The following is a 70,265-nucleotide window of genomic DNA, read 5'->3' as shown; positions in this document are numbered from 1 at the left end:
GTTTCCGCTTGTCTGTCGGTGTGCACACCGAGAGCCCCGCACGTGTGTCCGCTCCCAGGCCAATCCCTGTGTGCGGCCTGGGTCCGGCGGTCCTGACTTCCCGTGGCTGATGGGTGGAGGCTGAGTGGCACCCTCTTTGCCCGTCCCCACCCCCCCGCCCCGGCCTTCTTTCCCAGGATGCTCCACAGGCACCTCAGACTCACCACGTCCCCAAGTGACCTCACTGCTGCCGTATCAGCCGCTCTGTGCCAACAAGCTCCTTCCAGCTCCCAGGCTTGGACCTTTTGGGCTGGGACCTTTTGGGCTGCACACTGTGATGTCAGGGACAGTCCCTAAGATCACCCTCACGTCTGACGTTCGGTAGCTCGTTGGGCCTGGCAGGCGTCTCTAAAAGCTGTTCTACTCTTGGATATGCTTTATAACAACAAAAAGATGCAGATCAAAATCAGCCCAGGGAAGGGATGCATGGGCCCAAGTCCAGCGAAGTTCCAGAAGCTTCCATTGGAGGTGCGGATAGCGCTAAATCCTCCCAGGCGAGACATGATGTGAAACCGTAAGACATGGGGTATTGCTGACCCTGAAACTCTCCCGAAGCTTGGTGCCCAGTGTCCCTTTTGAGGTCCACCCAGTGAACTAGACCTGATTGGTCACCCATGTGGTTGACTTTGGGCTCCAGCCCCTGGTGAGGTTGAGCTGATACCCCGCAACCCAAAGCTGCCACCCTAAAGCACATCATTAGATCACCTGGTGGTCAAGGCCCCCACATAGTCAAGAACATTCTTATCTTAGGGGTCACCTCCCAGGAGCCAAAGGCAAAGGTCAGACTCTGGGCCGGGTTAGAGGCTTCACACACCTCACACCTCCCAGCTCTAGCTCATCCCCCACCCGCCATCTTGTTGATTCTGTCTTCGTCTGTCTCCTGGTCCAGCCCCTCCGTCAAGCTTTCCCACTTCTGCTTGACCAGAAACTTCATCCCTCCTGTTTGGGGCTCCTGTAGCAGCCTGCTAATCTCTAAGCCTCCTCCTCTTCCCGACTCCACCCTGTAAGCCGTGGAGCTCCACTGGGTGTGCCGCTCCCGTGGGCCATGCTGGTCCCCAGTGGCCCCTGGGCTGCCCTGTCCATCTTTCCCAGCTGGCCGGGGCCGCCTTTACACCAGTGCCTCCCGACCAGCGTGGACCTGCCCCCTTCTCCTCCTCTTCACACTGTCTTATCAAGGTCTGCAGCCCGGTTTGCGTTTGCAAATGATGCCCGCTCTGCACGGTTAGACTGAGGGCTCATGCGAGGTCAGTGCTTCGGGGGCCACAGCATCCTCTCACTGGGTCAGAGGCCCCAGGAGGCAGGGACATCGCTGTTGCCCGCTGTGGTTCGCGGGGCTGGAGGAGGTCCTGGAGCAGCAGGGGGGCTCTGTGAGGCCGGATGCGTCAGTGAGGGGAGTCAGCAGGGCACAGCTATGCACCCTGGGACACACGGCTCAGGAGCCAGCCCCGAGCTGGGTGGGCAGCACTCTGGGGGGGAGCGGTCTTACAGTGGGACCTGCACGTGTTTGGGGGGCTCGGCACCTCTCTCCTTGCCCTGCCTCCTCCAGCTGGCTCCTGTGACCTCTCCAGAACCTTTGGCTCAAACTCTGGCCCTGAAAGTCGCCAGTACACTGTCAGCTGTGTTAAGGAGGGCACACATCCATCACAACACAAGTGGTTCCAATTTACTTTCAAAATGTGCCCCACAGTTCCTGGAAGCAGGAAGACAGGTGGTGACGGGGCAGGGTATGACACCTGGGCTGGCAGCGGTGGCCGAGGGAAGGAGGGTGGTCCAGGAATCTGGACTTCCTCAAGCCGTTGTCCAAGGACACATTTCACAGCAGAGGAAACAGCTGTGGCTCTTACGTGTACAAAAAGCGAGTGACCTCATCCTTAGCATCGAAACCTCTTTGGAATGAGCATGTTTTAATCTATTGGATTGACAAAGACGGTAAGCAGACATTTTTGTGGTGGGAATGTAAATTGGAATAACCTTTTTTGAGGGGAGGACAATTTACTGACATCTGTCCAAACTTACGATGCACACAGCCTTTGCTTCATCAAGTCCAAGCACGGGGTTTGATCTTACATACATATTTGCACACGTGCACAAAGACATGTGTGTGAGAATATCCACTGGAGAAAAGAAATGGAAAGATCCGAATGTCCACCAGCAGGGGCTGGATACATGCGTTAGGGTGTGTCCTTGCAGTGGAACCTTCTGGAGCCTTTGAAGAAGGAGGCGGAGCTGGGCACATGCGCCCGGTACGGTCTTCAGGGCCTACCCCGAGAAAGCTACACAGCACACACCCCGTGTGCTCAGATGTGCTGCTTGTGCTGAGAAGGGACACGTGTGCACGCTTATGTGCGTATGGGCACAACTTGTCTAGAGAGAGTAACGCACGAGAAATCTCCTCGTCACGTTTAACCTTCGGTATACCCCGTGTGTATATCACCTGTTCAAAATCGGCGACAAAACCAGCCACGCTTCTCGGTGACAAACCCCCGCCTAAGGCCTTCCTGGTTGAAGACTGTTCCCTCTCTCCAGGCTCAGCAGCCGAGAGGCTGCTGCTCACACTTTACTATGCGGTTTGCCATATGCAAATAACCAGGTCTCTTTCCTTTAATTTAATTTAATTTCTATCTATTTTTACTATTTTTTTTAATGTCTATTCATATTTGAGAGAGAGAGGGAGGAAAAATATGGTGCAAGCAGGGGAGGGGCGGAGAGAGAGGGAGACACAGAATCCGAAGCAGGGTCCTGACTCTGAGCTGTCAGCGCAGAGCCTGATGCAGGGCTTGGATTCATAAACTGTGAGATCGTGACCTGAGCCGAAGCAAAACGCTTAAGCGACTGAGCCCCCCAGGCACCCCTCTTTCCTTTAATTTTAAAGGGTTTCCACGTGAAGCGTGGGGCTCTGTTCCTTCCCTCCCCAGGGGTACTTCACAGAAGGATGGGGACTCGTGTGCCCTGTTTGCTGCTCTGTCTGCAGGGCCGTGGAGCACTCCCAACCCCGAGCAGGAACCCCACGAAGACTTGTGAGTCTGTAATGTGTTCCCCTAGGCAGTGCCTCTTATTCCTGACCACCCCCGTCCTGGCTGAGCGTCGAACACCTCCTCCCATCCCCTGAGACCCTCGTCTGGGCCTTTGGAGCAGAGCCACCCGGACCGACGAGACGTTGCTGAGGTCCCAGCTGAGAATAAGGGAAATCTGAACAGAAACAGACGAACTAGCCAGATAAGAGCACGGCCACGAGCTTTAACAAGCATCTGGGAGGTGAAATCCCTTTCCTGACATGCGATATTTAAATGAGCCCTGAGAAACTCCACTCCAGATCACAAGCCTTCCAGCAATTTGCTTCGTTAAGCTTGTTACAGCGGTGACGGGAGAAGCTGGCTCAGATGGCAGATGGGGGCCCGCGGTGCCCTCGTGTTCTGCGGGAGCTGCATGCGGGGGCGACCAGCCTGTGGTCCTGCTCCCGTGGCCTCCACCTGGGGAGTCTCCCACTTGCCCCCGGGAGCCGTGTGTGCGGGGGGGAGGTTCTCTGGCACGTGCGTTATCATCCCCTGATGTGAGATACGTTAGCTCATTTTTGCAGAGCTTCCGATGCCCATCAAAACAAATGTTTTCAATAGTGAACTTCACCCTGCAAGTTAGAAATGATTTCCCCCTGGATGTGACTTGCCCAGGGGAAATGTCTTAGCTGCCGCTGAGCCCCAGGAGGTGTCGGGGTGGGGGCGTCGTTTTCTGGTTGGCTGGGCCAGCTGTCGGTCAGCTGGGGTCCCCAGGATGCCCTTGGACTCGCCAGCACTTGGATTCTGAAATAACAAAGGACAGCACTCACCACAGGGCCTTGTTTGGTTTTCTGGGTCCCGGGAAGGGGCTTTGAGCTCTCTGGTGAGAACGTGCCTTGTTATATCTTGAGGCTGCTTCTGTGTCGGTCGAAGCCCAGCCCCAAGTGGACAGTTGTTTGAACCCGGGACCCTCATGGCAAATGTAAGCATCTCAGGGTACATCCTGTAGCCCACCTGGAACATCCCCTCCTGAGGTCAGGCCCCTTGCGGGGAACCCACTGCCTTCTGTGTTTCTTTGCAGGCTAAGAGGACTTTCAGTGATTTACTACAAGGAAGGAGAAAAGGGATTTTTCTCAGGACGAAAGTTGCGCTCCTGACGCGGCTGGGCGGCCTCCACCTGCCCCACATGCGTTCGCCTACCTGGGCGTCGGTTCAGCGTTCTGGACGAAAGTCCGTCAGTCAGGCCCCGCTCTACTCTCCCAGCCTGGCTTGTGCTTCTCACAGGACTGATCCCAAATCACACGGATACTTGTGGGTTTGCTTCCTGCCCTCGCTGTGGGGTCTGGGAGCACTCCCCCGCTGACCGCTCCCTCGGCCCCCAGCGAACGCAGCGCCTGACACGCAGTAGATGGCCGGGCACACAGACTGAATGAGCCGATTGCGTTTCTGTCTTAGGGCTGTCGTAACAAATAACCGTGAACAGGGATGTATTTTCTCACGGTTCCAGAGGTCAGAAGTTTGACATCAAAGTGTGGGCAGAGTCATCCTCTACCGGACGGTCTCCGGGGAGGATCCTCCTCCCTTTTCCCGCTTCTGTTGTCGCCGGTGTTCCTGGGCTGGCGGAGGCACCACCGGCCCCCTCTGTCCTCACAGGGCCTCCTCCCCCTGTGGTGTCTCTGTCGGTGTGCAAGCCTCCCCCTTCTCACGGGCACACCCATCATCGGATTGGGGCCCGACCTCATCGAGTACAACCTCACCGCAACTTGATGGCATCTGCAAAGACCCTATTTCTCTATAGAGGCACACACACGGGGGTCAGGGGTTAGGATTTGGACAAATCCTTCCGGGGGGGGGGGACGCATTTCAGCCCCTGATACTGACAGGTGCAGAAGTGGCAAGAAGAGGGAAGCCTGGCTCTGCAGCCGGGTGGCTGCAGGATTTCGAGAGGAAGGAGTGGGTGGTAGGCAGCACACAGGGCCCACCCTGGGCTTCCTGCTGCCATCGCCGCGGCTGGGGGATGACGACAGTGAGGACATCCAGTGTCGGCCGAGTGGCGCCCCTGTCAGGCACGGAGCCGCACGTTTTCTGGGGTCTTCTCAGTTGATCCCCATGGTGGCTCTACAGTGGAGTCACTCGCATGCACCTGCTTTCTTATCCGAAGCACGTTAGGGAGAGTCTCTGCTCTCTGCCGTGAATGCCGCCACCGTCATTTCCAAAGCCTCCAGTCCAGGAAAACCATTGTGGAGTTTCCTTTCTCTGCCCGGTCCCTTCTCAAATCATCGCCACCTTCCCCCTCAGTGCACTGCCTCCTCATAAATCTTGTAGCCCTCAAATTACATTTCTGTCATTCGCCCATTCATTTTCGTACCTGCCGATAAAGGAAAGGTCAGCATCGGTAATCCCAGATTTCAGAAGCATTTATTCATTGCTGATAAATAGAAATCCTTTCTCTGGAAAGGCGAAATGATAGCATTAAAATTAGAAAAAAATGTTGTCGGGATATTTTTGAGAGCGCCGTAACCTTTCTGTCTGACCTGCTCTCTGGTGAGCGAATCAAATGACACAATTATGTCTTCCTTGAACTTTAGCAGCTTTGAGTCTTGATGCGGTAGGTTTGGCTTAACGTAAAGAATGGCCTTATGATGGTTAGTGTTCCCCGGATGGAGTGAGTGTCCTGGGGAGGCAGTACGTCCCTCCCACAGGAGCTGGAGATTCGCAGCTCTGGGAATGAGTGGGAAGGTAACAGAGGAAGGGGCAGCAGGCGAGACCCTAAATGTCCACAAAATAGCCGCGAGGGTTTATTTTAGTCCCAGCCATCAGCAGATCAGCTCACTAATTGGGTTGACCTACTAAATCTTTCCTTCATTTGACAACTGCACTTCCAGAATACTCTCTTTTTTAGCTTTAGTGAGGTATATGTGATATACAAAAACCTGCCCACTATTAGGATACACATTTTGATGTGTTTGGACACACGCAAACACCTGTGATGCTATCAAGGTGCTAAACCTGTCTATCCATCACCTCCCAAAGTGTCCTTGTGTTCTTTGGTGTGTGTATGGTTTTGAAAAGAATATAACATGAGGTTTACCCTCTTAATGTATTTTATTTATTTATGTATGTATGTGTTTTAAAATTTATTTTGAGAGAGAGAGAGAGAGGGAGAGAGAGAGAGTTTGAGCAGGGGAGGGGCAGAGAGAGAGAGAGAGAGAGAGAGAGAATCTTAAGCAGGCTCTGAGCTGTCAATTCAGAGCCTGATGTGGGGCTCGATCTTCTGAATCATGAGATCATGACCTGAGCTGAAACCAAGAGTTGGATGCTCAACCCACTGATCCATCCATGCACCCCTTATTTTTATTTTATTTTATTTTATTTTACTTTATTTTGTTTTATCTTATTGACACAGAGAGAGAGTGCGGGTGTGGGAGAGGGGCAGAGAAAGAGAGAGAATCCCAAGCCGGCTCTATGCTCAGTGCAGAGCTAATGCAGGGCTCGATCCCACAACCCTGGGATCATGACCTGGGTACTGAAATCAAGAGTTGGATGCTCAACTGACTGAGCGCCCCAGGGGCCCTCCCCCTTAATGTATTTTAAGACACATGATACCGTATTGTTAACTGTAGGTATTCCGTGTGCCAAGCGTGGGGCTAAGTGATGGGGCTGCAAACATGGTCTCAGCTCTCAAGAGGCTTCTGGAATCATAGGTGCATGATTGGAGTCCATAAGGAAGCGTGGGGCTGTGGGTCAGCGGTATCCCTCTGACCCTGTCTGGGGGGCGTAGCTTATCTAACAGATGCAGCAGCCCTCACTGATAAAGTGACTGTCACCGACCCAGTAACCCCCACTGATGCCTTGGGCTCTTGGGTCTTTCTCTGTCTCAGCTCCAGCACCTACAGATGGCATGAAGGGGCCTTGCAGAAATGGAATCGGGGCCCAGACCTGTTCAGACTCCTTAGGGATGATGAGGTCGCAAATGGCCAGTCCCTGCCCACGGATGGGGTCCCTGCTGCAATGCTGTCACCATATTTCTTAAGATGCAAGCATATCCTTCCCCTACTGTCTCCCTGGAGAACAGATTTCTTTCTGACAGTGTCTGACGTGTGCATTTTACACTCTGTGTCACACTGGCCGCTTTCCAGTCCTGTGATCTCAGGGGATGTTTGAGGCCCTGGAGAGGACAGTGGTCTCTGTTCCCTTTGCAGTCTGGAACTGGAAGGGATTACTGAGGTGGGGAAGGCTGAGAGCTGCTGTTACCATGGACACGGTGGCCGTGGGGACCGGAAACCACCAAATAGCCACAGAGAAGAGCCGTGAACTCCATTGTCACGGGTGCCATGGGGGGGCCCTGGGTGGAGGGGCATGAGCTGGGGCCCCAGGCAGTTTCGAGAAGGAGTCAAAAGGAACTGAGGGCTTGGAGACAGGGGCCCTGGAGTCCTGCCCAGGGCCACACTGAGTGGGCTAGGTTATTGCGGAGCCCAGAAAGGGCCTGCGGGCTGTCACACGGGGCTTCTCCAACACTGTGGTCTGGGTGGTGTTACCTTGATGTGAACTCCCAGGACACCTTTGAAGGAAAGGGAGGAAGAAATTGCCCGAGTTGCCTGATTGGGGAGCGTGGGAGTCCTCCAACCCCATGTCGACAGTGGAGGATTCTTGTCCCTGCCGTCCTTCAAGAGCTGAGAGGCCCTCAGGGGGGTGGATCACTTGGAGGTTATCGTAACCACCCGTACCTGAGAGGGTCTCACATCACTGGAGCAGCGGGTGGTGAGGGGTGGGGTGGCGCAGGTGGGTTTCTGGGGTCCGCTCAGGGGTCCGAGGAGTCTAGCATCAGCCTTCATCCCCCTCGCCTCATCTTGTGCTGAGTAGTCTTGGGAGGAAGCCTGGTTCGCCGGGATTATGTGTAGATTCATTCACATCCAAGGCTGTTGAGACATTCTGTGGGTGGAGTCATTCATCCAGCACGCACGTTGGGCTTCTGCTCCGTGGAGGTGCCACGGGAGGCTGGCTGTGCCGTGGACACTGACAGGGGAGCAGGTCCTCCTGGGTGTCTGTGTGAACACACCCACGATGATGAACAGGTGTCACAGGTGAGGGTCTTTATGGTGACGGAACTGTCCTGTATCTGCCGTGTGGTGGCCACAGGGGTCTGCACATGTGGTGAGATTGTGTAGAACCACATATACGCGCACAGAGAGACACAGGCACGCACGCATGCACAGGGACACGCACGCGCACAGATGCACACACGTATATGCACACACCTACTCATATGCAGACATATACTCTCCATCACACACACAGACACACACACGAGCGTATGGAGAAGCCGGTGAAATCTTCTCATGCCTGTAGATCACAGCGGTGTTAATTTTCTGCATCGGGTTTTCTACTATGGTTGTGTAAGATGTTGTCATCGGAGGGAACTGGGGCCAGGGTCTGTTGGAACCTGTGTGTTGTTTCTGCAAACTGCTGTGGGCTTGTAATTATGTCACATGTGAGTATAATTTAATAGTTCGACATTTAACACCTTCTTTAACATTTAATAAATGTCTCTTAATTCACTCTAATTTATATTAAAAATAAATTAAGTTAAATTTAATAAATTTATATAAATATAAATAGCGATCAACAAATGCCTGCACTGGTGGCTTAAATATTTAAAGCACATTCTAGTGAAGTTTTTAGATGATTTCTGTTCCCTAATTATGAAAAAAATAAATGAGCAAGGGAGCACAAAATCAACCAGAGAATGGCAGGTTTCCATGAGTACAAAGGAGCAGGTCACTAGGTGCTGGATGGATGAGGCAGGAAGGTGTGATCAGGGCTGTCTCACACCAGGTGTAGAGGGGAGGTGGGCTGGGGCATGGTCTCACCACACCAGGCGTAGAGGGGAGGCGGGCTGGGGCATGGTCTCACCACACCAGGCGTAGAGGGGAGGCGGGCTGGGGCATGGTCTCACCACCTCAGGCGTAGAGGGGAGGCGGGCTGGGGCATGGTCTCACCACATCAGGCGTAGAGGGGAGGCGGGCTGGGGCATGGTCTCACCACATCAGGCGTAGAGGGGAGGCGGGCTGGGGCATGGTCTCACCACATCAGGCGTAGAGGGGAGGCGGGCTGGGGCATGGTCTCACCACACCAGGCATAGAGGGGAGGCAGGCTGGGGCATGGTCTCACCACACCAGGCGTAGAGGGGAGGCGGGCTGGGGCATGGTCTCACCACATCAGGCGTAGAGGGGAGGCGGGCTGGGGCATGGTCTCACCACCTCAGGCGTAGAGGGGAGGCGGGCTGGGGCATGGTCTCACCACATCAGGCGTAGAGGGGAGGCGGGCTGGGGCATGTTGTGCCTCTATTTCCATCTCTATTTATATCTCTATAGCATGGTCCTTTCAGCTGTAAATTCAAATTCGGGGGAGCCCGCTCACCTTCCCTTTGGGGGTGGCAGGGTGCAAGCATCCCCAGATGGCAGGTCCGCGAGGCCAGCCCGTGCCCCGCCACCCATCGCTGCCAGGCCACAGAACGGGCGGGGGAGGTGGTGAGCACCGACTTCCGGGGCCGCCCGACTTCCTCCGCTCCCTCAGCTTTCTCAGGGCGTGCAGTACCCGCCATAAGGGGAACATAAAGATCACTTGGGATAGCCATTTAAAAAAAGTGATGAAACCACCTATAAACCAGCAAATTATACAGGGGAGGCATTTTATGCCTTGTTTTCTTTACGGCCTTTCGGAAAGGGAACATAAAAGTCACTGGAAAGTTCTGGCTCCTGCCACCTTCGGGCCTCTTTTGAGGCTCCACGCACGACTCATTTGTCACCAGAGGTCTCTGCCTCCGTGCTGGCACCGGGAGGGACAGACTGGGGGCTGCCTTTAGGATTCTGTTATCAAGAGGAAGTAAATGTGTCCCCTGTGTCAGGAGGAGTGAGATTTCCTGGGCATGGAGTAAGAGGTCCGAGGGCGCGGGAGGAGTCAGAGAACAAAAGGCACTTACTTCTTCAAGCCTCAGGCTCAGTCCTCATCTGCAGCCTCCAAGTGTTCCCTCGGTGGCAGTACCTTTGGTACCCTCCCCATCTGCGGGTGGAGACGGTGATGGACAGCAGCCTCTGGTCTCTGCAGCTGATGCATGGGAGGTGCCTTCCAGAAGGGTGAAGAGTCATTCTTTCTAGGGATGAGGTTCAGGGTGGGGTGCAGGGGCTTGAAGGTTTCGGGTAAGATTGAGGACCCTTCACCAAGTGGCCTTGGGCCCCTGGAAGTCACTTATGCCTCTGGGCCTTGCTTTTATCACCAGTAAAATGAGCCAGTAGCACATTTGTCCTGATAGAGTTGATCTGAAGAACAATGGACCTGTGCACGACGCTTTGAATTGGGCAGGAAGAACCCTCTAGAGCCTCGTTGGAGCAGATTCGTGTCTCCGGCTCTTACCCAATCACATCCTGGCACATAGACAGCTCTTGGTAACGCGAGGAATCGTGGGGAATGCGGGAGGCTCCAGAGAATCAGAGATAAGGACACATTCCAATTTCAAAATGGGGAGACAGGCAGATTCTAGAAACTCTCCAAACCAGAAAGTGTTTGGGTGGCCAGAATCTGGGAACTCACAGGCTCACTGTATTCCATACTGGTTAGACTTACTTGGGATGCCTTTAATGTTTGGTCACACATGTAAAACCATCATTTATAAATCTAAACAGATTCTGAAGAGGGTTGAAGCAACCAGCAGTGTTTATGCTGGAGTGGAAAAGTTGAGTAGTTGGCATGGTAGCTGCCTTTGGATGTTGGATAGATATTTCTATGAATGGGAAAAAACTCATTTCTCTGTGCGACCTTGAGGGCAGAATTGACATTGTGGAGAAATAGGTTTTCAACTGATAAAAGAAAGGAGCTTCTAAAAGTCTGAGCTCTTCAAAGTTGCAATAGGCCACCCAGCCAGGCAGCGAACAGCCTGTTCCTGGGGCCGCCTCGTTGAGGCTGGGCTTCCGTAGGTATGACTCATGCAGGTAGATCCTTGATGGGCTGAGGTGAATGGATTAAATGGTACCCAAGTTACTCAGAAAGAGCTGAGGTCTTGGACAGTTAGCACAGGAAATTTTTTGTGTCAGATTTTTTTTTAAAGGGCAGCCTTCTAGCATTTTCCCAACGGGAATCGTGTGTGTGCTCCCAGCATGTGCCTCTCTGCCTGCTGGTCATTACTGTCCTGTCTCATTTTATCAGGACTCCAAAAGATGATGCTCATGTGGTGATGAGGCTTGGCAGTTAGCCAGGCGCTCTCTCCCTGGGGAGCAGACGCTGGCCTTCGCAGACCTACAGCCCCCATCTGGAGTCCACGACACCTGCCTTCATGGCGGGGCTGGAGCTGAGCTCAGAGAAGCTGCCCGTGTTCCGTTTGCAGCCCTGAATGCACCGCTTTGTAAAGTTCAGCAAGTCCAGGGGCCAATCCTACAATCTTGTCCCGAGTCTTGTGCCTGGAGCATTTTGCCCCACATGTAAGTACCACTCTCCACCAGGAGGGCAGGGAGAGAGAGATTGAGAGAGAGGGAGAGAAGGGAACACTGTCGGGTCCCATGAACGATGCCACTTCCTGTTGTAGCTGTGGGTTTCGTCATCCAGAAAGCGAACCTGATCTGAGCCGTTATGTGATGGACGGATCACTCTGGAGAGGTTCAAACCACTCATAGCAGAGAGCATAACGATGGGAAAACCAGGCGCCATTTGTACCTGGAAGAAGAAGCCAGTTCTCTCTCCCTGGTCCTGGCACTGGAGCTTGCTTCCTGCTCTCCAGCCCCCTGCACCCCCCTTGTCATTGCTGGCACCTTCCAGCCTGTTCCGCTGTCTGCAGACAGCAGATTTCCTCTAGGCCGCCTCTGGCCCTATTTTGTCCCCATCTGCTTTATCTTTTGCTTTCTATCTGGGCGGCCTTACGCCCATCCCGCCAGCCTTAGATGAAAGCAGAGGAGAGAGGAAGAGACACCAGTTAAACATGGTAGAGCCTCTCTGGTCCAACCTCCTACCTCAGGCTCTGGAATCAGCACATTCGTTGGTTCGTGAAACGTTCTTCACGCACAACGGTGGAGGAGATATTTGCAGACTCCGTTTGTGAGATCTTAAAGGGAACAGCATCTTGAAGGGCGTCGCTGCTTTGGCTTTGCAAAAAAAGTCTAATAAAAATAGCATGATGTCTTTCTTATTTTAAGTCTACATTTGTGACTTGTAGATATTCAAAAAACAAGGCTATCCCTTTTTTTCTTTAAACAAAAATGTTCATGGAACTGTGGTAGATAAAAGAGGCAAAAATGAGTTATTCTGATTGTGGTGGGAGCAGCACACCCATCCCCCCACCCCCACCGCCGACATCCGAGGCAGCTCCTAGAGCCAGATTTCCAGCCTGCTGTTAGAAATAACGGGGCCCCAGCGCCCCGTGTGCTTTAGGTAGGAGCTTTCCAGAAGCTCAGGACTTCCCCTAAGAGTTCACAGCCCAATTTATTCATTAAGCAACAACAACAACAACATTTACTGAGCACCCGGCATGTGTCAGGTTTTGTTAGGTGTTTGGGACACTGTAATGGATGAGGAAAACAAGGCCCTTGCTTTATAGGGCTTACATTTCAGTGACTGACACAGACATGCGTGCTAAGTGGTGCAAAGGAAATAAACAGATTAATTAATGAGGTAGAGTGACAGGGTATGGGCTGCTTCCTTAAGACCTGTCCTCAGTGACTTACGTATTTGGACTGGACGGAGTCCTTCTCTCCCTGGTTCAATTGTTTCTCTGAGCCACGTGTCATCTGGACCAAAGCCCCAGCACTGCCCCAGGCGGGGGGTCTGGGGGGATCCTGTCCAACGATTCCTGGGCGGATGCATGCCCCAGGGGTTCCCGAGGCAAAGTAGGGAGCAGAGACACCTTCTGGGAAGGATAGAGGGAGGAGGAAACATCTGTAAGACATCAGCCTTTTCTTGAGAATGATTACGGTACCACGCATGATTGTGGGCATTTGTGGAGAGACTGAGGAGGATGGCGGGTTTAGGTCTTCTCTCCGGGAATTGTAGGTTGCTTATGGGGCGGGGGCGGGGCGGGGAGAGAAATTCCTCCTGGATTTGGGTCCAGGAAGACTCTCGGGGAGGCTGTTCAGCTACCAGAGCATCTGAAAAGTCAAGGTAAGTGGTTAACAAGTATTCGCCCTGCCAGCACGTGCTGAGGGCGGAAACGGCAGCCTTGATCCCACACCGGTTCCTTCTCAAGACCAGTGAGTCCTTCTTGTTCTCCGTGTGGAACTCAGGGCGGTCGGTCTCTAGGGTGGAGCGAGCACAGAAAAGCATGACAAGTTACAAGAAATTGTGGAAAAGAAACATACGGGCAGGCCTTCTCATAGAAAACTATTTTATTCCCAACAATTATGCCCCAACCGCACTCGGATGAACCAGATTGCGTGCAGTGGAAGAACTCATTATTAAACAAGCACAAACAATAATCTGCAAGTAGTATTTTCTAAAAGTCAGCTTTATTGAGGTAGAGCTAACAGAAAGTAAATGATACCTCCCCCCATTCCAAGGCTGAAGTCCTAACCCGTATACTCCAGAATGTGACTGTATTTGGAGACAAGGGCTTGAAAGAGGTAGTTCAGTTGAAATGATGTCTTTAGGATGGGCCCTGATTCAATATGGTGGATGTCCTTACAAGAAGAGAAAATTAGGACACAGAGAAAGACCAGGTGAGGACACGGGGAGGAGACGGCCATCTACACGCCAGAGAGAGGCCGCAGGAGGTACCAACTCTGCCGACCCTTTGATCTCAGACTTCCAGCTTCCGGAAATGTCAGAAGCCAAGTTTCTGTGGTTTAATCCACTCAGTGTGTGGTACTTTGTAATAGCAGCCTGAGCAAACTAAGACATCTTCAGAGCAATGCAGGTAACGAACACATCCATTACTCTAGATGTTTCCTCGTGGTGCCTTTGAATCCTTCCCCTCTGTCCCTCCTGTGGCCCCTCCCACACTATGCCTAGGCATGATAGATTAGTTTGCATTTTCTAGAATTTTATAGAGATGGAATCAGATTGTATATACTCTTTGTATTTAGGAGGGGTGGAAGTCTGGTTTCTTGCATTCAGCATAATTATTTTGAGATTCATTCACATGGTATGTACCAATAGCTCATTCCTTTTTACATTTCTGAGAAGTATTCCACCGTGTAGATGTACCATGACTTATTCATTCACCTATTGGTGGGACAGTTCGTTGTTTCCAGTCTTTGACCATTACTAGAAAGCTACTAGAAATATTGGTGTACAAGCCTTTGGCATGAACACATGTTTATATAAATGTAAACACCTGAGTTTGGAATGGCTGAATCATGTGGTTTGACTCGTTAAGAAATTCCCAATTATTTTCCAAAATAGCCGTACCATTTTACACATCCCTTAGTATGAGAGTTCTGGTTCCTCCATGTACACACAACACTCATATAGAACATCTTTTCAACTGTAGACTTTGTAATAGATGTGCAGTGGGATCTCACTGTCGTTTGAATTTGCATTTCTCTGATGACTTATGACACCGAGCATCTTTTCACACTCTTCTTTCCCATCTGGACATCTTTGGTGAAGTATCTATTCAGATATTTTGTTGCTAAAAATCGGGTAATTTATTCTCTTTTTATATGTCCTATAAGTGTTCTGGAAACTTAGTCTTTATCGGAAATACGCATCGCAACTATTGTTCTCTGGGTCTGTACCTTGTCTCTTCGTTTTATTCTGTATCTTTCAAAGAGCAGATGTTCTAAATTTTGATGAAGTCCAATTTATCAGTTTGTTATTGTGTGGATTGTGCTTTTAGTGTCGCACAAAAATCTTTGCCTACTCAAGAGCACAAAAGCTTTCTGATAGAAGGTTTCTGGTTGTACACTTTTATCAGTTTTGAGTTGACTTTTATACACTGTGCAAGGTATGAATAGAAGCTCACTTTTTTTGGTCCATGGATATCCAACTGCTCCAGCACCATTTGTTGAAAAGGTTATTCTTTCCCCACTGAATTGCCTTTGCACCTTTACTAAAAAAAAAAAAACCCAGTTATCCATATATGTATGTGGATCTATTTCTGGGCTTTATTTCATCCCATTGATCAGTTTGTTGATACTCATGCAATAACATACTGTCTTGATTGCTGTAGCTTTATAATAAATCTTGAAAGCAACCAACTATTTTTTTTTTTAATTTTTTTTTTTCAACGTTTATTTATTTTTGGGACAGAGAGAGACACAGCATGAACGGGGGAGGGGCAGAGAGAGAGGGAGACACAGAATCGGAAACAGGCTCCAGGCTCTGAGCCATCAGCCCAGAGCCTGACGCGGGGCTCGAACTCACGGACCGCGAGATTGTGACCTAGCTGAAGTCGGACGCTTAACCGACTGCGCCACCCAGGCGCCCCTGCAACCAACTATTTTTAAAAGTGGTTTCAGCGATTCTAATTTCTTCATGTGCATTTCTACATGAATTTTAGAATCAGCTTGTCAATTTCCAGCAAAAAGCGTGTTGTCATTTAGAACAAGATGGCGCTCGATCTGTAGATCTGATGGGGGGAAACTGTCGTCTTCACTCGAATGCATATTATGACCCATGCTCACTGTGTACCTTTCTGTTTGTTTGGGTCATCGTTAATTTCGCATGGCAATGTTTTATAGTTTTCCGTGTATGGATATTGCACGTTTAAAAAAATCAGATTTATCCTTAAGCATTTCAGTTTTGATATTCCATGAATGGTTTATTCTCTCTGATGTTAATTTCTGATTGTTGGTGGCCAGTATATAGAAATACAATTAACTTCTGTATATTGATCTTGTGTCCTGAAATGGTTAACTAAACTCCCTTACTCATCTGGAGAATTTGTAGGGATGCACCTGTCTTGTTCCTGATACTGGTAACTTCTGTCTTCTCTCTTCTTTAGTCTGATCAGTCTGGCTAGAGGTTTATCAATTTTATTGGTCTTTTCAAAGGCCAACTTTTGGTTTCATTGATTTTTCTCCACTTTTTCCTTCTATATCACTGATTTCTGCTCTGATTCTTATTATTTCCTTTCTTCCACTTCCTTTGGGCTTAATTTCCTCTTCTTTTTCTAGTTTCTTCAAGTGGAAGCTCAGGTCATTGATTACTGTTCAGTCTATGGATAATTATTACCCCGAGGCAAGACATTCTGTGTAGTCACCCCCAGGCCCTGGGAAGTTGAGGTTCTCTAGACCACCTGGGGTTAATAGGCAGCATCCCTGCTCTGTGTGAACCCTGGGTTCTCTTCTCTCCAATCTTTGGAAAGGGTTTTTTTTCTGAGGACTTGAGATGTTTCCTTGCACTCATGTGCTGGCCAGTACGCAGCGGAATACTCGAGGGGACCATTTGCAGATCCCCAGAGGTCTCTATGTCTGTGAAGCTGTCTTTCCTCTGATACCCTGTCCTGCAACCTCTTCCTGCCTGGGTTTTCTGAGACTCTCAGCGAGGCTTTCTCCACCTGGGGAGTGCACAACGCTTGTCTGTGCCACGTCCTGGAAACAGGAGGCAGTCAGTGGGGGGTGATTTCAGGGCTTGCCTCTTTCATTTCCCATCTCTTAGGGATAAGTTTATTGCTGGTGTCCAAAGTCTTGAACTTTTTCTGGTCTTTTGAAAATCTGAGCTGGAACATTGGTTCTTCCTGGGTCCGGAGCCTGCCAGCCTTTGTATTGGAACCACACATCGGTCATCCTGGGTGCTTAGTGTGCCAACTCATTCCCCCAGGTCCTGGGACTCATCCACCTCCATAATCATGTGAGCCAATTCCTTACAGTAAGTCTCCTTCCATGGACACATTGAATGCATGCTCTCTGGCTCTCCTTTTGTTTCTGTCTCACTGGAGAACACTGACTACTACAGACTTTTGTTTGTTTCAGGTACGAGGATCAGACTGGACCCTGTGAGAAGTGCAAGGGCTGAGTCTCATTATTTCCTGATACAAAGAATTGTTTTGCATAACGTGGATAGTGTCTCCATCTTTTGTTGATTTGGGGAAAGTTTGGGTTTTCACGGTTGGGTTTTTCCTCGAGGGAGCTCATGGCCACCTTGACAGACATGGCTGGTAGTCAGGAGTGGCAAGTTGGGGCCGGCTGGAGGGGACTCTTCCGTGGCACTCTGCTGTGAGTGGTGGGCATTCTCAGCTTTCAACTGCAAAACGCAAGCCAGATGGTACACGGTTTGCTCAAAATTTCCCAGTCCTCCCCTAGTTAGGCCAAATGGTTGCACAGCGGCTGGGGTGCTGGCCACGGAGAAGTAGAGGTGAGGCCGGCATGTTTTCTGCTGCCCTCTGCCTTGTTCGAGCAACAGCTTCAGCCCCCGTCCACGTATTACAGGCTCCATAAAGCAGGCTTGATGACACAGTTATGTTAGCTTGCTGACACGTAAAAACAGCCGACCCTGGGATTAATCAGCTCCGCGCTGGGCTCTCTGGGCACAATGGCCGTCCCGAGGAACATTGGACGGCGTGTCTGCCCTGGGTATTGCACGGACAAAAGCCATTTCTGTTCCCGAGACAGTTTTCCATGCTGCACTTACGAATTTTTATGGGTTTGTGGTGACATTTCCATTTTAATTTGCTAATTATTATTGGTGAAATTGAGAGGCAACTGCAGATTTATTACATTTCACAGTCTGTTGTGTTCCATGTATAGCTGCGAATCTTAACAGCCAGACGGCAACCTGCCCAGTGCGGCCAACGTTAACCCGCTCGGTGCCAGGGGAGCACGGCCTGCCGGGCATAGTCCTGCTCCTGCGGCCCGGGGCCCACGGTGGGGAGCAAGTTGGTAGCTCCTCCGCCCTCCCCCTTGGGCCAGACAGCTTCTTGGAGGACCAGCCACAGGGCAGAGAGCACCCTGGGCCTTCAGGGCCCCCAGCCTGGTCTTCCTCTATTCCTACAAGCATCGCTGGCCGCCCGGAAGCTCAACTCGGACATCACAGGCCGGAGCGATTCTCTGCAGCACTCCACGTGTGCCCAGGAGCGCCTTTGCACTGGCTCCACTGTGGCTGCTGTTTACAACCCTCAACACCTCTCAGTTTTCGTCTGGAATTAGATTTCTCTGGAGTGAGTGTGAGGTGCATGCACACACACACACACACACACACACACACACACACGCTTTTATTTAGGGTTGGCGCTATCTTTTACCATAGTTCATTCATCTATTTTAAATGTTTTTGCACCAACGCCTTCCCCCACCTCTGCGTGCTCCATCATTGTTTCTAAATTTTTTTTTAATGTTTATTTTTGAGAGAGAGAGAGACAGAGCATGAGTGGGGGAGGGGGAGAGAGGGAGACACAGAATGTGAAGCAGGCTCCAGGCTCTGAGCTGTCAGCACAGAGCCCGACGGGGGGACTCGAACTCATGAAATGCGAGATCATGACCTGAGCTGAAATCGGACGCTTAACCGACTGAGCCCCCCAGGCGCCGGGTCGTTGTTTACTACGTTATCACTGTCCACCGCCCCCCCCCCCTTTCATAGATGACAAACTCCTTGAGGACAGAGGCCATACTGGTTCCTCTTCCAACCCAGTTGCACAAGACTGGGAGAATAAGAAATGTGAATGCTTTGATAATTAATAATTTGGTTTATAGGTTTGCTGAAGCATTTACAACCCAGAAGCCCTAGAGATAAATGACCAGCCCCAGAAAAGGGCTTTAGTAAATTATAGTGCTTGAAGAAACTGAATGGTGATTAAAAATTAAACTTTGGAGCCCATAATGATGTGGGGAAAAGCTTATACCTTCGAGCTAAGTGAAAAGGTACGATTAGGATACAGGTAACCTATGATTCTAACTATATGAATATGTTATTATTTTGTTATTCGTGTAAACCCGACCTGTTCCGAAAATAATTTAAGGCAAATTGTGCAAGTATTTCTATGGTTACACATATCTGAAAAAATTTTAGCTCTGAAAACTGTCTATTCTCTCCCCTACTGAGCGGCATCTGGGAAAAGCCAGGACCGTCCCTCAGGGGGAGTCCCCGCTGTCCACGCGAGGAGCTGATGCTGGGATTCTTTGTCTCCCCAAGGGGGCTGCCTATGAAGACAGGTTTCGAAGCCCATTGTCTGCCGGGATGATAAGGCACAAACACGTCTACTCTGAGCCCTTGTGGTGAACGGGGTCTGTATCCCCGTGAGGGCTCTGAGGGCGCCCAGGGCGTCCTCGCCAGGCCCGGTGATGCCCATGAATGTTGCACCTGACAGAAGAGGCTGAAAACGCCCAGCTGCCTGGTGGATTAGGTCGAGCATCTGATTCTTGGCTGGCGGCTCGGAGGCAGGCGTGGCCTCACTCCTCACTCCCATAGGAGCTGTGCTGCAGGATCCTTTCCTACCCTGTGTCGCCCATCCCCGGAGCGGCCGCCACTCTGTCCGTGGCAAGGCTGCTGGGTCCCCCACCTTCCAGACATCTGGGGAACTCGGCTCTCTGGCCAGAAGTGAAATCTTGAAAACCACAGGGGAGTTTTCGTCTAGCAAGGAGGCCTTGCTAAGTGTCCCCCTGTGGCCTGGCAGACGGGGTGCGGTTCCCAAAGCCTCTATGCTCTGGCTTGGATGCTGGGCTGGGACGTCAGCATTTAACAGGGTTTTAGAGCCTACAGCGGCCTAGCAGGGTGACTGGGCTCTGTCTCCTGGTCTCCCCCAGAGACTTGCACAGGGGAAGGAGTGAGACAGGTCCTCCTTGGATTTAAACAGAACCCAGGGTGGTTTGTGGTTTGTTTCATACACCAGCTTACTCATGGGGTCCTGCCTCCAGTCGCTCTGGACCCATCTCTGGGACACCCACGGTCTCTACAGCTGCTTTGCCGTTTCTTTCCCTTGAAAGAAATCCAGTGTTTTTCTTAAGAGGACATCGTGCTCCTTACCGGGTGGAGCCCCTTATCAAAGCGTCTACAGCTGGGTGGACATGTATCAGCCAGCTCAGAACTCTCGCAGGGGGCTTCTGAGACATGCTCAATTTGATTCCGGTGCCAGGCGCTCAAGTTTTCATTTATTTCCTGCCCCGGGGAGCGTGGTGCTTCAGTGGACAGGAGGTGTCAGGACTGTAGTTATTCTGGGGGCTGTTCTGGAGGATGCCGAGGGACCACCGTCACCTACTAAGGGTTACTGTGTGCACCTGTGGCTGGCCGTCCTCTGCACCATGACACAGAGGCAACAGGCGGTCTGGGCTCCGGGACCAGCGCCTCAGTCCATGTCCCAGGACGCATCTGCTACTTGCCTTGGCCAGGAAGACACGGGCTGCGCCCCTTCCACCCCAGACAGGGTGAGGGGACCGAGTTGCATGGGCCAAAGGCTGTGATGGATGAGAGCAGACTCCTAGGCTGCAGCATGGCCACTCCAGCCACCTGCTGATGGATTGAGAGCTAATGGCATTGCAACGCGCAGCATTGAGGAGTGCCAGGTAGTGGGAAGGAATGATTTGAGACCAGGGCACAGAAATTTGTTTGGGGGAGCCCGGGCTACCAGGTGAAGGAATCCAAGCTGTCAGCAAGCCCTCTCGTCTCCCCCTTCAGGACTGACCGAGAATATCCTCTGCTTCCCACAGTTGGGACAACGTGGTCCAGGCCACCCCCCACCCCGTCTCTTGTCTGGATTACAGCAGCAGCACCCTAACTTGCGTCCTCACTTCCACCCTGTCTTGCTGTAGCCTGTTCTCAATGCAGCCAAAGGATCCTTTAAAGACCCATGTCGGTGAGGGTGTGAAGAAATGGGAACGCTCTTGCACTGTCGGTGGGAATGCAAACTGGAGCAGCCACTCCGGAGACCGGTATGGAGGCTCCTCAAAAAATTAGAAACAGAACTATGCGGCGACCCAGCAATTGCACTGCTAGGTATTTTTATCCAGAGGGTACACAAATGCTGATTCACGTCCCCATGTCGGGCTCTGTGCTGAGCCTACGTGGGATTCTCTCTCCCTCTCCTTCTCTGTCCCTCCCCAGCTCACGCTGTCCCTGTCTCTTTCAAAGTAAATAAATAAACTTAAAAAAATGCTGACTCGAAGGGGCACACGCATCCCCGTCTTTATAGCAGCACTATCGACAATAGCCAAGTTATGGAAAGAGCCCAAATGTCCATCAAATGACGAATAGATGGAGATATAGTATATACACAATGCGATATGACTCGGTGATGAAAAAGAATGAAACCTTGCCATCTGCAACAGTGTGGATGGAACTAGGGTGTCCTGTGCTAAGTGAAATAAGTCGGTCAGAGAAAGACAAATATCCTATGATTTCACTCGGAGGTGGAATTTAGGAAACACAACAGGTGAACACAGGGGAAGGGAAGTGTGTTATTGCTTGTGTACCCAGATTGTTAATGCCGTATAGCAAGGTCCCCATGCATGTGACACACGTATGATAATGCAAATGAAGGGAACAGGATCTGGCTGTCGGGAGAGCGGGGACAGTCAACAGTCTTCCGGGGCCTGAAGCTGGTTCCGTTCTGGGTCCGGATCTGCCCACTGAACAGCACCTTCTCTCTCCCTTGCCCTTTCAGCTTCCTTGGCACCAGGGCGGGTGCGTGAGCAGAAGTGTTCACGGCGGTCCCGTGAAGAACGTCTGTGGGGCCCCCCGGCTGGGACATCTCCCCTGCGCCCCTCCCTTGGAGGCCAGTGCAGTCTGGGCGCCCCTGGGGCCCCCAGGCAGCTGAGCTGCGGGTGCTGCAGCCTCTGTGGTGAGGAAGTGCCTGGAAAAAGGAAGAAGGGGGAACCCTGTGTAACAAGCAGGCTGCCAGATCCTGGTGTTGCTTGTGGCTTCAAGCTGGCAGAGTAGACCATTGGCCGAGGCCAATGTCCAAGGACCATGTAGTGGTTTTCCAGTCTGTGGGCCGCCCGGCTCCTTGCTCTCTTTCTGCCAGAGTCTTTATTGGCCATTTCACTGCTCATTAGCGCCGCTGTTAGGACAGGGTCTGAGGGAGGCGGAGTGGGCAGAGCAGTCCCGGCTGATGCTTGCTGGAAACCTGGCAGGCAAGCATCGGGCTATTTTCTACCATTTCTACCAGTCCGTGTGCGATTCTGTTGTTTCTGAGGGACCATGTCTTGGGAGTCGGTGCTGTGTGGCCATGTACACGGGCTCAGTCCCCATCTTGATGGCCTTTCCCTTGTCTGGGAGTGGATCGGGCCACACGTGGGCGGGCTCTGGAGGCCCCCGCGGACGTGGACTGTGGCTCCCCGGCCCCCATCAGGCCCCTCCCCGGGCCCCTTCCCCTGAGGTCAGGCTGGCGGGCCCGGGCAGGGCAACTTGGCCAGAGCTCTCTGCACCTCTGGGCTCTCTCTGGGGCACGTTCATCCTCCCACTCTTGCTTCTTTCTCTTTTGGGTCGAGGCCTGTGGCTGCCAGCCGTGGACTGGCCACCCCTTGCTACACCGCACCTGTTCTCGGTCAGCCTGATCACACGGAGACACCAATGACCCTCAGCTGTCGCCAAGTCCAGTGGAACATTCTTCCCTTTTACCTGATGTTGCAAGACCACTGCCTGTGCAGAGCTTTGCTCTCCTGACCTCCCGCTGCTCTCTCCTCCTGTCCAGGCCATGGGCTCCTGGCCCCTCCATGCTCCACCCCAGGGCCCGTCCTTGAGAGCTGACTCCAAGAATCTCATGCTATCGTACTCAGTCCCACCATTTGCCACCAATGCCTCCCTCCCGGTGTGCCCAAGGCTCACACAGAATCCTCCTCCTGCTATCTGCCCTGTCTTCGCGAGTGGGCCCACAGCTGGAATTGGGAACCCTTTTGGAATCTTCTGTTCTGCTCCCTGTACATCTAGTGGTCCTTCTAGCCTTTGCTGACTCTTGAATCAGTTTCTTCCTTCCAACCCCACCTCCTTCCTTCAGCTCCGCGGGCCATCACTGACCCAGGAACATGCACCGTGGCCCCTAGCTGGTGCCCAGAGTCCTGTCTCCCTGCACAAAAGCTCCCCCAGGCTGCTTAAGGGAGACTCCAGGAGAAAGTCTCAGCAGAAGCCTTTGTCCGGGTTCTGTGACCACAGGGGAGCAGACAAGGCACACGGGGGCTGGCGGGACAGGGACGTACGCCGTCTTCCCGACCTCCCATCCCGGCGTTAGGCCCACGAGAGCCTGTGGCAGGTAAGGAAGTTGGAGACAAAGCAAGGAAGCCTCTCTCCCTCTCACCGCCTTCAGCTCCTGGAACTGACCGCAGAGGAAGCAGATACCATGTCAGTGACCGGCATGAGGTTCAGAAGAGGCACCAGGGACATTTTCATGCCACTCTTTCAGAGGCTGGAGAGGTCGCCGACTCCCAGGCTATTTCTCTTTGGCCTCAAAAGCCGCCTCTGTCCCACTGCTGTCGCTGTCACTTGGAATACGAACAGGTAACATTTGTCAGATGTCCGAGCGCTTGCTATATGCAAGCACTGTACGTGTCCTTTCTCATCGGGGCCTCCCGGTGGCCTTCCCCTTTTAGACGCTGAAGCTGAGAAGGGGAATGAGGACCTGCTTGGGGCTTCGAAGGTAGTGAGTCGGTCGGTGGTGGCCCTGTAATTAGACCCCGAGCAGCCCGGGTCCCAGAGCCTGTGCTCCTGACCATGGAGACATGGTGACCTTCACTGACGGTTTTTCACTGGGCTGTGTTCTTCCCCGTTTCCTATCCTTTCTCACGTACCCGCCTTCCGTGGAGACAGGTGACAGCTTGTCGGGTCCTGGCTGAGGGGGGACCTGATGGTTACTCGACACCTGCTAGGTGCCAGGAGCTTTACAGATGTGCCTCATTCTGTCTCCGCAGAGCCCTGTGCATGCTGATTGCAAACGGCCTGAAACAGGGGCCTTTCCCCCCCACCAGAATCCTGCCATTTCCTGGCGTGTGTGGGAACTCCTAATATTTAGTGCACGTTCAGTTCTGTTACGACTCCCACTCACTGCCAAGGAACCTGGGGCTTGGGCCACAGCTGTGGTGCGGCCTCTCCCAGACTGCAGGCCTGCACCCACCCCTGACCAGTCCTCCATTCCAAAGAAGCTGCTAGATTCCCTCTTCTCGGTGACATTCGGCCAAGAAACAGATTTCTCTTTCCCCAGGCAGCACAGCCCGGCTGACCATTAAACATTATTCCTTCCTGATATCTTTTACCACGATTTATTTGGTGGTTTGATGGGCAAAAAAAGATTCCTGGTCCGTACCTTTAATGTAACGAGGACATTAGGGATGCGTAATGGAGGTGGAAATCACTTTCTAATACATAAAACATAAATACAGCAAAAGTGCACAAATGAGCTATAACTCTTCCTTCTTTTCATGGTCAATAATAAAAAAAAAAAAAAACCAATCTTTCCTCATTAATTTGGACCAGGATGAAACTGTGGGGCTGCTGATTTTTCAAAGTGCTTTCTGCAAAATAATGAGGCTGTTTATTAACATCCAGGAGGCGAGGGAGGGCTCGTAGCTACGACAGTTTCTATAGTAACTGCAACAAGAAAAGGGAGGCACAGCTGGAGAAATCTGTGCCACCCTCCCCCCCTACCCCTTGGTAGCAAGGGGCAGGCCTGGGGACCCTGGGCTAAGTGACGAGGTCACTTGGGGCTGTGTCCCCTTGGTTGGTCTTCAGGAGGAAGGCAGAGGGTTTTAGGGCTTGGTAAAAGTAGCATTGATAAGAAGGGACATTGGCTTTACGCTTGTAAATGGCGTGTGATGTCTTAGAGACGTGGTTGTGTGTGGCCTTGTCTATAAAAAAGGCTAAAAGCAGGTTCTTGAACATCACTTCACACTCCCCGTGATGGCTACAATCAAAAAGGTAGACCACAGCGAGTGTCGGTGAGGGTGTGAATAAACCAGAGCCCTCCTCCATGGCTGGTGGGGAGAGGAAAATAGAGCAGCCCCTTTGGAAAATGGTCTGGCGGGTCCTCAGAAAGTAAATCATAAAGTTTCCATAAGACTGGACAGTCTCACGTCTACGAACGCAGCAGAAAGAAATGAAAGCATATGTCCACACAAAAACTCGTGCAAGAACGTTCACAGCAGCATCGTTCACGATAGCCCCCAAGTGGAAACGACCTGAATGTCCATCAGCTGATACACGGGTAAAGAAAATGTGGTCTATCCATATGCTGGGATACTGTGGAGACACAGGAAGGCATGAAATCTTGATGCCCTGCAGCACAGATGACACATGGAAACGTTATGCTAAGTGGAAGAAGCCAGTCACCAAAGACCACAGATTGCATTAGTGTCCTGAGGCCACCGTAACGAAATGCCACAGACCAGTGGCTTAAACAGCAGAAATGCAGTCCCTTATGGGTTCCGGAGGCCAAAAGTCTGAAATCAAGGTGCCGGTAAGGCTGGTTCCTTTAGAGGGTTGTGAGGGAGAATCTATTTCACGCTTTTTTTCCTGGCTTCTGGTGGCTTGCTGGCCATCTTTGGTGGATGGTCTTCTCCCTGTGTGGGTCTTTGTCCAAATTTCCACTTTTTATCAGGACAGAAGTTATACTGGACCAGGTATGCACTTTGCTCCATGATGATCTCATCTTAACTAATTTCCTGGGGAATGACCTGATTTCCATGCAGGATCACATTCTGAGATACTGTGAGTTAGGACTTCAGTGTAGGAAATTTGGGGGTACACATCCCCAAACAGATTCTGTTTATAGGAAATGTCTGGAATATGCAAATCCACAGAGGTGGAAAGTAGCCCAGTGGTTGCCAAGGCTGGGAAGGTTTGTGGGAAGTGGAGAGTGATTGCCAATGTGGGTAGGGGTTTATTTTTTTAGGGGTGACGAACACATCCTAAAGTTGATTGTGGTGTTGGCCATGCAACTCTGTCAATGTACTAAAAGCACTGAGTTGTAAAATTTAAATTGGCGAATTCTATGGTATTTGAATTCTATCTCATTAAAGGGAGATCCTTGCACATCTGAGAAAAGGAGTGTTTTCTTTGCAGTTAAATGCCTGGCAGCCTTTCTTCATTGCTGCTTAAAAAAATTTTTTTAAAAGGTTTATTTATTTTTGAGAGACAGAGAGACAGACTGCAAGTCGGAGAGGGACAGAGAGACAGGGAGAAACAGAATTGGAAGCAGGTTCTAGGCTCTGAGCTGTCAACACAGAACCTGAGGCGGGGCTCGAACCCATGGACCGCGAGATCATGACCTGAACCGAAGTCAGTTGCCCACCCAGGCGCCCCTCTCATTGCTGCTTTGACTAGTGCCTATACAGACTGTTTCAGCCTCCCTTGGTGCCCTGGCCACACTGTTCCCACTGCTTGGGATGGTTCCTCGTTGCCCTTTTCTGTCCTGACCATCTTCTACAGTCTAGTAGAAGTCTACTCCCCTCCCCAAACCTTTCCTGATGACTAGTTTCCCCTGAGTCCTTTCTTCCCTGAGTTTCTATAGTATATAACTTTGGGTCTTGAGTCTCAGTGGGTTACCTGCCTTATTTTCTGGTTGTTTATGAGTCCCCTGCCTTCCCAAATAGATCACACATTGCTCTAGGGCAAGGACTGTGGGTCCTGCACCTGTAAGCCCTGTGGTGTTCAGGTGAGAGTGGGGTATGTATACCTTTAATAATGTGGTAACTTGACTCATCGATCACACCAAAGAGAAAACATCCCTGGCCCTGACTCAGGGAGCAGATCCATACAAGAGCACATAACTGATTTGCTCATGACTCATTGAATCATGGTGTGACCTGCTCATAGTTGCTGTGAGCCACTACTACTCGCTTCTACTCAGAAAGGTCCCTCTCTTTTAGAGGGAGCTCCTAGCTGCATGAATACCCGAGGCCCCCTATAACGCAGGATGGGCTGGCCCTGGGGACATCATTCCCAATATAGGAGAACCATTGATCCTCTATCCGGTGTGGTCTGCTCCTTGAAAGCCTATTGTCAGGGAAGTAACTTTGTCATGTTCCTTTGTTTCTATAGCTTTTCCTTCCCTGCTTGGGGGTCCCTGGAATCTCCCTATCTGTCCAGACAGCTTAGATTTCTATCTTGATTTCAACTGACTAATAAAAAATATCAACTTAGTGGATGATTCATTTATATCTTAATCCCCAGTTCCAAAAGCTTGGAAAAGCTTTCTAGCTCAAAGTCTTAGGCATTCTAATGGAATGTTTCCCAAGAGATGGCATTTCAGGAAGGAGGGAAGATTTCGTTGGAGACACAGAGTGCTTTACATTATTCCTACTTATTAGGCTGGAGAGACCCCACCATCAACGTTTCCTCTCTTGAAACCCTCTCTGCCAATTTTAAACCATATTTCCCCCAAATATTTCATGAACTCTAATGTATAAAGCAGACAAAAGAGGGTATTTCTGGTCAGGATGACACTATAAGTATACACTTCAAGTGCAGACCAAAATCTAAGAAAATGTAAAAATGGGAATAGCCAAAATAATATTGAAGAAGAAAACCAAGGTGGGAGGGATGCCTCACAATCCCAGACTTTAGACTCTACTACAAAGCTGTAATCATCAAGACAGTATAGAATTGGACCCATAAACCTTTGACAAACCCAACTAATCTTTGACAAAGTAGGAAAGAGTATCCAATGGAAAAAAGACAGTCTCTTTAGCAAATGGTGCTGGGAGAACTGGACAGCAACATGCAGAAGAATGAAACTAGACCACTTTCTTACACCATTCACAAAAATAAACTCAAAATGGATGAAGGACCTGAATGTGAGACAGGAAACCATCAAAGCCCTAGAGGAGAAAGCAGTAAAAAACCTCTTTGACCTCAGCCGCAGCATTTTTTTACTCAACATATCTCCAAAGGCGAGGGAATTAAAAGCAAAAATGAGCTATTGGGACCTCATCAAGATAAAAAGCTTCTGCACTGCAAAGGGAACAATCAACAAAACTAAAAGGCAACTGACGGAATGGGAAAAGATATTTGCAAATGACATATCAGATAAAGGGCCAGTGCCTAAAATCTATAAAGAGCTCACCAAACTCCACACCCAAAAAACAAATAATCCAGTGAAGAAATGGGCAGAAGACATGAATAGACACTTCTCCAAAGAAGACATCCAGATGGCCAACAGGCACATGAAAAGATGCTCGTCACTCCTCATCAGGGAAATACAAATCAAAACCACACTGAGATACCACCTCACACTGGTCAGAATGGCTAAAATGAACAAATCAGGAGACTATGGATGCTGGCGAGGTTATGGAGAAACGGGAACCCTCTTGCACTGTTGGTGGGAATGCAAACTGGTGCAGCCACTCTGGAAAACAGTGTGGAGGTTCCTCAAAAAATTAAAAATAGAACTACCCTATGACTCAACAATAGCACTGCTAGGAATTTACCCAAGGGATACAGGAGTGCTGATGCATGCAGGCACATGCACTCCATTGTTTATAGCAACACTTTCAACAATAGCCATATTATGGAAAGAGCCTAAATGTCCATCAACTGACGAATGGATAAAGAAGATGTGGTTTAGGGGCACCTGGGTGGCGCAGTCGGTTAAGCGTCCGACTTCAGCCAGGTCACGATCTCGCGGTCCGTGAGTTCGAGCCCCGCGTCGGGCTCTGGGCTGATGGCTCAGAGCCTGGAGCCTGTTTCCGATTCTGTGTCTCCCTCTCTCTCTGCCCCTCCCCCGTTCATGCTCTGTCTCCCTCTGTCCCCAAAATAAATAAATGTTGAAAAAAAAATTAAAAAAAAAAAAAAAGAAGAAGATGTGGTTTAGATATACAGTGGAATACTACTTGGCAATGAGAAAGAATGAAATCTGGCCCTTTGTAGCAACGTGGATGGAACTGGAGAGTGTTATGCTAAGTGAAATAAGTCATACAGAGAAAGACAGAGACCATGTTTTCATTCATATACGGATCCTGAGAAACTTAACAGAAGACCATGCGGGAGGGGAAGGGGAAAAAAGTTACAGAGAGGGAAGGAAGCAAACCATAAGAGGCTCTTAAATACTGAGAATAAACTGAGGGTTGAAGGGGGGGAGGGGGAAAGTGGGTGATGGGCATTGAGGAGGGCACCTGTTGAGATGAGCACTGGGTGTTGTATGGAAACCAATTTTACAATAAATTATATTAAAAAATATAAACTGCTGCTTTTGTCTATAAAAAATGGGAAAGTCACAGAGGCATAGCCATCATAGAAAAAGACGTTAAGACATATTTCTCAATAGTCGATAGAACAAGCAGACAAAATAATCTGTCAGGATATGGAAGATCTGAACAACGCAATTAATCAAATTGACCTAATTGACATAAATAAAACCCTGCACCCAACAAAGACAGAATGTGCCTGCTTTTCACTCGAATAAATGAACATGAGTCATTTGCCCAAATTGACCATACAGTAGCTCATAAAGCAAGGCTTAACCATTTTCAAAGAATTGAAATAATTCAGAGAATGTTCTCTGACCACAGTGCAATTAAGCTAGAAAATCAATGGCAAAAAGATAACTAGAAAATCTCCAACTGCTTAGTAATTAAGCCACACACTTATAAGTCACCTATGGTTCAAAAAAGAAATCACAATGGAGATTCAGAAATTAGAAAATATTTTTAACTAAATGGCAATGAAGACACATCATATTATACTTGTAGATTATAACTAAAGTAGTACTTAGAGAGAAATTTATAGCCTTATATAGAAAAGAAGAAAGGCTGAAAAATCAATAACTTCAGCTCTCATTTTAAGAAGCAAGAAAAAGAAAATCAAGCCAACTCCAAAGAAAACAGAAGGGAAGGAATTATAAAGACAAAAGCATAAATAAATGTAATAGAAAGCAAGTATACAATAGAGAATACCAATAGAGTCAAAAGTAGATTATTTGAGAACATCAATAAAACTGATAAACTCCTAATAAAACTAATCAAGAATAAAAGAGAGAAAACACTTACCAATATAAGGAGTGAAAAAAGGGAAAGGAAGAATTCTGCAGATATTACAAATGTTAATGTAGAAATAATGTAGAAAATAAGAAAATATTATGGACATATATCTGCTGAAGACTGTGTGTACCAAATATATAAGGAATTCTTACGACTCAATTGTAAAAGAACCCAGTTGAAAATGGGCAAAAGGTTTGAACTGACATTTTACCAAAGATGATATACCAATGGCAAATGCACACATGAGAAGATGTTCAATATCATTAGACACAAAAATTAAAACTAAAATCACGGTGAAATACTACTACACACCCACCAGACTGGCTAAAATTGAAAAGACTCTCCATACCAGCGGTTGGCAAGGATGAAGAATAACTCTGACACAAAAATATTAACTTTCAGTAGACCATTACAGGTTAGGTACAAATAGTGTAATCCACTGATCAAGCACTAAAAATAATACAAAGGAGTATAACCAAAAATCCAATAGAAAAAAATAAAATGAAAAAAAAAACTATGAAGCATTAAAATAGTCCAAAAGAAGGCAGAAAAATGAGAAGAAATTAACAAAAAACATAGGAGACCAACAAGATAAATAACATGGGTAAACTACATTCAACCATAGCAATAATCACATTAAGTGTATGTGGCTAAATAACCAAATAAAAGGCAGAGATTGTTAGATTAGATAAAAATATGATACCCAGTTATATATTATTTACAAGAAATCCACTTTTTTTTCAATATATGAAGTTTATTGTCAAATTGGTTTCCATACAACACCCAGTGCTCATCCCAAAAGGTGCCTTCCTCAATACCCATCACCCACCCTCCCCACCCTCCCACCCCCCATCAACCTTCAGTTTGTTCTCAGTTTTTAAGAGTCTCTTATGCTTTGGCTCTCTCCCACTCTAACCTCCTTTTTTTTTTTTTTTTTCCTTCCCCTCCCCCATGGGTTTCTGTTAAGTTTCTCAGGATCCACATAAGAGTGAAAACATATGGTATCTGTCTTTCTCTGTATGGCTTATTTCACTTAGCATAACACTCTCCAGTTCCATCCATGTTGCTACAAAGGGCCAGATTTCATTCTTTCTCATTGCCACGTAGTACTCCATTGTGTATATAAACCACAATTTCTTTATCCATTCATTAGTTGATGGACATTTAGGCTCTTTCCATAATTTGGCTATTGTTGAGGGTGCTGCTATAAACATTGGCGTACAAGTGCCCCTATGCATCAGTACTCCTGTATCCCTTGGGTAAATTCCTAGCAGTGCTATTGCTGGGTCATAGGGTAGGTCTATTTTTAATTTTTTGAGGAACCTCCACACTGTTTTCCAGAGTGGCTGCACCAATTTGCATTCCCACCAACAGTGCACGAGGGTTCCTGTTTCTCCACATCCTCTCCAGCATCTATAGTCTCCTGATTTGTTCATTTTGGCCACTCTGACTGGTGTGAGGTGATATCTGAGTGTGGTTTTGATTTGTATTTCCCTGATGAGAAGCGATGTTGAGCATCTTTTCATGTGCCTGTTGGCCATCTGGATGTCTTCTTTAGAGAAGTGTCTATTCATGCTTTCTGCCCATTTCTTCACTGGGTTATTTGTTTAAGAAATCCACTTTAAATATACAGATATAAATAGGCCAAAAGTAAAATAATAGAAAAATATATTTCACACGAAAAGAAATACAGAGAAAGCTGGGGTGGTTACACTAATACCTGACAAAGTCAACTTCAACACGAGGAATACTTCCAGGAAAAAAGAGAGACTGTGCACAATTATGCAGGGTCAATTCACCAAGAAGACCTAATAATTCTAAGTAGCTGCTCACATTACAATAAGGCTTTAAAATGTAGGAAGCAAAAACACAGAACTGAAAGGAAAAATAAACAACCCACAATTATATTCAGACCTTCAAAACTCTTTTCTCAGCAATTGATAAAGCAAATAGAAAATCAATAAGAATACAGAAGACCTGAGGAACACTTCCAACCGATATGACCTAGGGATATTTGCAGAGTTTTATAACTCAAAAGCAGTAGAATTCACACTCTTAGTAAGTGCTTCTGGAACATTTATGAAGATAAACCTTATTCTATGAAAAACCTTAGTAGATTCCAAAGATTTAAAAGAGTTGAAATAATAGAAATTATCTTTTCTGATCCTAAAGATTTAAGCTAAAAATCAATAAAAGAAGGTTATCAGGAAAATCTTGGAAACTAAGCACATATTGCTAAATAACCTTGGGGCGAAAAAGAAGACAAAAAGGAAGTTAGAAAATATTTCAAACTGAGTAAAACTAAGAATGCAACATATCAAAATTTGTGAATGCAGCTAGAGCGGAGCTTAGGGGGAAGTTTCAAGCATTAAAATTAATTAATTAAATACTAAAAATGATTCAATTGATTCAACATTTAGTTAATTATATCAGTTAAATGAAAGGCCTTAAATCAATCACCTAAGTTTTCACTCTAAGAAAATGGAAAAAAAAAAAAGAGCAAATTAAACGGAAAATTATAGGTGGAGGAAAACAATAAAGAGAATAAAACAATGAAACAGAAAATAGAAAGAGTAATAGAAAAAAGCAATGAAACCAAAAGTTGTTTTTTTATTTAAAAGATCAGCAAAATCGGTAAAATCCAAGTGAGGCTAAACAAGGATGACAGAGAAGAGACACCAGTGGCCAGCGTCATGAATGTAAGAGTAGAGCCACTGAAGACACTACAATCACTGAAAGATGATAGGGGAATATTACAAACAATTTTATGCCCATACATTTGACAATTTGGGGAAAAAATGTATCAATTGCCCGAAGGACACAAACTACCTAAGTTCACTCAGGAAGAAGTAACCTGAATAGTCATATGTCTATTAAAGAAATTGAATCTGTAGTTAAAAATCTTGCTATAAAACTCCAGGCTTGGTCAGCATGATAGGCGGATTCTACAATATATTTAGACAAAAATTAATACTAACTCTGTACCAACTCGTTCAGAAAACAGAAGAGGAGGGAACCCTTCTGAACTTAGACTCATACCACTTGATTTCAAGACTTGCTACAAAGCTAAAATCATTAATACATCACCATGCTGATGAAAAAAATAGTGCAGAGTGTCCAGAAGGAGATCCACACGAATACGGCTGATTGATTTTGACAAAGGCGCAAAGACAAGTCAAAGGAGAAAGGAGAATCTTTTCAATTAATGATGCTGGAACCACTGGGATCCATGTGCAAGATGCCTCTCCCCAAAACCCCAAACCTGAACCCATCCTTTTCTCCTTATAATCCCTAAATGTAAAACCTAAAACCTTACAATTTATAGAGCAATGCTGTTCCATATCCGTGTTTTCCAGTATGGGAGCCACCAGACACTTGTGGCTTTTGTGTAATTGAAATGTGGCTAGTGAGACCTAAGAACTAAATTTTAAATTTTACTTAAGTTAATTTAAATTATACATCCCCATGTAGTGGCTGCCGTATTAGACAATGGAGGTTCAGAAGAAAATGCTGGAGAAAATTTTGTGTCACTGGACTAAGCAAAAGTTCCTCAAAGATGACACTAAAAATATGATCCAAACAAGAAAAAATGGATACTTCCTGTTTTATCAAAATTAGAAATTTCTCTAAGAAAGACTTTTAAGAGAATGGAAAGACAAGTGATGGACTGGGAGGAGGTATTTGCAAATCACATATATGACAAATGGCTTGTATTCAGAATATGTAGAGAATTCTCAAACTCAATCAAAAGAAAACATTTCAATAAAAAATGGGCAAAAGATTTGAATGGATACTTCATCACAGAATATATGTAAAAAGCAAACAAGTACACGGAAAAGCCTCAATGTCACTAGTTATGATCAGAAATGCAATTTAAAACCATCACCAGATGCCGCTATATGCCTTTTAGAATGGTTAAAAGGAAACAAACAAACAACAAGCTGACAATACCAAGTGTTGACGGGGATAGGAAGCAACCGCAGTTGTCACATGTGACTGGTTGCAGGAACGCATGATGGTACTGATGCTTTGGGAAACATTTTGGCACTTTATCATGAAGTTAAATACAAATTCATTGTATGACCCAGCAGTTCCACTCTTGGTATTTACCCAAGAGGAATGAAACCATATGTTCACAAAACATGCATCCAAGAATGTTGACATCGATTTTGTTGGTACTGTCCCCAAATTGGAAACAGCTTAAGTATCCATCAATAGGTGATTGGGAAAAGTGTGGTATATCCATACGTTGGGATACTTCTCAGCAAACAAAACAAAACAAAGCACCCCCCAAAATCAAAACCCCCCAAAAAACTACTGATACATGCAACAACATATTTGAAACTCAAAAATGTCATGCTGACCAAGAGTCCATGCTAATCCTATTTTATATGAAATTTGAAAACTGGCAAAAATAATCTGTGGTAATAGAAAACATACCTGTGGTTGCCTGTTGGAGTGGGATACCTGTGGATGGGGAATGATTGAAGGGGGCATAAGAGAACTTCCTAAGATGATCTACCTAAACATTCATCTTGATTGATAAATTGTATGAAATGTATATCTTGACTGAGGTGTTCATAACATTGGCATATATACTTGTCAAATTCAAAGTTATTGAATTTTAGACTTAAGATCTAGGCAAAATACTAAATTTAAATTTTTCATCGATTAAAATAAATGAGAGGAATATCTATTCACAGATTTGAAATGATCTCCAGAATAAATTATTAAATGGAAAAACTCAAGGTGGGAACCTATGAACATTTTTGTTGTTTTTGAATAAAACTAATAAGATTACCTCTTTAAAAAAAGATCACCCCTGAAGGCACAGATGAAAAACAGAGGACATGACAGGAAGAAAGTGATCCTTTTCTGGATTTATCTTGTTCTATACTTTTTGCCTAGGTATCATGTATAAAATTAAATTCATAAATAAGTTTAAAAATTCCAAAAGAAATGAAAATTGGAAATAGGGAAAGAACTGCACAATATAGCACTTATTAACATACATATCTAATAATACTGTGTTATACACTTGGAAGTTGCTAAGACAGTAGATCCCCCACCAAAAAGAAATGGTAATTACATGATGTGGTGTAGGTGCTAGCTAATGCTACGACAGCAATCATGTTGTAATACAGGAGTATCGAATCAACACATTGTACGCCTTAAATGTGCACAGCGTCTGTGCCGACTAAATCTCAATAGAGCTGGGAAAAAACGAAATAGTGGAAAGAATTATTTCATGTCATTTCAGAATACTGTACTGTGATCATATATCCTTACTTGATACACTGATTCACGCAAAGGACAAGTAGTGTTGCCAAGAAATCTTAAATTTCATTTTGAAAGTCATATTATTTTTAGTAATATTGGTATTACTCTTTAAAATATTATATAAGAAAATAAAGCAAGTTCATAAATTACGTTCGTATTTTTAAGGTCCAAGATTTCTAGTGGATAAAAGAGAGAGACATCATTATGAAATCAAAGAAATTAAATAAAACCCATCTACTGGGAAGTTTGCATTGGAAATATCAGTATGATCTTACACTATCTTTGGTCTTTATAAAATGCGAGAGTTGGTGCTACCCGCTAAAAATGCCCAGAAGCGAAAAACATCCTTAACATCAGGACTGTGGTGTCTGTATCCCAATCCTTATGAACAGGAACTGTGGTCTGAGAAAAGAAGTCTGATTCCAGGGGCACCTGGGTGGCTCACTTGGTTAGGTGTCTGATGCTTGATTTCAGCTCAGCTCATGATCTCATGGTTTGTGGGTTCAAGCCCCTCACTGGACTCTGAGCTGACAGTACAGAGCCTGCTTGGGATTTTCTCTCTCTCTCTGCCTCTTTCTCTGCCCCTCTCTGGCTCATGCTCTATCTCCCTCTCAAAATAAGTAAACATTTAAAAAAGAGTCTGATTCGGGGCGCCTGGGTGGCTCAGTCCGTTAAGCATCCGACTTTGGCTCAGGTCATGATCTCACAGTTTGTGAGTTCAAGCCTCGCGACAGGCTCTGTGCTGACAGCTCAGAGCCTAGGGCCTGCTTCTGATTCTGTGTTTCTCTATCTCTCTGCTCCTCCCCTGTTCTCTTTCTCTCTCTCTCAAAAATAAATAAACATTACAAAAAAATTTTTAAAGAGTCTGATTCCAGTTCTGGGGCAGGAAATATACAAGATGTGCCTGCTGTAGAACAATGGTATATGCCCCAAACCAGGGAAGTTATTAAAGACTATTGGGGTTCTATCAAAGAATACAGGAGCCAACATGACAGGACTTCCGTTGGTCAAAGATGGGACTGTCTGAGCCTGAAATATGATGATGGCAATGTGTGCAATACATAAAACCCCATAAGTTTATAATGTTCCCAAAAGAGGAAGCAGAGTAGGGACAGAACAAGAGTGTTAGAGATGAGCGGGGAGGGCTGGGGGAGAAGGAAAGTTCACTGGCAGCATGAAATTCTCACTCTGAAAATAAGCAATGAAAGGGAGATAATTAAGCATTTGTTCTTTCTCTCCTCTAAGAATTGGATTGCTTTGGTTGATGAGAGAAAGTTAAGAGAAAAAAATCTTAGTTAATAAGTGGTGGAAGGCTCATCAGGATCAGAAAATAACCATTTTTCATTCCCCAGTGGAATAATCGATTCAGGCAAAGATGGCCAATGGGTGGGTGGGGTGGGGGGGCATTGCATGAAAGGCACAGAATGGTAGGGGACTTGCCCCAGGTCACACAGCTAATGTGTGGCAGATAAGATTGGAGCCCAGCCCGCCTGGCTGTAGTAGCCATGGTTGTAACCGTTGTACCATTTTCCCTCGTAAAATGGTGATAGTGGTTAAAATTACTCACTGGTTCAACAGATCCTGATGGGGTTCTACTACCTGTGAGCACAGCACACACAGTTCCTGCTCTCCTGAGGATCACACTCTTGGGGGTTGAAATCCAGGTGTGTGGGTGTGTGGGTGCTCGTTAGGCTGCGATCTGCATTTTGCTGGAGGTTGGAAAGTTTTCATAATAAAAATAAAAAGCAAATAAGAGATTAAATTCGTATTTTGTTGGCATCAATTCGTCTTAGTAGCTGAGATTCACAACGTTTACTTCTCATCAAGTCAGAATGGAGCGATGTTGATGCACGTGACATCCGAAGCTGGCGGCGGTGGGGGGGGGGTGGTTTGGGAGCCCCTTCAGCATCCGACTTATTTCCGAAGCTTCCTGAGTTGGACCTTGGCAGGAAAGCCCCCCCCGGCAATCTCAAGATTCTCCTCGGTTAAACTATCACTGAGGCTTGAAAGAGCGATCTATGTTCCTTATTGTCAAGACCAAAGTTGGACAGGAAGCCATCAGGATTTAAGGACCCATTTAAACCATCTCTGGCATGGCATCATCCCCAGCATCCATGCCGACTGGTTATTTGTAACGAGAGGGAGCCAGACCCTTGGCCAGCACACGGGTGTGTCGAGGGCACTGGCTTTGCCACCCACCTGCAGCCCCTCCCGCGATGACAGGAGACTTTGTTCCAAGTCCGCCCCGGGGAGGAGCCGACCTGGCTGCTGGTCTCTGAGGTGTGAAACTTTCCATGCAACACCTTGGTGAATGTGTTGATTATTCACTATATCTCAGAATAGTTGAAATATAATTATGAAGGGGCGCCTGGGTGGCGCAGTCGGTGAAGCGTCCGACTTCAGCCAGGTCACGATCTCACGGTCCGTGAGTTCGAGCCCCGAGTCGGGCTCTGGGCTGATGGCTCGGAGCCTGGAGCCTGTTTCCGATTCTGTGTCTCCCTCTCTCTCTGCCCCTCCCCCGTTCATGCTCTGTCTCTCTCTGTCTCAAAAATAAATAAACGTTGAAAAAAAAATTAAAAAAAAAAAAAAAGAAATATAATTATGATGACATTTTGTATAATCATTTCTGGAATCCTTGAATGAATTCTGAGGGGTCCCGGGCTGTGTGGTTTGGAAACTCATTTATACCCCTCCTGGGACGTCCTTCTCACTCCGCCTTGGGTTGTGGTTATGAGTTCTGAGTTATCCCAGAGATAGAGTCGTTTTCCTAAACTAGAGTTTAGCAAAGATCTAGGGCCGTTGTTACAAGCCTAATAAATACCGGAGAAATGAATGAATGAATGAATGAATGAATGTAGGACCCCTTCAAGGACAAGGAATGGTCATTCTTTTGGTATCCAGGGACTAAGCATAGGATCTGGCAGGTGGTAGTGAATCAGTGAATGAGTGAATGGAAAGGGTCCTTGCCTCCTGTGTCCTTGCAACATGCATCCCTGTTAGGGAAGGGAGCTGGTGCCATCATCATGTCGCCTGGTCCTTGGCTTTAGAAGACTGGCCCGAGGAATCTGCTGTCTCAGCTCAGACTGCATCATTGGCTGCCCAGCGCTTAAAGGAGTTAGTCCCACCAGAAACATCCGTGCCCATTCCTCATGGTCGGGGCACCCACGTGCAGCCTCAGCCTTTGAGCTGAAGGTTGAATTTGGAAGAAGTGATTTTGGGGCTCTGTTGCTTTTCTGAGATAGGAGTCTCCCAGGCCAGAGGGCTGCCAGTTGGTGGGTCTGGGAAGACAGAGGGTGTGAGTAGGGGGCTCCCCTGTCTGCTCCCCCACGCACCTGGGCCCGCGTGGAATCCGCCAGCTCTGGGAGGCCTTTCCTTTGATGGACACCACTGACATGACTGGACTTGTCAGGACCCATCAGGGAAGGCAGGTTTCGGCAGTGAATTGAATTTGCAAGCAAGATAATCGGTTATTGATTGGAAGGGTGAGCCACCGCTCCTGTCTGCTTCTGAGGAAATGAACTTCTTCTCTTTCTGGAATATTTACTGGTGGGAGAGAAGCAGGGACAGCCGAGTCAGCTGGGCTGAAGTGATGCTGAAGGGGCCACATCCACGATATTTACGTAGGTGAAATGGGGCTACGCATGCCCTTGGGGACAGGGCAGCTCTGTCCCACACCCGGTGGGAAGCCCTCATGCCCAGGTGTCTGATTCCCCACCTCTTGCTTCAGGTAAGAAGTCTTCAGGACCCAGGTGAGGAGGAGGGAGCCCCCCTGCCCCCCAGGCCACTCCCCTCACCCTCAGCTCCCAGGGCCCTTTAGAGACCCACAGCGCCCCTCACTTGACGCCTCTGGTCACCAGATTTGATGGAGGGTCTCTGCCCCCGGGGTCCGGACCAGGGCCCCCCCACCATCCCCTAGAAACCCTGACTCTGGGATACCGTTGACTGTAGAGGGCACCATCGACCTAACAACAGCATGCTGGGAGAGACCGTGAAGCCCCATCGTATGTAGCATTCATCATAATTACAAATGTGTCCCGATTCCAGACAAGCTAAAAAGGGAGGAAAAAAAAGCGTGACTTGGAGTCGGGGAAATGTGGTGTTGTTATTTTCATTGTTCACATTATTAATTTGTTTACATCTCACTTTGTACCCAAAGGGTTTGCTGTGGGGAGTTGGGACGGCTGCTCCCACATCCCTCTGACACTTCTTGGCTGAGAGGCGCTCAGTCGGGGAGGAGGAGGGGGAGGAGGCTCAGGCAGCACGTGCATGCTTGCTTGGCCCGGGACTGTGTGCAGCCACAGACCTGCGGGGCCCTCCTCACCTCCTCCAGCCCAGCGAGGTCCTTACGACCAGGGAGCATTCTCACCTCCTCCAGCCCAGCGAGGTCCTTACGACCAGGGAGCACTCTCACCTCCTCCCAGCCCAGCGAGGTGCCTACCACCAGGGAGCATTCTCACCTCCAGCCCAGTGCGTGGTCCTTACGACCAGGGAGCACTCTCACCTCCTCCCAGCCCAGCGAGGTCCCTATGACCAGGGAGCATTCTCACCTCCTCCCAGCCCAGCGAGGTGCCTACCACCAGGGAGCATTCTCACCTCCAGCCCAGTGCGTGGTCCGTACGACCAGGGAGCACTCTCACCTCCTCCAGCCCAGCGAGGTCCCTACGACCAGGGAGCATTCTCACCTCCTCCCAGCCCAGCGAGGTGCCTACCACCAGGAAGCACTCTCACCTGCCGCCTGTGCCCCCACAGCCCCAATGTACTCGTGCTCTGGGCCCTAGAAATTCAGGTCCTGAGGCCCCAAGCTTGTTTCCAAGGCACATCTGAGTCCATCCTTCTGGGACAAGTGAGCGGAAGCAAGGGGCTGTTGAGTGCAGCCAGAGCCTGATCTGAGGTGCTCCCCTCAGGGGCAGGGCTGCCTCCCCACAGCACAGATGTAGGATGGTGGAGAAGGGGATGGTCTGGGGGCCGGCAGGGGTCCAGACCATCTCTGCTGTGCTGCCTGCACACTTGACCCTTTGCTTCAAGGAGTGGAGAATTCTGAATTTGAGCCTGGCCTTCTGGGTCAAGGGTGAGCTTCCCTGTCAAGGTGGGAGGCCAGAACATGTTCCATCGAAGCTTGCTGGCCTGACTCTGCGTCGGCCTCTGTTTTACTCTTGCCCTCAGCCTCTGATTGTTTGGGGGCCTCACGGTGACCTGACCAGTGAAGGAACGACCTCATCTGCATATAGAACATTCTCTGTTTTCCCCGGGCTGCCTGGCCCACAGCTGGCAGCTCCAGCCCAGGACTTCTGTGCATCAGGCGGGTCGAAGTCCAGGATTAGGAGCTTCCTGACTCAAAGTCTGGGTCTCCCCTTCCTCTCTGGATGGCCCTCAGGGGCCTGGTCTTGGGAGGAATATGCACCCAGGTGACACTTTCCGTGCTGGCTCTACCTTTGCCGGGTGGGACTTGGGAGAAGTTCACCGGGCTGATATCCCCTGCATCCTTGGGGGGCTTTGTGCTCAGGACTGACTTCAGTCCAGATGCCCATTCTTCCTTCTGTGCAGAGAAGGCTCTGTGCCCCGGGGTGCTGAAGCGATGCCTCCTTCACTCTATTCCTGGCCACGCCCATGGAAAGGATAAGGAAATTTTGTGATTGGATCCCGGGCTGGCTGGAGACCCGGGTGGAATGGTGTTCGTGTTTATTCTGGATGGAGCCCTTTCTACCTGCAAATCGTAGCTAATCCCTGGCTTCACCCGGAGGGAGACTCGGTGAGCTGGACAAAGGTGGGGGTCTGAGTCAGGAGCAGAATCCAAGAGCAGAATCAAGGTTTCTCCGGGGAGCCGGATCAATATAGACAGCTAATCCCCAGGCCTCTGATCATCCCTGGGCTCATCAGAGTGTGGCCTCTGGTCCCCGGAATACTCAGGACCTAGGTATTCTGCCTCATTAATTTTCTGGTCACCTTGGGGTGGGCTGGGGGAAAGGAATGCCTCCTGTTTGCAGATTTTGTGATGGAAAATCACTGAGTGTGGTTCGCTTCCCTGCCTTGGGCAACCGGCTGGGCCGCAGGGAGTCTCGGGCTGGTGGTGGTCGGGCCCTCATTCTGAAAGCAGTTTGTTGAGGGATGCAGGCCGGAAGTGTAGGGGACTGGGCTGTTTCTCTTCTGGCCCTGGGACATACCCCATGGCTCTCTCATGTCTCAAGCAAGCCCTCCAGCAGGTGTTAGCTGTTCTTGTCAGCTGCCTCTCTCACCCCCGGAGCAGGATGGGGTAAACCACTCCCCGGCAATTCCAGAACGTTGCTGGCATCTCCTGAGATGGAAGCTTCGTTGGATTTTCACGTCTGTTTTGTTTTCTTTCCCTTCCTTCTGAATGATGGAGACGGGGAGACACAATGGCAGTTGCTGTGGATTGGGTGGGGGGGATGGGAAGCTGGAGGGTGGTCCCTAGGCCGGGTGCGTAGCTGGACCACTGCTCTGGGCGGAATCGAGTCCCCTAAACATTCGTATGGTGAAGTCCCAGCCCCCGCTGCCTCGGAATGCAGCTATATTTGGTGACAGGGTCTCTAAAGAGGTGATTAAGTGAAAATGAGGCCACTGGGCCCTAATCTAATCTGTGTCCTTATTATAAGAGAGAAAAGGATGCTCTCCAACAGAGGGAAGGCCATGCCAGTGAGAAGCTTGCCATCTGCACACCAAGGAGAGAGGCCTCCGAGGACACTGCCCCTGCCCACACCTTGATCTTGGACTCCAGAACAGTGAGAAAATGCAAGCCTGCGGTGCTCGGTCCGTAGGCCCCAGCTCACTGACGCAGGTACGCGGGGCTCCATGAGGGGCGGTGGGGTGTCCTCCAGCAGGGACATTCTGGGGTTGCAGCAGACTTTGCTCTGTCGGCACCCAGAGCCCTTCTTCCCACTGGCGGGCTGCCCCGCCTCCAGCTCACCTGCTCCTGGGGGCTGTCACGAGCTAGCCCTGCCAGCTGGCCCAGCTGGAGCCCTGGGTTCAGGGTATGTGGGGCAAATGCTCCTTTTTCTCCACCAATAGAGCCCCGTTGGAGAGCCACGGGCTGGGATCGCTGCCTTAGACAATTTCCTGTTCTACGAATGCTAATATTCCAACCAACTGGCCTCAAGTGAGAGATCCGTAATTAACTGAAAGGAGATCACTTTTAAATCATCCCAGGGCACCAATTTGGGAGGCCAGCTCCGGGGCTGGATGGGCTGTGGGCTCAGCCCAGAGTGACTATTCTCATTTTCTTAGCTAACAGGGAAGGACATGTGGCCAGGGAAAGGAAATGTGTCTCTGTGAGTTTTTAAGGGATAAAATAAATATGTTTCCAAAATTCTGCTGGTCGAATTCTCTGGAAAAAAAAAAAAAAAAGCACAAGTAAATCGATGATACAACAGCGAGTGACTCGGACATCGGAGCCACATGCCCACCTCCGTGTCCTCTTTTGCATCTGTGAGTGGGGGACGCACATTGGACTCCAGACTGCAGGTCCCATCATGTTCTCTGTACGCCGGGTGCTATAGACTTTGCTAGAAGTACCCCCAGGCGCACCTGGGCGGGTGCGAGCAGGATGCGTCTGGGAACACAGTCTCCCATGTTCCTGGTCTTGTTGGTAGCTGGCGGCAGGGTCTGGAGACCAGGATTTCAGCCCCGGCCTGGTCACATGGCTCATCCCCTATGTCTGCTGGGGCTAGTGACCCCGGACAGTTCTGGAGGACAGAAGTCTCTGATTCAAGTCTTCCAGGCCCCAAATCAAGGTGCTGGTGGGGTTAGTTCCTTCTGCAAACTGTCCAGAAGGGTCTGCTCCTTGCTTCTGCCAGTTTCTGGTGGCCGTCTCTGGCCCCCGGCCGGTGGCTGTATCACTCCCGTCTGTCTCTGTGGCCACTTCGCCATCTCCTCTTCTGTGTCCGATGTCCCCCAGCCTCCCTCTTGTGGGGACTCTGTGATGGCATTTAGTGTCTCCCTGTAATTCAGGATCACCTCCCCAGCTCCTTAAGATCCTTAACTTAATCCCATCTGCAAGGTCCCTTCTGCCAAGTGAAGTCAGAGGTTCTATTTCGTCCTGATCGGCCGTCCCAGCCCGTCTCCAGGGGCGCCCCCCATGCACAGTCAGGGTCCTGCCGTCCCCTAGTGCCTCCCAGACTTTCAGGTCTCCCTTCTGCCCACGCGGCTCCTACCTGCACGTCCCTTGTCCTTCGGCGGAATCTTCTCGTCTGCCACATCCCACCTCAACCTCTTCCTCTCTGAACTGTTTTTCCGTTGAGGTGAAATTCACATCATAAAATCACCCATTTGAGAGTTGACACTTCAGTGGCATTTAGCGCCTTCACAGTGATGTGCAATCACCACCTGTGTCTGGTCCCCGAACATTTTCATCCTCCCAAAGGAGACCCTGTCCCCGTGAGCGGTCACACCCCTCCCCACCCCTGGTTAAACGCTGCTTTCTGTCTCTACGGATTTACCGACTCTGGACGTTTCGTAGAAATGGAGTCAGACGATGCACGAGCTTTTGTGTCTGACATCTGTCACTAAGCATGATGTCCCCAAGGTCCCTCCATGATGCACTGCACCCCAGCGCTCACTGCTTTGTACGGCCGAGTACCATTCCATCATTCGCTGCTGTGAGCCTTCGTGCACGTGTCCTGGTTTGAGGCTCTGTTTTCAGTTCTTTGCTGGACCACGTGGAATTTCAAAGTTTGCTTTTTTGAGCAACTGCCAAACCTGGTTTTAGTTTTTGTCTTTTCTTCTATTGTGGGTGTTGTTTTTTTTTTTTTCAATGTTCTTAAGCCCGAAGAGAGGACCAGAGTGGAGGAGGCTCTTTCAGTAGGGAGGGTGTCAGTCGAAGTCACCCCTACTGGCCACCAGGCTCTGCTCTGGTTGCTGTCGGCTCCCTGGGGGCGTGGGGCTTGGGACATTGGCATTGGCGACAGGTGTTCTGCAACACTGCTCACTGGCTCATGCACGCAGGGGCCCGGGGGTTTGGGGCCATCTGCTCTTGATGAGAGCAGGGTTTATGGGGGAGGGTGGCCCCCTAGTACTGTGCAGAAGTACAGTCGGGCCCCCAGGGACCTGAGACAGAACACGTGCATCTGGAGGCACCTGGGTGGCTCAGAAGGTTGAGCATCCAACTTCAGCTCAGGTCACAATCTCACAGTTCGTGAGTTCAAGCTCTGCATCGGGCTCTGTGCTGACAGCTCGGAGCCTGCTTGGATCCTCTGTCCCCGCCTCTCTCCACCCTCCCCTTCCCCCGCTTATGCTCTCTCTCTCTCTCTCTCTCTCTCTCAAAAATAAATAAACATTAAAAAAAAAAAAAGACACGTGCATCAGGCAGAACAACCCTGAAGTCCTGGGGGGAGTCGGTTGGGACCAGGCATGTGCTCCCTGATGGCAATTTCAGAGGGTCTCCTGCTGGGCTGTGTGGGTTTAGCTCGTTTTGTAGGAGCGAATTATGTTTTTGTTCCTCCCCATTCAACTTCATACCCCTGGGAGTGAACTGTAGATGCTCTGCCTCTGTCAGTGCAAAAGGTACCAATTCATAATGGTGATGGGATTACAGTTTTGCTTCTCACTCCCTTCCCCCTCTCTTTTCCTTCCTTCTTCCTCCCCCAGACCAGGATTTCCTGAATGTTCCCAGCATGCCATCCCTCCCACCTTTTTACAAAAGTTTGTGTATTTATTTTGAGAGAGAGAGAGCGCGCGTGAGTGCGTGCAAGTGGGGGAGGGGAGGAGAGAAAGGGAGAGAGAGAGACAATCCCATGCAGGCTCCTGAGTGTGGAGCCTGATGTGGAGCTCGAACCCACGAACCGTGAGATCATGACCTGAGCCGAGGTCGGACGCTTAACAGACTGAGCCACCCAGGTGCCCCGGTTTATTTATTTTGAGAGAGAGAATACCTAGCAGGCTCCATCCACACTGTTAGTGCAGAGCCTGACACGGGGCTCGAAACCCACAAACAGTGAGATCATGACCTGAGCCAAAGTCGAATGCTTAACTGACTGAGACACCCAGGTGTCCTGCATGGTGTCCCCTTGTGGGGTGCTGCTCACATTGACCAAGGCTGGCATTTTCTTACTCCACTGTCCTGGCCGCCCTCAGGGGATCAGCCGCCAGGGCCCTCTGCTTCCTCCCCAGGACCACAGTGGCCGTCCCCACCCCTCTGTGTAACCCCTGCACCCGTCCTGTCCCTCTGTCCCTCACAGAGAAGTGCACACAATACGATGCCATTTTAGTAAAACAAACTAAAATTAAAAAAAATTTTTTTTTCAACGTTTATTTATTTTTGGGACAGAGAGAGACAGAGCATGAACGGGGGAGGGGCAGAGAGAGAGGGAGACACAGAATCGGAAACAGGCTCCAGGCTCTGAGCCATCAGCCCAGAGCCCGACGTGGGGCTCGAACTCACGGACCGCGAGATCGTGACCTGGCTGAAGTCGGACGCTTAACCGACTGCGCCACCCAGGCGCCCCAACAAACTAAAATTTAAAAGTAAACATCCACGCACCTGATGTCCTTGTTTATGAGTGGATGAATATTAACACCATAGCAGAGGGACACATGGGGCGCATGAGGGTTTTTGCAGCGGGGTGAGGAAGACAACGGGGGGCAGAGAGAGACAGAGACACAGAGACAGAGACACAGAGAGAACTCCCACCTACGGACTGACCCCTGAGCAGGTGCTAATGCGGCAACCTCACACCTCTGCCCTGCTGTTGGAGAAGCTCACCGCCCCCCAGACGGAGCAGAAAACGCACCCTGTGTGGCACGCACCACGGAGGACCCTCCAAGGACCCCAGAGCTGAACTTGAACTACTGCCTTGGCCACACAGGTTGGGGCCGTCCTAGGTGACTTTGGGGAGGGGATTTGGAGACGCTGGACCCACTGTCTGTGCAGTCAGTGTGTGCCTTCGTTCAGGCCACTTGGAGGTTCGACCCCTTGGCTCTGCATCAGCTGCTGTGCCCAGCTGTTCAGGCAGCTGTGGAGCTCACGGCCCAGGGTGCCACACGCCAGCTTTGTGCTCAGGCAGCTCTGGGACCGCCAATCGGTTTCCCTTTGGAGGCGGCCGATGTCCTTGGCCTGGGGCCCCTTCCTCCGCCGACTGACGGTGCCGGCCTGGCATCTTAAGTCTCCCTCGCTCTCTGCCTCCGGCCTGCTTCTGTCGTCACAGCTTCTCTCTGGCCTCTGCTCGCCTTCATCCTGATGATGGCAGTGGGCCCACCTGGATGATGGAAGATAACTTCCCCATGTTTGCAGACGTTTCGTGTCTGCAAAGTCCCTTCCTGCCACGTGAGGTCACGTATCACAGGCTGCACGTACGCGGACACGGACGTCTCCGGGGGCTGTCGCTATGTCTGACACACACACGTGCATATAGACGGACAGAGACACCTGCCTTTCTGTCCTCCTACAACTACAATGGTATATACTTTACTAATAGTATCATCATGCTTGTTCTTTTATAAACGCGGAAGCTGTGACACAGAGAATTTGAGCAACCGTCCCAAGGACATCCAGCTGGCGAGTGTGAGACCAAGGTTTCTGACCCCAGGTCCTGCCTCCAGAGTCCAGGCTCTAAACCACTTCTTTTCTAGATTCTTCCAGAGACAATACCAATAGCAATCAAGGCTGAGTACTAATCACCTGTCAGACCACTTCCGGTGTTATTGGAAATGCCGGAGAAATAAAAGGTAGAACTTTTGGAGAAGTGGCTCATAAGTAGCTGAGGAGAAAAGGCCAACCCAGGAGGAGGCGAGAGGATGCTCAGATACAGGGTTTCATCACCAGATGCTTTAGCTCTGGGAAAGTTCTCCAGGGCGATAGCTTCATGTGCATGAGGTTCTGATCAGCAAGTATCAGAGTGGAGACGAGCCCAGATTGAACCAGGCTCCCCCCAAATGGATCCTTTGATGAAGCAATGAGTGATTTAGCCATGTGCCCAAACACGCACTTATATACATGCATATACACACATATACATATGTTGGGACATAGTCAACATCAGCAGCTTGAGCCACTCAGTGGTGGGGAAGGGCAAGGGACTTTAAGAACACTTTACTGTGGGGGCGTCTGGTGGCTCAGTTGGTTGAGGTTCTGACTCTTGATTTTGGCTCGGGTCACGATCTCATGGATCATGGGCTCGAGCCCCACGTCAGGCTCTGTGCTGACAGCACGGATCCTGCTTGGGATTCTCTCTCTCCCTCTCTCTGCCCCTTTCCTGCTTGTACACGCGCTCTCTCTCTCAAAATAACAAACATTAAGAAAAGAGAAAATTTTACTGTGGAATATGTTCTTTTTTTTTTTTTTTAAAGAAGCAAAGTTTTTGTTATTTCCAAGTATGTGCAGTACGAACCAGGCTATGAAGCCTAATAATTATCTGTAATCATCCCTTCCCTTGGACGACTGCGTATCCTTCCACGAGGTTTGAAGACTGCTCTCGAGTACTGTCCCAATCCACCTACGAGCAAGCTCATGACAAATGAAGACAGCTCGTGACAAAATGTCTGCCTGGTCCCCCTAATAATTACCCCAAATTCCAGCTGAGCATATGGGCGTCGAAGCTTCTGGGCATGTGGAGGGGGCCCCACAGAGACGTGGAAATAGAATGATCTCATGTTGGGTAAGAATAAGCAAGTGAGTGGGCAGACATGCAGAGGGGGTCCTGGAACATGCGTAGATGGGTTGATGGACTGGGTCAGGATTCTCAGCCACAGAAGCACAGGAAAGGAGGTTCCCAGAGATCTGTAGGGCTGGGCTCATCTGAATGCTTTTTGCCAGGGCTTGTGCTGGTGTCCGAGCTGGCGCATTCAACGGTGACTGTGCTGCCTGAGTTGTGCATCAGCTGCGAAATCAGACGACAGAATGAGGCAGGTGGAGACCCTAGGTTGTCTTTGTTTTGGACACAGCTGGCTGCTGGAGGATGTGGCTGGTGGCTGCAGTCATGTGGGCTTCCTGGAGGCGAGCCCGGAATTAGGCGGCTTCCCCTTCCTTGGTGTTCCTGAGCTGTGCTGGATACCCAAGCCTTCCCTGGCAGGACAGACCCCAGTGAAACTGAACACACGCTCCCTGGGGGAGGCTGACCCGTTCTTCCTCCCAAACTCACAAATGAGGTATTTTTCATGCCCTGGGAGGAGACAGAGAAAGACCAGGAGGGGCCCTTCTGCTTGGAAACGCACAGATGATCAGGGGTCCCCACCCTGTGTCTTGCCAACAGCTTGGCCCTGGGCCACCTCATGCCCTCCCTCTTCACCTCTGCCCTGGTGGTCTCATTTGGTGTCGCGGCTTGGAACAACACACAGAGACGCAGGTGTCTGCGTCCGTAGCCACTTCCCAGACCGTGTTCTTGATGGCTCTGCGTGGATCGCTGACCAACACCACAGACTCATGTCCCCCAGGCCAGTCTGTGCTCGACCTTCCCTGTTGGATGTGGTGGGGGGGGGGTGAGGGGGCACTGGGTGGGTGCAGTTTCCCTCGGGGTCGGGGGCTCCACTGCTCGGGCCCTCGCCGTCTCGTTCGCTCCCTTCAGTGGCTCTGTGCCGGGGAGGGGGCACCTTATCCGGGAAGGACTCAAAGTGGTGCCCACTCGGGTCCACCCTTCCTCTTGGGAGCCCTCTGCCCCCAGGGCACAGTCCTCTGATTTGTCACCCAACACAGGTGACAGTTCGACTTGCACCTGCCACTTAACTAGTTTCTCAATAAGTGGAGAACCCAGGTCAGGGATCACCTCCCAGAAGTCCTAACGTTGGGCACCAGCACCACTTTCTACCTGTGCTTCGAGCCAGAAACCCAGGACCTTCCTCTCCCTCCTTCCCCTCACCTCCGCCCAGCCCCCAGCCAGCCCTGCAGCTCTTCCGGCAAAGGGATCTCAAGCCTCCCTCTCCCCATGTCCACAACCACCTCTACAGGCTGAGCCAGCATTTGGGGGCTGTTGCGATAGTTTCCACTGGGGCTCCCTGCTTTCTCTCCCATTGACTGGAATATAAACCAAATTCGGTGGGTTCCCCTTCCCCTTAGAATGAATTTCAAATCCACTTCTTTGGGCCGAAGGGTGATGTAGACTCTGCCTCCCTCTGCCCCACCGCCACCCTCTTCTTCCTGACGGATCCCTTCATGCCCCCCGAACACAACACTTGGTCCCCAAGGCTCACACACAGAGTAGGCTCTCAACAGATATTTCCCACCTGACTGAATTGTCTCATGTGCCGCCCGGGGAAGAAGGAGTCTCAACGAGTGGATCTGGGGGATTCTGGGGCCTGGGAAACCGTCTCTACAATGACGTGGAAGCATCAGGCTCCCCCAGGCTGTTTACTTGTCCTGGTTCTGACTGCATGCCCACCAGACAGCGTTCTCATTATGGTTGGCATTCCTGGGCAATCTGCTTCCTGGACCAGTGGACTGGTGTTGAGGTCGTGCACAAGCTACCAGCTCCGTGAACGAGGGCACACATCTGCGAGACTCACATGCTCCCGGTCCCTTAGCTTGCAGGCTGAGAGTAAGACCCTGGTTCTGGCACATTCTCCACAGCAAGAAAGGTTTTCTTGGGAAGTTCTTAGGAAATAAAACTACAGGTTTTCTTCTGGCAGCAAGGCCCCCATCAGAATGGCTGCTTCACTGAGACCCCAAATCTTTCTCGTTTTGAACTTTTTTTTTTTTTCAACGTTTATTTATTTTTGGGACAGAGAGAGACAGAGCATGAACGGGGGAGGGGCAGAGAGAGAGAGGGAGACACAGAATTGGAAACAGGCTCCAGGCTCTGAGCCATCAGCCCAGAGCCCGACGCGGGGCTCGAACTCACAGACCGCGAGATCGTGACCTGGCTGAAGTCGGACGCTTAACCGACTGCGCCACCCAGGCGCCCCTCGTTTTGAACTTTTTACAAGTGGTGCGACATTTCAAAATTTCCTGTTTTCCTAAAGCAAAGGCTTCCTGGTTCCCAAAGGTCCCCAGGCCCTCAAGTGTGGCACAAAGCCCCGGATGCTGGGATGGGCCCTCTCGACAGTGTATCACAATAGATGGGATTCCTGTGCAGGGCCCTGATTTTCCTTTTCAGGGAATCACCAGCTGAGTTTGTCCTGCTGGGAAGCAGTGTTCTCCTTGCCCTGCACAGCCAGCTGGTGGATGCACGAACTATTCTCAGCCAATCCGATGCCAGCTGGTGGATGCAAGAGCTACTCTCAGCCAATCAGATGCCCCTGGTGTCTACATGACATATTATTAGCCAATCAGATGCTTGCCCACAGATTGATGTGTCTATGGTGAGTGATTCATGCTCACCGGGAAAATTCAAGTGTTCTCAGGGGTGACAATGGTGGGCATGTGGGGCAGGTGACCTTGCTTCGTGACCTCCTGGCTGGCCCTCCATAACCCCTTTGGTTTTAAAGTCTATCGTAAAGCTTGGTCCTTCGTCTTTTCCACAGACTTTGAAAGCACTTCATACCTTTCTAATGTGTGTGTGTTTGCCTGTCCGTTTCTTTGCTTATAACTAAGAACTGACGCCTAAATTGATGCCAGGAGCAGCAAGGAGGCAAGAGAACCTCAGCGACAGGGAGAGAGTCTGGGATTTCTGTCAGTTGCAGGACAGGCTGGAAGATGCTGTGTTGAACAGGCCCTGATGTAGAGTGGCTGACATAAAGTGAACCTGTATTTCTCAAAAGTAACAGTTTGAGTGCTGGGAAGTCCTTTCCCTCCTCAACATGGCGCTCCTGGGTTTAAGATGATGTCATTTCCAAGCCACTCGTAAGAAGGAAGGAGGAGTGGCACCTGGGTGACTCACTTGGTTAAGCATCTGAATCCTGATATCAGCCAAGGTCGTGATCACAGGGTCACACAGAGCCCACATTGGCAGTGCAGAGTCTACCTGGGATTCTCTCTGCCCCTCCCCTGATTTCTCTCTCTCTCTCTCAAAATAAATAAAATAAATTTTTAGAAAAAGAAGGAAGGAGGAACTGGAGGGAAACCTTTCTTCCTGGGAACATGACTGCACAGTTGCATATACCATTTGCTGACATCTCGTGGGCTTAGCCACATTGCCACATCCAGCTGCAAGAGAGGCGGGAAGATGATCTCTAGCTGGCCAGCCCTGCGTTCTCCTGGCACGTGGCTGGGGTGTTTTAATGCTATAAGGAAGAGACTGGATAGTTGGAGCCATTAGAAATCATGGCTCCATGATGGGATGGAAGTCAGGGAAAGTCTAAGGAACATTCTGGGCTGCGAAGGTAGCAGTCAACAGCACACCACTACTGAAATGATTGTCTGTAATGACCTGGAATCCAGTGCTCAGTAAAGCAGAGATATGGAGGAGGGACACCACTGGTACCACCCTAAAACCACGGGATGTGTGAACAATCTGAGGACTGGATGAGTGGACTGGCCGTTTCTACTGTATGCATTAACCAAAGGCAAGAGGATGTCAAGCTCAAAACTGCAAATATTCAGATCCAGACATAGTGTAAAGCTCAGGGGCATTCTATGGCCACGCTAAGCAAGAGCTTATCTTTCAGCCGGCAGAAGTAGCAAAAGCAAACAAACCAAAACCCTCTGAGCTTGATGTGCAGAATGCTGAATCACACTCTCGCTGGAATTCAGTCTCTCTGTTTCGTACGTAAGACCGATCAAGAAAGCACCAAAACCTAAAACTTGGACTAGGAACGTGAGGCAGAATCTGCAGCCCTCTGGTGAGTGTGACGTCTGTCTCCTCCTTGGACCTACCCTGACGGACCAGCCCCCGTCCCTTGTCAGATGCAGCTGGTGTGTTCTTTCTAAAGAAAGCCATCCCTCTGCACCCTGAGAGAGCTCTCTTGGGAGAGAGAGTCAGTGCCCCTCTTCCCTGCCTCATCGCCAGGTGACTAGACCTTGGCATGGCCCCAGGGGCCACACTGGCACCCCAGATTCAGGGCTTTGCTCATTTCTCTCACCAAGTATTCCGGAGCACATATGTGGGAATGGGTGTTCACGAGAGTGAACCAAGTGGTAAGAATATAGTTCATGTTGGGTTCAACTTATTTGATTTTTTAAATAATTTTTTTAAGTTTATTTATTTATTCTCGAGAGAGACAGAGACTGTGTGAGCAGGGGAGGGGCAGAGAGAGAGAGAGAGAGAGAGAGACAGAGACAGAGAATCCCAAGCAGGCTCTGCACTGTCAGCACAGAGCCCAACCGGAGGTTCAAACTATGAGATCATGACCTGAGCCAAAATCAGGAGTCAGAAGCTTAACCTACTGAGACACCCAGGTGTCCGTTGGGTTTCACTTATAAGTATGGATGCGGGTGTTGTGAGTCTTAGGTTCTCCATTAGGGCAGCTGTAACAAAGTGTCAAAAAGTGGGGAGTTTAGAGCAACGGAAATGTTTCATCACAGTTAAGGAGACTCAGAAGTTCAAAGTGAAGGTGTTAGCAGGGCCTTGCTCTCGGAACCACCCAGGAAGGGTCGCTCCTTGCTCCTTCCTAGATTTTGGTGGTTGCTGGCCGTCCTTGGCCCTCTACCGTGCCTCCCCCGTCATACAGCCTTCTCCCACCGTGTTCCTATTCTCTCTGGCATTTTCCCTTGAACTTCCCCCTTATTATAAGGACAATGGTCATGGCATTAGGCTCCACTGGAAGCCAGTATGACCTCATCCTAACTTGGTTACATCTGTAACATCCTATTTCCAAATAAGGTCACACTCATAGGACTGGGGGTTGCCATTCAACACAGCATAGAAGAAACGTAAGGTTCCAGCCCTTATCCTTCGGGGCATCCGTTTACACAACAGCAGAAGCACGCACCATTTATTGAATTTATTGACTTTATTGAATTTCTACATTCCAGGCACTGGGCCTCATATGGGCTCCATTATCCATGGGGATATGGTCCCAGCCTGGCCTGGCTGTGGGCTACCTGGAGGGTGGGTGGGAATGGGAGTCAATCTAAGCAAATGAGATGGAAAGATATGCCAAGTCGAAGTACCTAACAGCCTGAGGATAGAATCTGGATGCTGGTGCTGCCTCTCAAGGGGCGATGTGGGCAGGTTTTCCGAAGCGTGTTGCTGGATTGGCTGCTAAACACAAGGACGGCTCACCGCCCCCTGCCCCCCGCCCCCCACATGACCTTCCGTCTAGCCTGTGTTTCCAAAGCTTGATGTGAAAGCTTGGAGTGTACGAAAAATTGGTTAGCTTCTTGGACTGCTCACAGGGCTCTGGTCACCGAGGGAAGAGCCGTCACCGGGAGCGGGCTGGAGATGCCTGCGGACTGCCCCCAGCACCCGTTCTCCTAGCTTCGGTTTGTGGGATAAACTCGCTCCACCTGCACGTGGCCTTGGTGCATTTGTCAACCAAGAAGCCTTGGCCAGATGCACACCTGACCCAGGCTCAGCCAATCAGATTCTCCCGGAGTTCTGGTTTTCGCAGAAACCGGAAATGGGTTCAGTGACCTCAGGGGCCTGTTCCCCTGTGCCTAGGAGGCTGGAAGCGATTTGGGCCCTGTCCTTTCTGGTATTTGGGGCCTCACTTTTCCCTCTTGTTTTATAAAAACAAGTGTCCCTGTGTCCTCCCACTAGATACTTAAATTGGCCAGAGTCAGATTCTGCATTCAAAGGACCTTAACTGGTGCAGACAGATTATCTGAGTATTTCTCACAATAGCTTCAGAAGCCAGGCATCACATCGTCCCATTTGGTAGTGAGAAAACTGAAGCCTGGGAGGGGGTCACCCAGAGGGTGTGTGTGTGTGGGGGGGGGGGGGTGCAGGCAGGTGACTTTGAGCTCTGCCCCAAGTAGCTATGATCCAGGTGGAGAACGGGCTCCTTCTGTACCCCCAGCCTGGTAGGTCTCCTTGGGGAGGGAGCCCCACCTAACGCCCTAGAAAGTGCTGGGACAGTCTTAAGATGGAATGTTTCTCTCTTTCTTTAAATGTTTATTTGAGAGAGAGAGAGAGAGAGAGAGAGAGAGAATGAGCAGGGGAGGGGCGGAGAAAAAGGGAGACAGGGGATCCAAAGCAGACTCTGCACTGACATTGCAGAGCCTGATGTGGGGCTTGAACTCATGAACCCGGAGATCATGACCCGAGCTGAAGTCAGATGCTTAACCTACTGAGCCTCCCAGGTGCCCCAGGAATGTCTCTTCTGATAGTTCCAGCGAAGGCAGGCTGAGGTTTGTAACCACACTCTGAAGAGATTGGCCAATTTCTGAAGCATCAGTGACCCCGTAGGTCCTGGGGACTCCATGAGGCTACTTTGCCATGATAGAGCCTTGGTGGCGGTAACTCCACGGGATGGCAAAGTTGATGGCCTTGCAGGGGCAGGGACGGGGGTGTGGGACGGCGGTGTGGGGCGGGGGCTGGGCACTGAGGACACTTGGATGAATTACATCTGAACTAATGTTTTTCAAGAAGGCGCATCCAGCCCTGTTGTGACTCGTCACTGATATTTATCACTAAGAAGTAGAGAACATTAGAGCCACTTATCAAGATAGGCCTCCAAGAAGCCAGCGGGTGAATTGGCTTTTTGTCAACAAGTTTCATGAGCCTGGTGGGTCTGGAAGGGATATAGTGTGTCTTCTTCCCATCTGGGCAAGACAGGCCTGATGGAGGGCCCTGGGGCTGAGGGTAAATGTGGGAAATCTCCATGGTTGGGGCTGAGGGAGCGTGAGGACCACGGTCCCCCACCTCTGGGGCCCAGACCTCCTGACCTGGGTGGTATTGAAGCTGGAGGGGGACCCTAGGCAGCACGGCGTGGGGTGCAACGTTCCTGAGTGGGGAAGAATTGGGAGAAGAGGCAAGAAACATGGCGGGAGGGCTCCAGGGCCAACCTACAAAGGGTGTCATTCTCTCACTTCTGTTCCCCGGGGTCTGACGCTTTCCAGCTCCAACTTATGTCTGGCCTTGAGCTTTGCATCCCATATAAGCAGCGTCTACAGCCGGTGTCCTGCCACTCTGGAGGCTCTTCCTGACTGAGTTTTGGTTACAGCCACATCCCCAGTGAGGTTCTGGACATGTGAGGGCACCAAAGACTGGCTTTGAACCCCCAGCTGATTGGGAAGTCCAAGGCTTTCTTTGGGGGTGGGGGTTCTTTGTTTCCAACAGGAATTGAATGTCTGCCTTGGGTAGGGATTGTGGGCACAGGGGCTGGGGGTAGGGTGGGATGGGGGGATTCATTTGTGAACAAAGTAGGCCAAGGTGCTGCCTTCTGGAGCCCACATCCCACAAGGGCAGAGGCTGATAATTACTAATGAACATAACAGAGAGTGAGATTATGTGGATTAAGATCTAGTAAGTGCTGTGGGTAAGGGAAGTGGGAAAAGATGGTGTGTGCATGCCTCTGTGTGTGTGTGTGTGTGTGTGTGTGTGTGTGCATGTCCACAGTGTGTGTGTGTGTGTGCATGCCCACGGTGTGTGCATGTGTGTCTGGGGAAGAGACAAGGAGGAAGTGTCAAATACGTGGTCAGAGCAGAATTTGCTGAGATGCTAATTGAAAGAAGGCTTGTCGAAGGTGGAACTGACACAGCAGCTGACTGGATGAGTCTGCTCCAGGCAGAGAGAACATCAGCTACAAATCCCCCCAGGTGGCGGTGGGCTTGGCAAAGTCAGGGAATAGAAGGCAGCAAGTGTGACTGCTGGGGGTGGAGTCCGACATTGCAGGGAGGGTGACGTCAGGCAGCCCCTGGGGGTCATGCAAGGGGAGCTTGGAGGCCACATTGGGATTTGGCTTTTTCCCTGTTTGTACCGGGGAGCCTTCTGGGGTTTGGGGTGAAGAACCCCTCAGTGAGGGGATCACTGAGCACCGTGGATGAACAGAGGGTGGAAAAGGCAGAAGCAGGGAGACCACGTGGCAGGTTGGAGATGTGGTGGCGTTCTGGACACAGTTTGAAGGTTGGATTTCCACTGGATGAGACTGTAAGGGGCAGAGAAGAGTCAAGGATGGCCCCCCAGACTTGACCTGAGAAGGCGTTGCCATCAACTGAGATAAGGAGGGACATGGATGGAGTCAGACTGGCAGGAAACATTGAAGTTCAGTTTTGGGCAGGTTGGATTTTAAATACCAAAAGTCAGTGGTGAGTTCAATCCCATGATGGTGGGTGGCAGGGGTCTTCATCTTCGCTTTGAATGTAGTGAGGGGGCTTCAAGTGGGCCACTTAGAGACTTGACATGTGCCCTCCTGACCTTAGAGGCAGGTGAACTACCACCAACAATGGGGAAAGGGTCTCTGTGTTTCTCCCAGACCAGATGTAGACACTGGAGAGAGAACCAGCCTGGAGATACTTAAAACCCTGGCTCGCATGTCCTCCTAGAGATGTAAGGAGAGCCCAAATGGGTGGTCAGCCAGGTTCTCAGGGAGGGGCGAGTAAACAGAAGTGTCCAGACGGAGGGAAATGCATCTTCTGAATCATGTAAATGACATGAATCACATTGACACTTCTTCCCTTGGGGGTGTTGACAGGACTCCCAGTGAGTGAGTCCCAGTAGTGGGCACTGCTTTTATCATCTGAGGGTGTCCATGGCCAGAACAGACCCACACCTGCTGACATTGGTGCTGGGCAGGGGGAGGCTTCCTGCCCTCCTACCTGTCTCCCTGCTCAGCCAGAAGGCGGTGAAGTCTGAAGGCATCAAACTGGTTCTGGCTGGGGGTGGGGACCTTTAACCTCAAAGGATGTTTGGGCTTTTGCCTATTAAATCATAATGGACATTTAACTTACTGAAGTGACAGGTTTCTGTGACCAAAAGTGACCGGAAGACTTTTTATTATCTGACAATAAACATGCCAGGTTTGGGGCTCTCTTGGGATTTGAGGCAGGATCAAGGGAAGAGAGTAGCCAGGCAGACAGGTCTGGCCAACAGCGAGATTAGGGGCAGGCAAAGGAAGTAGTTCCTGTGCTCAAGGTCAAGTTTCCATCAGTCATTCATGGAGCCAGGGGGGTGGGAGAAGGAAGAGGACAGACTGGAAGATGGGGTAGGGTCTGTGGGGGAGAGTTCAAAACACATACAGAGGAAGGCTGAATACATGCTGTTTAACCACAGTCCAGCTTCCCTTTTCTGAAATATTTTTGTCTTTTTTCTTTAAACAAGTGATATTTATTTTTTCCCCTGGTTTTGAAAGCAATACATGTTCATTATGGGAAATTGGAAAATGTAAAAGATTATGAAGAAGAACACAAAAATCATTAATAATTCAGAAGTAATTACTTTGCAGTAAGTACTCCTACATTTTTGGCACATAATTTGGTATACTTCACAGGCTACTTTTTGACTCACTTTATTCTCTGATATATCATGTAGAGGAGAGAGGCTACATAGACAAAAAAGATCGTAAGTTCAAGCATTATGAGCAAATTTAAGCCAGTAAACTTGAAAACTTAAGCAAAAGGGCTAAAATCCTTGAAAAGTATAAATTCCCAAAGCTGAATAGAAATGGGAAGTCTGAATATTTCTATAACCATTAAGAACATTGAATTTAGTTATCTTCCTATAAAGAACACACCAGACCCAGAAAGTTTTTACATTCAGATTTTACTATTCAAGGAACAGATATATTTCTTTTTACAAAAAAAATTTCAGAGAATAGTTCTTACAAAATCAACGTATGGAAGTATATAATCTTGATATCGAAACAAGGACAGTTTGGGAAAGGAAAATTATAGGCTAACCTCAAACATGAACACGAATGCGAAACTCCTAAAAATATGCTAACCAAATACAGCAGCAAGGTAGAAAACAGATAATCTATTGTGACAAAGTCAGCTTTATTCGAGAGAGCAAAAATAGAAAATGTTCTAATTAACTTTTTCCACATTAAGAGCTTAAGGAAAAAAATATACGTTCAACTCAATAAATACAGGGAAAGCATTTACTTAAATTCAGTGCTGTGTTATGGTGGAAACTTATCTTACTCAGACTCCAAAACAGTGATGCAGTTTCTGAACACCTTTAGCAAACATCATGCTCAATGACAAAAACAGGTAAAGCATTTCTTCAAGCCAAGAATGTCCATTAGCCCCAGTCCTATTCAACAATGTATTGAGGAACTGAACAGTGCAGTAAGATAAGAAAAACGAGTAAAAATATACAGATTAGAAGGAATAAATAAAACTGTCATTATGTGTGGAATGATGTGCTTGTTTTAGAAAAATCTAAAGTAATGTATAGACATATTTCACGAGTGAATTAGAGTGTTCGGTCAGAGTACTGGATACCAGATCTATATGCAAGTAAATTGCATTTCTGTACACCATCAATGATCAGTTACACATTTAAACTAAATAAAATTTATAAACAGCAATGACAATAAAAGGAAACTATGAATAAATCTGAGAAGGATATTCAAGATCTTGTACTGAGAATTATAAACCCTGTTGAGACATCTTTGAAATACTTAAATAAATTAAGAAACATTGCATATTTATGGCTAGGACAAGACAATATTATAAACAGGTCAGGTATCTCCAAATCGGTCTATAGATGCAGTATAATTTCAATCACACCTCCAGTAGAGTGCTATGTGGAAATTGACCCCATGATTTCAAGATTTATATACAATACCCCTGAAGGAGAGAGAACAGAGTGTGGGAACCTGCCTATTCTGGTATGAAGATCTACTATGAAACTATAGAAATCAAGACAATATGGTCTTATCACAGCAATAGACAAAAGGATGTATCACAGAGGACAAAATGGTATATTGCGGAGGTGACATTGTTGATCAGTGGAGAAAGGAAGGGCTAATCAATCAGTAATGCTGTAACAATTGTTTATTTTTGTGTAAAGGCACTATGTTCACCCCTTCACGTCATTTATAGAAAGAATATATGTTGGATCAAGCACTTAAAAGTGAAAAGCAGAATGTTTGAGAGGCTTTCAGACTTTTGTAGGAGAATGGATGTGTGAACATGTGATCCAGGAAAACAAACACACGTCAGGAAATAAATCATCAAGTGAAAGACTGATAAAATTAACAGCATCAACGTCTAAATACTTGTATTTATCCAGAGATATCATCAAGAGGGCAAGAGACACTGCCAAGTGGAGAAGATGTTTTCTGTCCATTAACTAACAAGGATTAGTGCCTTAAAGACACAAAGAAATCTTGTAATTCAGGAAGAAAAGTATGCAAATGTTACAAATAGGCATTTCATCGGAGAAAAGATTTCTGGATTTCCAATAAAACTGATGGAAAGATTCCTACCCTTATTACTAACCATGTAAATATAAATTAAAATCCAAACGAGAAACCATCTCACCCCCAACAGATGAGAACAAATATAAAAGTGATGGGCTGCTTATCATGCTGCCCTACCCGCGTCTCTGCTCCCTTCTTGCTATACCTGTGTCTCCACGCCTAGATGTACTACGTCCTCACTTCCAATGTCACTGGGCTCCAGCCACACCTCTTCCCCAGGCCCCCTCTCCCCTACGGGTGGTACCAGCCTCCTGCTCCAAGTCCCTTCGTGCCTCACCACCTCTGTCCCTTCTGTTACCCCCATCCGCTCTTTGGAAAGAAGTCCGTTGGTCAATGCCTCTTTGTGGAGCAATCTGCTTTTTGCCGGGACCCTGACTAATTCAGATTACAACACCAGAAACTGAGGAAGCCACGGGACAGCAGGAGTCTTTATTCATTGCTGGTGGGAGTGCAGACTGGTACCTGCACTGTGCAAAACCATTTGCCTTCAAAATCCACATTTGAAGACGTACCCCCTTACACACCAGCGATCCCACGCCCTTGCGCTTAACCCCAGAAAAGCTTGAGGGCACACGAATGCTAACAGCAGTCTTCTTTGTAATTGAGAAAAAGGAAAGCTGAATGCCCCAGTGACAGTAACACGGTTGAATACATCGCAGTACACGGCCCCAAGTGCACAAGTGACGGGACCACGCGATATCCTGAGACACAGACAACTCTGAAAAACAACGTTGGCCATAAAAGCAAGTCAGAGGAACACACGCAGACAGTCCATTTATTACGTTTGGAGCCTGGAAAACGAAAGCAACATGCTGTGTAGGAACATGTACGTTTGTGGAAAAATTATGAGAGGAAAAAGGAGAGAGTAACCCAAAATTTAGGCTGGCGAGTGCCTCTTGGAGGTTGGGAGCGGATTATAACTGGAGAGCTGCTCGGAGCGGAGGCGCCCCTGTAACAGAAGCGGTGACCTTCCTACGGGATGTTCTTAAACTGGGGAACATATTTTTATCTTGCACGTTTGATGTATCTTATAAAATTACTAAAAATAGAAGCAGACTTATTACGGACATTATTTTCCTCCAGCTTCATAGTTAATGCGGGAGAGCTTTTTATTTTATGGCTGCATTGTCGCTGAATCACTCCCCTACAGCTGGACACGAGGTCCTGCCCAGTAACGAAGCTGGGTGGTGCTTTGCCTCACTTGACCAGCATCCCTGTTCTGGAAGATGCCATCATCTCTGGTTTGGGGTGGCATCCAGGTGTCCCCAATGTCACACTGAGTATTCTGCCCCCTCTCATCTTGGGCTCATGCCACCAGCCTGTAGGGTTGGCCTGATGGCTTTCTTAAGGTTGCCTGGGGCCCGGCATCTGCTTGATTTGGTCGGGGTCCAAGGCTGAGATTGGCGGGCTTGGGGCCTGTTCAGACGTGAAACTGCTACAGAGCTACTTCCTGGCCACAATGGGGGACAGCGGCCACTTCCTGCCAGGTGTGGAATGTGATCCGGGCTCAGAAAGTCCCCGAGGCTGGCATCTGCCCCGCCTCCAATGTCCTGCCTGTCTTGCTTGGCCTGGGAGGGGCTGCAGGCTTGGCCCCCCTAAAGGTCTCCACCTGGGTCTGGGTTTTGCATGGACTCCCAGTCCTACACAGCCAACCCCCCAGTTCTGCCTGGAACCCGGTCCCTGAGGGTTGTGGCTCAGCTGCCCCAAACCCTGGCCCCAGGCACGTGAAGACACGTGCCCTCAGGGCACCGCTTTACAGGACCTTTACTGAATCACAGCCTCCAAACAATGGCTCCCTTCTCTTATGAAAATAAAGCTGAATTTTGTAGCACATTGACCGGGAAATCTATATCCTTTTTTTTTTTTTTTTCCTCTGAATAAACTTGACTTTTCTGATTTTTTTGGATTAGAAGGTAAGAGCTGTATCTTCTGAGGGTTTGTAGCCTGCCAGTCACTCTGCAAATATTCTCCCCTTTGTACTTACGTTCTAAGGTTTATCTTCACATCGAGTGGGTGTTATCGTCCCCGTGTTACACAGAATGACACTGAGGCCCAGAGAGACGAAATGTTTCCCCACATCTAAGGGGAGCCTCTGCGGCTTCCGCTCGGCCCCATCCAGGTCTGTGTTCTCTGCAAGTTAGTGAAATGCCTCTTGCTTCTTGGGCACTAGGCCTCCACGTGAATTTAATGCTGTGCCAGACTGGCCAGTGAATAGGACGCTCACTCTGTAGACCCTGGTTCACGTTTGTACCGCTGGCCTGATCCGGTCCCCTCTGGGCTGTGTGGCTTCAGTGTCCCCCCCGCCTGCCCGGCTCCCGGCCTCCTTCTTGTGAAATGCAATGGCAGTCACCTTGCAGGAAGGGGTGAGGTCGGACGGGCAAGTGCCTGTGTGGTTCTCAGCACAGCATAAAGGCTCCAAATAGTGATTGTATTTATAGGCGGGGCCGCGATGGGAGGTTGTGTAAGAGTCTGAGCTGCAAAGCCTCTGAGACCAGGTTTAAATGGCGACCCTCCGAGTCACCAGCTGTGTGGCCCCGCAGAGGTCAAGACGCTTCCCGGAGCCTCAGGGTCCCTGTGTGTAGAAGACGGGCACCCAGAATGCCTCATCTCTAGTCTCCAGGAAGAGCTAAGGGAGGTGAAGCAGAAAGAACCTTGAGCTGAGCGTCCGCACAGCTGAGAGGGGAACAGGTGGCAGGTGCTGTCTCTGGTGAAGTCACGTTTCTCCCGACCTGGCCTCCTGTGGTCGGGAGGTGCAGGGAGATGACATACCCCGGCGACTGTCACTCTCAGCTTCTTACTCCTTAGTCCTTTTCAGACGGTGTGGAGTGGGGAGACCCCGACCCCGGGAAGCAGGGAGGGCCCTGCCCAGCGGCCCCGGGACCTCCCGGTAAGTTGGGGGATGCAGAGTCCTTTATGTCCTGTTGCTGATGCTGTCTCCAGCCATCACACCTCGCTCATAAATGCCAGAAGCAGATGCGGGGAGTGTGGGCCAGTTAGACCGCAATCGGCAAATAAGATGCACAAGGGCCTTTGCACGGGCTGTTGGCTCATCCATGGAGCCTCCCATTTATTTTGGGCAAACAGCTATTGGAACATGAACGTGGCTGGACTGTGGGCTGAGACCGTGGTCCAGGCTGAAGTGTCAGGAAGGAGAATAATGCAGGTGCGGAGTGAGGGTAAGTGTCTCTGGCTCAGGGGGAGGTTGGTGTGTGGTCACCAACGCTGGGGTCACGTGGCCTCCCTTTGCTGCTGGGTCTCAGCTCACGGGACCGAATCACAGAAACAATGAGGATTTAACACACCTTGTGTGCTTACATTCCAGTCATGGTTTTAGGAGATCATTGCTGGTCAATTAATTAGTGCTACTGATTGTCACCAGGGGGCCCCAGAAAGAAGGCACCCCCATTCGGCTTCCTGTGCAAGCCAGACACACCCAGGTGGGCCCAGCCTGAGCCTGCCTTGTGGGAACACATGGGGCCCGAGGTGTGGGGTGTGGGGCAGGGACGTCGCAGCCGTGGGCTCACGGGAGGGGCTCTGTGACAAGTTTATTCCCTGCATGTGTTTGAGGACTCAATCGTGCTAACTCAGGGGTCACCGTAGGGGTCAGAAGTGCCAAGTATCAATGCAGCGCCTGGCCCCCCAACACGTCCTTGACAGACGGTCGCCGCTAGTGGTTTTCGTCCACGACTTCAACACCAGCTTGCTGTACGGCCCTGGGCGAAGCACCTCGCTGTTTCCCGCATCCAGAGCATGGACACAAAGGTCATCACTCTGATAACAGCCATCAGTACTGAAGACAGCCCTGTGCCTCCCCGGTCCCGTGAGCGCACCTGCAGGTGCTGTCCATGGTGCTGAGCTCCGGGAGAGAGCGCCCGTGTCTCTGGTGTGTGCAGCACGGTGCGCACTTCGTAAGTGTTCGGCGACACGTTGATCTGAGCTGATGAACACACACAAGGGTTCTAGCAATAAGGGTCCACTGGAAGGAAAATGTGAGGGGGTGTAGCTTTGCATGTAAGCGCCATGAGGGCAACTATCTGTCCTGTTTGCCACTCTGTCCTCCAGACCCTGGAACAATGCACGGCACATAGTAGGTACTCAACGAATACGTAGTGAATGGATGAGTAGAAGGCACACACGATTCCCCTGCAAAGGACTCTCAAACCAATAAATAAGGCTGCACTGGGCCCCTTCGGCCGAGTCAGGACCCTCCGCACGCTGATGAGAGAACTTGTTCTCGGAAGGATAGATTAGAAATTTGAATTCAGATCTTATCTGTGTTTGTTTAGTTTTGAGTCTCGGTTTCATCTCAGGTCCCGGGTTACTCTGGTCCCGGTTACTCCGTGGCTGGAAGAGAAAAATGACACAAGGCAAGTGCTGGCGCACAGTAGGTGCCTGATGAATGTCAGCTGTTATTAACCCCTTCTGGGGTGCCAGGAAATGTAGGTTTAAGTTTCATATCTCTTTATGGAGCTGCAATCGACACAGAAAGTGTCTTTTACGGTTCTCCAGCTTTTAGGAAACACAGTAAATCAGTGCCCAAGTGTGGCCATTTGGACACCTCGCGGCCCTGCAGGAAGAGGCTGGAGCTTGCACAGCCTCTTGAGCCGGACACAGATCTCGTACCCTGTCCATCACCCCGTGCCTCAGCCCCCCGAGCCAAGTCTGGCTTTTAGGGGTAACTTCCACTTGGTCCTCCTTTCTGGAGGTGCCCTGGCCTCTGCCCTGCCCCCTGAGGCTCTGACACCTTCTCAAGGGTTCTCTGGCAGATGGCCCAGCAAAGATGCTGGGGGCAGTGCCCGGCCCGGGGGAAGCCCTTATCATTCTCATTACCTTTGACCATACACACGTGCAGTGATATATTTGGAATCCCCCTGTGGACTAGGCTGTTAGGTTATCATCTGACTGCTTTGTATAAAGCCTCAAATAGTGTGTGCCTGCCATCCGGGTCCACCCCTGGAAGCCGGACCCTTTCCAAGAACTCAGGGCACTCCGCGTGAATTTATAGCCATGGCCAGAGGGTCCAGAAGGGCCGGTGGCTAACAGTCCATTCAGGTCAGATAATAGGGTGATGATCCAATCCTGTTGTGGGTCAGTCTAGTTTTAGAACGCTGAAAGTTCAGCTCAGCATGCTACTTCTTGAGCCAAAAGTAAGTATTGGGAACACTTTTACAAAATCCATTTTTTCTCTAACCAGCAGGTGCTCTGTGTCTGCCACGGTGCCTTCACACCGTGTATGGAATGAACTATGATAGGAATAAACGGTGGGCTTGGGAGCTCGTTCCTGTTCGGGGTTCCTAACCTTGGGCGCTGAAGTGGGAGGCGGAGAAGGAGGTGGTCTGGTCTGGGTTTGAGGGCATCTGGGGCCTGTCCTCGGTCTCCATCTCGTAGGGTAAGCATGGCTGGTCCTTCCAGTTCTGCAGTGACGTGTCCTGATCTGCTGATGGAGACCAGAGACAGGGACAGAGCAGAGATTCCCTACCTTTCCTGGGACCCTAACCAAAGCCCCTGGAAGACAGGTCTGCATGGAGGACCGGGTCAGCGGAGCAGGGCAGGGAGGCAGAACCCTCTCAGCTGGCCCACAGCAGGCACTGGGCAGAGGACGGGGAGTTCCTGGTGCCCTGGGATCCCCTTGGCGGCTTTGTGCACGCCCCCCTGGCTCCTGTGTGCTTTGCTTCTAGCAGCCTCCCTGGGCTGCAGGAGAACCTGGCCATGTGCACAGGCAGCCGGAAGCACCCAGGAGGAGGCAGCCCCCCTGGTGGCCCATAATGATGGCTGAACATTTGCAGGAGGATGTCTGTCCAGCTCCCTCTCCTCAAGCTGGGGGAGCATCTTGAAGGGTGATTGCCTGGCCCCACCTCTTGTGGAGCTCTCAGACCCTGGTCTAGGGGCCTGCCTGTGGGGGTGCACCTGTGACATCCCTTCGCCCCGGGGGGTTGGGGTTCCCTGAGTGGCGTCAGCAGAACCTCCGGGAACACTCAGCTTAGGGACAGCTGGCGGAAAGCCTGGAGGGCTGCCTGGCTCCGTTAAGGTCCTACCACATCGGGGGTCACATGGCTCAAAGCGGGCTGAGGGCTTGGCACCCAGGACAGAAACCAGCCTCAACCCTGCCTTCCTGCTTTCAGGCCTGGGAAACCCGTTACCTTTCCGACAGGGTCCTGAGAAGTGCCCCAGCAGATGGCTGGGCCAATGGGAAAAGGTTCTGGAATGTGCTGCTTTGGAAAGCTGGTGAACAGAGGACAGCTCTTCCCACCCCCTCCCTCATGCCCACCCCCTGTGATGCCCCCCCAAACCCAGTTAGAGGCCAGCCGGAAAGGCTGGTGCCCACCAGAGGGCACGGGGAAGACCCCACGCAGGTTCGCTCTGCCTTGGTGGTGTCTGTACTCCTAGATGGGACACTAACTCCTCTCAGCCTCAGTTTCCTCTTCCATAAAGTGGGGACACTGTCTGCCTTTCCCTGGGGTTCTCCCCTGAGCACTTGTCCCACCTCCTCTGCAAGCTCGGCTGTCACAGCTCCTGGCTCAGGAAGTGAGAGTCAGACACCGGCTGTCCTGGATGGCTCCCACGCACACACACCCCTCCCTGCAGCCTGAGGCGGCCGGTTCTCGCTCCTCCCTCCTCCCTCCTGCCCAGCACACACAGCAGGCAGGTGTTGAAGTGAATTACGTCTGCGTTGTTTTCCTCTCGCCGACTGTGGCTCTTGGAAAAGTTCCAGGTCATCATAGAGTCTAATTTGTGTGCAAAGTCACAGATGCAGGAGACTGTCCCGCTTCTCCACCAGGGAGGGACCTGGCCCTCAGGGTCTGGGCTTATCGGGGTGTGGGACAGAGAGGTGACAGGCAGATGATGACAAAAGGTCTCATCTTGGGGCTCCACCTCATGACCCCGTCTGAATCCAGCTGCCTACCTCCTGGAGTCATCATCTTGGGGGTTGGGGTCTCAACATGCAGATTTTGGCTGGGACGCAGACACTCTGGGTTGCGGCGCTTCCCCCCAGAACCTGGCCGTCTTGCTGTGAGAAGCCCAAGTGTGTGGAGAGGCCAAGTGTAAGCGTGTCAATCGCAGCCCCAGCTGAGCCCCCAGCTGCCAGCCACGTGCCCGGCTCCAGGGGTGCCGTGGCTCAGGGAGAGATGTATCTGGCAAGCCCCGTGGAAGGAAATATGACCTGCTGCTCTGAGGCACTGAGTCTTGGGAGGGGGGCCCTTCCTCCATGGAAGGTGGCCACCCAGCCACTGCAGGCCATTGGTCCAACAGCCCCCGGCCCGTGGATAAGGGTCAAGCATTGTCACCGTCCAGCCACTGAGCACTGTCACATGCTCCTCCCTGCCTGCTGGCCTCTCTCTACCAGGCACCGGCCATCTGCAGCTCTGCAGGACCGTCCGGGGCACTGATGCTTCCAGTGGTCACACTCACCTCCCTGTCCATGCCTCCCTGGCCTTGGTTGTGGTAACCTGGCCTCCCCAGGTACACGCCCTCCTTCCTTCCGTGCCCTTCACGTGCCCTTCACGTCGCTGTCACCGGCCTTTCCTGCAACAGCTACCTCGGTTCTGCTCACGCCCAGCCCCTCCTCTCCGCACACCCTTCCCTGCAGGGCTCCCTCGCTGCAGAAGAGCCCCCCCCCCCGCCCCTGCTGGCCCACCTGCCAGCTAGCCCGGATGCCCCCTTCTGTGCTCGAGGCCTGTGCCCTCCCAGAGCGCTCCGGACTTCTCCTCCCCTGGCGACCCTGCAGCCCTCCAAACCCCCCACCACTCACGGACACCCCCAGCTCCCACGAGCCCCCACCCGCCTGCGTTCTGCCTCGTCGCCACACTTCCTTCCAGGCCACGCGTGCCTGCTGAGGCCGGCCTCCCGCCCTGCCCCGGAACCTTAGTGTCCTCCTTTCTCGCCTCTGCACAGCCACCTTCTCTTCTGCTCACCGGTCTCCCTCTGACCCGCTGCTGTCGCCAGCCTTTCCCGCCTGGAGCAAGAATGCCCCCGCCCTGGCTCCCCCCAGCCGAGCTCACTCTCCGTGTCTCATTGTCCAGATCAGACGCCTCCGTTTCATTCCCGTTTCCTCCCCGACCCACCCGAATCGGACTTCTGTGACATCCCGCCTTCCAAGGTCTCTCTCTCGACATCTTGGTTTTTGTTCATGATTGTGGCAGCATTTGAGAACCAAGTCAGGGATGCAGTCCCCTCCCCTTGCGGGAGCACCCCTACCGCTCCCTTCACGGGCCCCAGGCTCCCCGTGTGCGCACCTGCTCCGCTCAGCTTCTCCCCTGCAGTGAATGACAGCCTCCTCCTTGGGCCGCACCCGGAGTCCGCCCTGTCCCCCTCTCTCGTGTGTCCCGTGGCCGACCTTCCGGCAAATCTGGCCAGCACCACCTCCAGGAAGGTAGCTCTGCCTCCCCGGTCCACACCACCACCCGCCCCCTGCGTGAGGAATTCTGGGACGCTGCCTCGCTGGCCGCCTGCCACCCGTCTGTTTGGGCAGCGCTCAGAGTGATCCTTTAGAAGTGTGAGTCAGATCACCTCATTCCTCAGAAGCGCCCACTGGCTTCCCATCCCCTGAGGCGTAAACTCCTTCGAATGCCCTAGCAGGCTCTGCCACGGTCACCCCTCTTGGACCTTCTGTCCTGCTCCCTGACCACCCCAGGGATGCGCAGACGTGTGCCCAGCTGCGCTGAGCGGGCTGGCTCTGTGCTGGGCCCCGAGTCCACGGCACCATCCCCGAGGAACTCTGCCCAGTATTGGGGGCAGCTGGGGAGCCCCAGCCGGGACAGGCCCCCTGGGAGAAGCGGGGTCCAGGCGTGACGTCCAGCTCCTTGGTGGTGCGGCTCCGTGCCCAGGCGGCTCAGGTGCCAAGGTGGGGTGGCGTGTGCGGGCTGTTCATCACGGGGTCCCCCCCGCACGTGATGTCGCACACACAGCCAGTGGGAGCTCTGACGGGGCGTGATGGATCCCCATGAGGGGTGGCCGCCCTGAGATCCCCTCGCGTGAATTAGTGCTGAGTTTTGCCAGTACTGCTCGGCCCAGCTGATGGATGGGACAGGCCGGCACAGCCCGGGATGCAGAAAACCACTCATCTTCATGGAGGAATGGAAAGGGATTCTGCCCAGGAGATAAATCTCGCGGTTCCCGGGGCCTCCTTTCTTGGAGCCTTTCTTCTCGAGCACCTGGGAGGGAGCCTACCCCCACCCCCACCCCCACCCCCACCCACTGTCTCAGGGGGCAGGGCAGGAAGGGGACCATTTGTCTGGCACAGTCCTAGCATTTTGTAGGTGGTAAACTGAAGCTCAGGGAAAGGACCTGACCGGGGCCACAAGTCTAATCATCAGTGAAGACAAACCCTGACTTCAAACCCCCCTCAGTCAGCATGCAATGGTGCTGTGGCCTATTCAAGGGCACTGACATGCCCCATCCATGACCTGTTGCTGTGGGACAGTCCCCCTGGGACCTCTTTGGGTCAGGAGGGGTAGACATTTTCTCGCTGCAGCCATGCTCCTGGGAGCTGAGTGGGGACCCCAGAAAGCAGGAAGGGAGGAGCCTTGCAGGGCATGAAGACTTAGAAGGGCTAGTTCTGGGTCCTTCTGACCCAGAAGGGTTTAGTGGCAAGAGCCCAGCCATGTCACCCCAGAGCCACCGGAGCCTGCACTGTATGTTCATTGAATGAACGCAAGACTGCCCAACCCCCGCACATGCCTCAGCCAGACGAATGGCCTCAGGCTGGCGATTGTCATCAGTGGGGTTCACGTCTGCTAAAGCTTTCGTAGGCCATACAGGGGCTTTATGCAGTTGTCACCCCCCACAACCCTGGGAATTTCTGGGAGGTGGGCTGATGGCACCAGGCTGCCATGGAGAGTGGGTTCCTCACCTGCATTAGAATTCGGGGAGTCACTTCTGGGGCAGCCGTTGTGACCAGCCCTGCAGGAGTCTCTGGAACGAGACGCTGTGAAGAGAGCCTTTGTCCAGGCGGCAAGCTTGGGGTCTGCCGGCGGGCACAGGTGCCACAGGGCCTTGGGCAGGGCTCAGCCCTCATTAGTAGGGATTTGTGTCCTGTGGCCTCCTGTGGGCCAGCTTCCAGGCTCTGGACACAGTGTTCACCATGCACATGCCGTCTTTGGGGAGAAGAAACTCCATCATTACCATTCCAATTAAAATTGTTCTCTGAAGCGGCAGGTCCCAAGGTAGAGCTACCAGATTCCAGAACACGGGGAGCACGTACCGAAACGATGGGTCTCATGCCAGCTGTTGGTTCCTCCTGGGAAACCATCATTCGGGTGGACCCCGGGGTCCCACAGCCTGGGAGGACGGAGGGGTCGGCCTCGAGAACGGGTTTCTAAGTGGCGGTGATGTTGGGATGGCAAAGCACCAAGAGAAGGATGAGATGAGACGCAGCCTGGCGTGTCTGTGGCTGTCATTTCCCCAGCGCGTCCTCAGGGAGGAGGAGAGGGGCCAGGGAGGTGAGGCCAGCCCACCCAGCCTCCAGCACTTGCTGTGACAACTTCCTTCTGGTTTGAACGCCTTCTGTGCATTATGGAAACTCAGAAAATGCACGGAATAGACAGATGAGGATCAAAATGGGTCCTTGATCCCACCTCGAGGGACGGCCACTGGCTTTTTTTTTTAATTGTTCGCATTGCCTTTGACATATGTTAACTCGAAATGTCACAAAATTGAAATGATGCTGGATACTCGGGGTTGGGTCCTGGTTTTTATTTTATTTTATTTTATTTTATTTTATTTAAAAATTTTTGAGAGACAGAGAGAGACAGAGTGTGAGTGGCGGAGGGACAGAGAGAGACACACACACACAGAATCCGAAGCAGCTCCAGGCTCCGGGCCGTCAGCACAGAGCCTGACGCTGGGGCTTGAACTCACGGACCGCGAGATCATGACCTGAGCCGAAGTCAGATGCTCAATCGACTGAGCCACCCAAGCGCCCCTCGGTTTTGATTTTAACCTAACTTTATGGAAGAAATATCTTCTTGTATCTTAAAATATTCTTTGAAAACAGGACTTTTTATGGCTACATGGTATT

At 50.3% G+C, this 70,265-nt stretch overlaps 1 long non-coding RNA gene across 1 annotated transcript; it reads right to left on the bottom strand.

The window, feature by feature from the left end:
* Positions 1-11,133: 11,133 nt before the first annotated feature.
* On the bottom strand, positions 11,134-37,060 carry LOC123597093. The gene is made up of 3 exons (XR_006711956.1): positions 36,693-37,060; positions 12,743-12,924; positions 11,134-12,178 (listed from the first exon to the last, which is right to left on the bottom strand). It is a non-coding gene; the product is annotated as an uncharacterized LOC123597093 (long non-coding RNA).
* Positions 37,061-70,265: the final 33,205 nt, after the last annotated feature.

This window comes from Leopardus geoffroyi, chromosome C1 (genome assembly GCF_018350155.1).
Source record: "Leopardus geoffroyi isolate Oge1 chromosome C1, O.geoffroyi_Oge1_pat1.0, whole genome shotgun sequence".
NCBI classification, from domain to species: domain Eukaryota; kingdom Metazoa; phylum Chordata; class Mammalia; order Carnivora; family Felidae; genus Leopardus; species Leopardus geoffroyi.
The sequence above is the reverse complement of the archived record's forward strand: the minus strand, read 5'-3'. Positions and strand labels throughout refer to the sequence as shown.